General features: G+C 42.0%; 1 protein-coding gene across 2 annotated transcripts; it reads right to left on the bottom strand.

The window, feature by feature from the left end:
• Positions 1-11,247: 11,247 nt before the first annotated feature.
• LOC122107109 (protein argonaute-4) lies at positions 11,248-55,007 on the bottom strand. 2 transcript variants are annotated; one of them, XM_042678710.1, is made up of 18 exons: positions 54,692-55,007; positions 48,109-48,274; positions 45,571-45,691; positions 42,721-42,902; positions 42,417-42,553; positions 42,141-42,275; positions 40,595-40,682; positions 38,985-39,132; positions 38,634-38,753; positions 38,389-38,517; positions 38,025-38,158; positions 34,367-34,551; positions 32,874-33,033; positions 27,040-27,355; positions 26,775-26,909; positions 18,168-18,269; positions 17,680-17,879; positions 11,248-15,056 (listed from the first exon to the last, which is right to left on the bottom strand). In XM_042678710.1, the coding sequence occupies exons 1-18, from the start codon at positions 54,708-54,710 to the stop codon at positions 14,948-14,950; spliced, it is 2,586 nt and encodes an 861-aa protein (XP_042534644.1). In that variant the 5' UTR covers positions 54,711-55,007; the 3' UTR covers positions 11,248-14,947. The 2 variants fall into 2 exon arrangements, with proteins under 2 accessions (XP_042534644.1, XP_042534653.1); XM_042678719.1 differs by lacking the exons at positions 11,248-15,056; positions 17,680-17,879; positions 18,168-18,269 and adding an exon at positions 19,905-20,022 and having other exon boundaries at positions 54,692-54,756.
• Positions 55,008-67,430: the final 12,423 nt, after the last annotated feature.

Raw genomic sequence — 67,430 nt, 5'->3', positions numbered from 1 at the left:
TGTCCCTCAGCTCTTCAGCTCAAGGCTAGAGCTCTATCTCTTGAGCCACTGTACCACTTCCGGTTTTCTGAGTGGTTCATTAGAGATAAGAGTATCACAGACTTTCCTGCCTGGGCTGGCTTTGAACCTTGATCCTCAGATCTCAGCCTCCTGAGTATTACAGGTGTGAGCCATTGAAGCCCAGCTTTCACTGTCTCTTGTCTACTTTATTGTACTTTGACCTTTTCACTTAAAGGAAACACTTTATGACATCTAACTGCCTGCATCATTACTCTTGGACTATTACTATGTAAGAGTTATATGAACATAGGTACTGCAATGCAGATTGACAAGAATCAATCTGATAACTGAGAAAGCTACTAAATGACCAACAGGTAGGCAATGGATATATGTTGTATAAGCAGGGCTAGGAATGTGGCTTAGTGGTAGAGTGCTTGTCTACCATACATGAAGCCCTGGGTTTGATTCCTAAGTACCACATAAACAGAAAAAAAAGAGCCAGAAGTGGCACTGTAGTGCCACTGTAATGGTTGAGTGCTGGCCTTGAGCAAAAAGCAGCTCAGGGACACATCCTGAGTTCAAGCCCCAGGACTGGCAAACAACAACAACAATAACAAATATATATATATATATATAGTTTTATATACATATGTATATATATTATACAAGCATGAAAATGATGGGCTGTAAAAAGTCCAGGTATTATGGGTTGAAATTTAATCCTGCAACTCCCAATGGTATACAATTTAAAAACTTGTGAATTGCTTATTTCTGATTCTTTTTTTTTGGGGGGGTGGGTCATGGGGCTTGAACTCTGGGCCTTTTCTGGGTCATGGGGCTTGAACACTGCCCCTGAGCTTTTTTGCTGAAATTTTAGATTTAATATTTTCAGACCATGGGTAATAGCAGGTTAACTGAAATGATAGAAAGCAAAACAGGTGATTAGGGAAGAATACTAGACCAAATCATGTATAAATGGAAATAATATTGATATGACAGAAATGGCAATGTGGATACTAGTGATAGATAGTCCATAATGGGACTAGTGTTTATTTTATTTTATTTATTTTTTGTCAGTTGTGGGGACTGAACTGTGGGCCTGGGCACTGTGCCTCAGCTCTTCAGTTCAAGGCTACTGGTTTTCCATTTGAGCCACAGCACCACTTTTGGCTTTTTCTGCCTATGTGGTGCTGAGGAATTGAACCCAGGGCCTCATGCATGCAAGGCAAGCACTCTACCACTGAGCTACCTTCCAAGCCCTGGGACTAGTGTTTATAAATATAGAACAAGGGGCTGGGAAGGTAGCTCAGTGGTAGAGCGCTTGCCTTGCATGCATGAGGCCCTGGGTTCAATTCCTCAGCACCACATAAGAAAAAAGAAAAAAGCCGGAAGTGGCCCTGTGGCTCAAGTGGTAGACTGTTAGCCTTGAGCTGAAGAGCTGAGGGACAGCGCCCAGGCCCAGAGTTCAGGCCCCACAACCAGACCCAAAAAAATAATAATATATAGAACAAGGGGCTGGGAAGGTGGCTCAGTGGTAGAGCGCTTGCCTTGCATGCATGAGGCCCTGGGTTCGATTCCTCAGCACCACATAAGCAAATAAATAAATAAATAAATATAGAACAAAATTAAATTGGAATACACCTCACTGTATACATAAAAATCAATTCCACCAGGTGCCAGTGGCTCGTGCCTGTAATCTTAGCTACTAAGGAGTCTGAGATCTGAGGATCATGGTTCAAATCCAGCCCAAGCAGGAAAGTCTATGAGATTTTTTTTTTCTTGGTCGTGGGGCTTGAACTCTGGGCTTGGGTGCTGTCAATGCACTCCTCAGCTCAAGGCAAGCGCTCCACCACTTGAGCCACAGCGCCACTTCCAGTTTTCTAGTGGTTTATCGGAGATAAGAGTCTCAAGGAGTTTCCTGCCCCAGCTGACTTTGAATCGTGATCCTCAGATCTCAGCCTCCTGAATAGCTAGGATTACAGGCGTGAGCCACCAGCGCCCGGCTTGTCCCTGTGTTCTTAAGCTTAAGGCAAGCACTCTACCACTTGAGCCACAGCAGCACTTCCAATTTTCTAGTGGTTTATTGGAGATAAGAGTCTCACAGACTTTCCTGCCTAGACTGGCTTTGAACCATGATCCTCAGATCTCATGGACTGGTTGGATTACAGGGGTGAGCCACTGGGCACCTGGCTAGAAAAGAGTTTTTATTCTTATTTGAGATGTGTGTTTATCTTTGTTTTTATTTAGATTTGCTTGTTTTTGAGGGTACTGTGGTTTAAACTCAGGGTCCTTGTGCTTGTTAGCCACATACTGTTACTGCTTTTTTTTTTCCTTTCAGTAGTTATTTTGAGATTGGATCTCACATTTTTGCTTGGGCATGAACCTGTACCACCATCCTCCTATATTACAATTTTTTCCATACCTTGGATGACAGGCATATACACATACCAAGACACCCAGCTTTTTCTGTTGAGATGGAATCTCCACAACTATTTTTGCCTGGGCTAGCCTGGAACTATAATCCTCTCAATCCCAGCCTCCCTCAAGCTGGGATGACAGGCACACACCACTGCCCCAACTATTGGATAAAAAGAGGTCATGAAAAAGTTTGCCTGGGATGGTCTTGAACCATGATCTTCCAATCTCTGCCTCTTTCAAAGCTAAGATTAAAGACAGCCACAGTACCCAACTTGTTGGGTTTTTTTTGGTAGTGTTTTGTTTTTTGGTAAAGGTAACTGAACCCAGGGACTTTCTCTTCCTAGGCAAGCAATTTAACATTTGAGGCACAAACACACAGCCAATTGGAATAAGTTCTTTTTTTCTTTTAATTGTGAAAATACTGTACAGAGGGGTTACAATTACATGGGCAGGATAATGAGTACATTTCTTTTTTTTTTTTTATAAAGATTTTTTTTTATATTGTAAAGATACTATACAGAGGGTTACAGTTACATGAGTGAGGTAATGAGTACATTTCCTCTTGAACATTGTTACCCCCTCCATTGTTTTCCCCCTACCATCCCCTCTCTCCCTACCTTCCCCGAGGTTCTTTTTTTTTTTTTTTTTTTTTGATTGTGATTAAGTGATTACATAATTTCCGGAATTTCACAGTATTGTGGAATAATGATGCTCATTTAAAGTCACAAGTTCATTCTAACTTTCCTGGAGCAAATTGTCTATCACAGTCTATAACATGTAACGGTGTTCACATGTTATACACCATACATGTGATCAGCAGCATGGGGATATTTAGTAGTGGTTCGACCAGATGAGTGGGAGTTCTTTGTTTCTTAAGTCCTGTTGGTTTTGTCATATCACTTGACATTTTGGATTTAGCATACACTTATCAGGGAGACCATGTACCGTTTGTCTCTTTACTCTTGGCTTACCTCGCTCAACATGATTCCTTCTAGCTCCATCCATTTCCCTGCAAATGCCATTATTTTGTCATTTCTAATGGCTGCATAATATTCCATTGTATATAGATACCACAATTTTTGGATCCATTCATCTGTGGTGGGGCATCTGGGTTGTTTCCATATCCTAGCTATTGTGAACAGTGCTGCGATAAACATGGAGGTGCACGTGTCCTTGTATATTGGTTCCTGTTGTTCAGGGTAGATGCCTAGAAGTGGTATGACTGGGTCGTAAGGGAGGTCAATCTTTAGCTTTCTAAGGACCCTCCAGACTGCTTTCCAAAGTGGTTGTATAAGTGTACATTCCCACCAGCAGTGTAATAGGGTTCCTCTTTCTCCACATCCCCTCCAGCATTTGTCGTTGGCTGATTTGTGGATGTGGGACATTCTGACTGGGGTAAGGTGGTATCTCAGGGTTGTCTTTATTTGCATTTCCTTCACCACCAGGGATGATGAACATTTCCTCATGTGTTTCTTTGCCATTTTTATTTCTTCATTTGAGAAGTCCCTCTTTAGTTCCCTTGCCCATTTAGTAATTGGTTTGTTAGGTTTGGGAGGGATTAGTTTCTTGAGTTCCCTGTATATACAGGATGTTAACCCCTTGTCTGATATATTGCTGGTAAATATTTTTTCCCAATTAGCTGGTTGTCTTTCTAGCTTGGTTGCAATAAATTTAGCTGTGCAGAAGCTTTTTATTTTAAGGTAGTCCCATTTGTCGAGTCTCTCTCCAACTTGTTGTGACCCTGGGACTCTGTTCAGGAAGTTTGGAATAAGTTCTTAAGCACAAAAATATATTAATCATTTTAAAAGGTTATTAATACAGCCGGGCACCTGTGGCTCATGCCTGTAATCCTAGTTACTCAGGAGGCTGAAATCTGAGGATGGTGGTTCAAAGCCAGCCAGGCAGGAAAGTCCATGAGACTCTGATCTCCCATTAACTACTAGAAAACTGGAAGTGGTGCTGTGGCTCAAGTGGTAGAGCCCTAGCCTTGAGCTGAAGAGCTGAGGGACAGCGCCCAGGCCCAGAGTTCAAGTTCAAGCCCCACAACTGACCAAAAAAAAAAAAGAAATCACAAAGGTGCAATACCCAAGCACCTCTTCATACGTATATAAAATAATACACAGGGCTGGGAATGTGGCTTAGTGGTAGAGTGCTTGCCTGCATAAAACCCTGAGTTTGATTCCTCAGTACCAAATAAACACAAAAATCTAGAAATGGTGCTGTGGCTCAAGTGGTAGAGGACTATCTTTGAGCAAAAAGAAGTTTCCCAACAGTGCCCAGGCCCTGAGTTCAAGCCTCAGGACTGGAAAAATAATAATAATAATACACATACTGAAACAAATTCTAAAGGTATGGAAATAAAGTATTTTTCTTAAATTGTTTTTTGTCTGATGACTGTATTCTTTACCTTATATATGATATATTCATGTGCACATCTGTGGGAAGGTGGGGTGGGTACAGAATCAGAGGAAAAAAGGATGAAAAAATGCAGCAGTAGAGTGCACTGGACATTGATGAAAGTGAACTATGCAACTCATGGATGGAGATGGGAAGGAGGGAATGGGAGAGATGAGGGAACAGCTGGGCGCCGTGGCTCACGCCTGTAATCCTAGCTACTCAGGAGGCTGAGATCTGAGGATCGCGGTTCTAAGCCAGCCCGGGCAGGAGAGACCGTGAGACTCCTATCTCCAATAAACCACTAGAAAACCGGAAGTGGCACTGTAGCTCAAGTGATAGAGCGCTCACCTTGAGCTGAAGAGCGGAGGGACAGTGCCCAGGCCCAGAGTTCAAGCCCCATAGCCGACAAAAAAAAAAAAGAAAAGGAAAAGAATGAAGGAACAGATGATACTATGTGAAACCAGTACTTATTACCTGATGTATGTAAAGGTAACCTGGGTGTATATCACCTCTAAAACAACAATAAAATAAATTTAAGAGAAGATATAGAGAACAAATATCTTCAATACATATAACCACTCAATGATATGCATCTAATACATATTAAAGAATTACAGGCACAATAATTCTGGCTACTTAGAAGGCTGAGATCAGAAGATCCTGTTTTGAAGCTAGCATGAGCAAAAAAAAAAAAAGAGGGGGGGCTGAGAAGGTGGCTCAGTAGTAGAGCTCTTGCCTTGCATGCATGAGGCCCTGGGTTCAATTCTTCAGCACCACATAGGCAGAAAAAGCTGGAAGTGGCACTGTGGCTCAAGTGGTAGAGTGTTAGCCTTGAGCTGAAGAGCTGAGGGACAGCGTCCAGGCTCAGAGTTCAGGCCCCATGACTGGCCAAAAAAAAAAAAAAGAAACTCCATCATCAATTAACCTGCAAAAATTGGGAATGGGGGCCTGGACCAATTGGTAGGGCACCAGCAGAACAAGCAAGTAGAGCATGCTCAATGTCTTGAGCATGCTTTTTGCGCCCATTTTCTGTACACAGAGCCTGAACATGTTGTTTAAAATGCACACCTGATTGCCTCACCTGTCTGAATTCAGCCCTTCAGTTGTTCCCAGTGGTCTCAGGATGCAGGGTGGTGCAGTCCATCAGCCCCGTCCCCTCCCCCCCTCCCGCACAGGCTGAGGGACTCACTCCCCTGACAGCATCTCCTCTCAGGGTGACATCCTCACAGCTTGGCTATTTGGCGCCAGTCTAGTCACATGCAGAGATCTGATTGGCTAGCAAAGAGGAAAGACTGACTGACCTTACGCAGCTGAGCCTCACCCACCCCAGCCCTACAGAAAGCCAGTGTTGCACAATAGAGGTCTTGCCTAGCAAGTGCCAGGTCTCCAATTCAAATTCGAGGAAGTGGGGTAAGGACACTTACAAATTTCTTTCAAAGCCAGTCCGGGCAGGAAAGTCCGTGAAACTCTTATCTCCAGTAACCACCAGAAAACCAGAAGTGGTACTGTGGCTCAAGTAGTAGAGCACTTGCCTTGAGCTGAAGAGCTGAGGGACAGTGCCCAGAGTTCAGGCCCCACGATCGACCAAAAAGAAGAAGAAGAAAAAAAGTCTCACAAGCTTTCCTGCCTGAGCTGGTTTTGAACCACTTTCCTTAGATCTTAGCCACCTAAGTAGTTAGGATTATAGGCATGACCTGCTGGCGCCTGGTGGTACACTGAAATTGAATTTTTCTTTAAAAGACCTGCCATGAAAATGAAAAGGCATGGGGCTGGGAAGGTGGCTCAGTGGTAGAGCACTTGCCTTGCATGCTCGAGGCCCTGGGTTCGATTCCTTAGCACCACATAAGAAAAAAGCCGGAAGTGGCGCTGTGGCTCAAGTGGTAGAGTGCTAGCCTTGAGCTGAAGAGCTGAGGGACAGCGCCCAGGCCCAGAGTTCAGGCCCCACGACGACCGGACCCCCCCCCAAAAAAAAAAAGAAAATGAAAAGGCAAGCCGGGTGCTGGTGGCTCACACCAGCCCCAGCAGGAAAGTCCCTGAGACTCTTAGCTCCAATAAACTACAATAGAAAAAGGCACAAGTGGCGCTGTGGCTCAAGTGGTAGAGTGCTGGCCTTGAGCACAAAGAGTCTCAAGGACAATGCCCAGGCTCTGAATTAAAACTCCAGAACTGGCAAGGAGGAGGAGGAGGAGGAGGGGGAAGAGGGAGAGGGGGAGGAGGGGGAGGGAGAGGCCAAGGAGAGGGAGGGGGGAGGGGGAAGGGACTAGGGGGAGGGGACGAGGGGGAGGGGGAGGAGGAGGAGGAGGAGGAGGTGGTGGTGGAAGAAAAGGCAAGTCATTCCTTAAAACAATATATTTGTAAAAAAAATTCCTAAGGATTTGTATCTAGGATACATAAAAATTCACAAAAACAAATAACCCTCCATGCATGTATTCCATACACACACACACACACACACACACACACACACACACACACACACACACGTGTATGTGTGTGTGTGTCTGCATGCTATTACTAGGGCTTGAACTCAGGGCCTGAGATGTCCCTCTTCCTACCTTCACATGTTTGTGTTCCATATTACCCTATGCTTTTCATCTCTTCTCATTTATATGGTTTTAATCACCACTTACATGCCATTTTCTATGTCCTCTAAGTCCTTTATGTCCATTCTCTTAGTGCTCATCTATCCAAACCTCAAAGTCTACCTCCTTCCCTTTTCTCTCCATATCCACTCTGCCACCACGTTTTTTTTAGTCTCTTCTGTGCATTCATTCTAACTGAGCTATTACTGTTCACATTCACCCCTCATCAATTTTTGCTCAGCGATTGCATAAGATTCAAACCTTTCTCCTGCAGAATTTCAGTTTCCACCTACCCACAATATTCCTGCCAACATAACTAGAACAAATCAAAGTCTGCCATTCCCTTGTACCCGTGCAATAAATTGTAAATTCCTTAAAATGCTGTTCAAGTCTTGTCCTGTCAGGTCCTGTCAGGAATTGGTGCTCGTCCCAAGTCCAACCTTAATCACTGCCATACTTCTTCCTTCAACATTAAAAAACTGAAAGTACTGGGCTGGGGTTATAACTCAGTGATTGTCAAGCATGAGTAGAGTCTGATCTTCACACACACACACACACACACACACACACACACACACACACACACACACTTGTAGCTCATGTAAGTAAATCATTGTCTTGTATCCTGGTGCTTTTGCCTATGATCAGAATTCCTGGAATGCCTTTTCACCCTTGTTCATTTACAAAATTCTGTCTTTAAGCCAGGCATTCATGGCTTACACTTGTAATCCTAGCTACTCAAGAGGCTGAGATCTGAGGACTAATGTTCAAAGCCAGCCAGGGTAGAAAAGTCGGTCAGACTCTTATCTCCAAAAAGTCAGAAGTGGAAACGTTCTCAATCAGATCACCAGCCTTAAGCAAAAATGTCAAGCAAGAACATGAGAACAAGCCCCAGTACTGACATAAAAAATAAACAACAACAAAACTCTTGTCTTGGGCTGGGAAGATGGCTCAGTGGTAGAGCGCTTGCCTTGCATGCCTGAGGCCCTGGGTTCGATTCCTCAGCACCACATAAGCAAAAAGAAAAAAGCCGGAAGTGGCGCTGTGGCTCAAGTGGTAGAGCGCTAGCCTTGAGCTGAAGAGCTGAGGGACAGCACCCAGGCCCAGAGTTCAGGCCCCACGACCAGACCCAAACAAAACAAAACAAAACAAAACTCTTGTCTTTTATTAGACATCTAGGTTCTGTTTAAGTAATCCTATAGCTTCATGAATGTTTGTAATAGTACAAAATAGTACAAAATGGTGAGAGTTTGTGCCTTTCATCTTTGTAATTCTTAGTATATAATAGAAGTTCTAGAAAAGCTTGTTAGCCATGTTCATTCTCTCTTCCTTTTTGTAATCAAACTGTACTATCATTGCTTAGGTTTTTTGTTTTTTTGTTTTTTGTTTTTTTTGGCCAGTCCTGGGGCATAAACTTGGGACCTGAGCTCTGTCCCTGAGCTTCTTGTGCTCAAGGCTAGCACTCTACCACTTGAGTCACAGTGCCACTTCCAGCTTTCTCTTTATGTGGTACTGAGGAATCAAATCCAGGGCTTCATGTATGCTAGCCAAGCACTTTACCACTAAGCCACATTCCTAGCTCGCTTGGGCTTTTTTCCTTCTACCCATCCCCTACAGATTTTGTCCCTCTTTTCCTAAAAGACTTGTTTCAAGCTTTTGGAGAATGAAGTCAACACAAGAAATCAGAGCCAAGAGACAGAAGAGGCACATGCCTTGTAATTGTGCTGGTTAGTCCATCACTCCTCTTCTTACTGGCTACCCTCCGAACAGGTGAGCCATTACTGCTGAATGGTGTGACACTCTTCTTCCTCCCTGGCAGTAATTTAAGGATGGGCATTAGTCTGACACATGGGTGATTTGGGTAGAAGGCCATTTAGACTCTTTTCATTTGATTCACCCAAAATAATGGGATTCCCTAAAAAAGAGAGATTCTATCTCCCAAAGCTGTATAGGAACCATTTGTATAGATAAAAACTGTAGCTTCAGGGGCTGGGAAAGTGGCTCAGTGGTAGAGCGCTTGCCTTGCATGCCTGAGGCCCTGGGTTCCATTCCTCAGCACCACATAAGCAAAAAGAAAAAAGCCAGAAGTGGCGGTGTGGCTCAAGTCGTAGAGCACTAGCCTTGAGCTGAAGAGCTGAGGGACAGTACCCAGGCCCAGAGTTCAGGCCCCACAACCAGACCTCCCAAAAAAATTGTAGCTTCAATAATCCACGGTAAAGTAACAGTGTGTAGAGTCTCCTTGTCCAACTAGCAACCTCCTGCTTGTGTACATTCACCAACACTGAAATCTTTTCAGACTTTCCATGGCAAAAGTTGTTTCCCTTCTAAAGTTTGTGAAAGTCTTCTGACATATTATACTCAATGCAGGCTTAATAAAGTTAACAGGCTTGGATTCAAATTAAATTTTGTCACTAATTATGTTTAACCTCTTTGAAATTAATTAACTGACTCCTTATCTTTTTTTTTTCATGCTTGGGATTGAACCCAGAGCACATGATAAACAACTGAGCTAGAACTTAAGTATGACATTTTATCTTTATAATGGGGATGCTACTATAACCTCAAAGGGCTGTTTCTGGGATTAAAGTTGCCAATACCAGGTGCTGGTGGTTCATATCTGTAATCCTAGCTACTTGGGAGGATCAAGGCTTAGGCCAGCCTAGGCAGAAAAGTCTGCAAGACTCCATCTCAACAGAAGTTAAACATAGTGTTGCATGTCTGTCATCCCAGCTATGGTGGGAAGTGAAAGATACAATTGCTGTCAGGAACATGTTTGGGCAGGAAGCAAGACCCTATCTAAAAACTAACCAGCACAAAAAAGGGCTGAGGCTTTGGCAAAGTAGAGGGCTTCCCTAGCAAACTCAAGACCTTGAGTTCAAATTCCAGTAATGCCAAAAAACACCATGTCAGTGTGACATATATTAGGTTCTTAGATAATATTAATCCCACAGCCTTTTCTTCTACCTCATGACATGCTAGAACCTCTGAAAATTACTTACAATTCTGAGTAAAATTCTGGGTACCTGGGTAATCAGTGGAGTTTGGCCTGTACTGTTTGTGACACTTGATAATGAATAAACATGGAGGAGCTATTGAGCTGATGGAAAATAAAAACAAAAAGCTACCTTCTAGGTGAGTTAGTTATATACAAGACTTTCTCCTCTGATAAGGATAAATTCCTTGAGAATAAGGGCTACATTGGACAAACCTCTGTAATGTCCTTTCCATAATTTAAACAAACAAATTTTATTTTTTGAAAATTCAGAGAAAAAAAAAGCAAATGCAAAAAAAGGAGAAAATTCCCCAAACCAACAACCCCAAACCATGAGCAGAATTTGGTGGCACACATCGGTAATCCCAGCACTCATGAGGCTAAGTCTGGAGTATTGTAAGTTTGAGGCCAGCTTGGCCTATATAACAAGACTGTTCAGATAGATAGATAGATAGATAGACAGACAGACAGACAGACAAACATGAGACTAGATTCCCAGGTTAGGTCAATCTAGGCAGCTTTTCCTCTGGAGAATGTAGTTTTAGTAAATATAAGTATTCATGCCACACTGCTCTCTTGGGACTAGATTTTTCTTAAGACATCACATAAATAGGTCTTCTCATTAAGGGCTATATCCAAAACCCCAATGAATCTTTTCATATGTTAAATGTTACTGAAAAGTTCTTCTAAAATTCCCAAATGACACTTCCTAAAAATAAGAGACCTAGAAGTTAAAAAGTCACAAAGTTTTCCCACTTTTCTTTTTTGTCAAATTTTTCAAGTTGAGTAAATCATATTTTAAAAAGCAGCTATGTGTGATATTGTTATGGTGTGCTCCATATCCATTAGACAACTGACAAGAAAAACAACTTTTGGCATAAGAATGCCAATTTATTCTTTTTTTTTTAGACACATGAACGCAAAGTATCCCTGCAGGCCAAAAAAAAAAAAATTACAAAATTAAACAACCATTATCTTATCTCAACATGGAGATACAACCCCTCCCTTAATAGCTTAGAAAGTACCTCGTATTGCTATAAACATACATCCAGTCCAAATTTAATAAAATACATTTTAAAACATTACAAGTCTAACAATATAGAAACAAAAATCACACCATTAGTCAAATCAACAAATGCAAACAATTTCAGCCACTAGACATAGAAAGAGTATGAATAGATCAATAGCAAGGGATAAGAAAATAGTCAACCAATAAGATTTTTTCCTTTGGTTTTACAAGGAAAAATTCTTAGAGTTGAAGCAGTATTGATACAATGCCCTAGGCCTCCACTTTCTTAAAATGAAAGCAGAGTTACCACCTTGCTATTGAGCAAGAAAATCTTATAGAATATCCACAAAGAGTTGCTAGGCAGGCTGGAGAAGGTGAGCCTTGTTAAACAGCAGGTTACCTTTTCCCATGGGTGAGGGTAGGTAGTGAGCCAGGTAGGTAAGCTCTGATATAGGCTGGGCACCAGATCCTAAAATACAGACCATATAGAAAATGTCTGCTTGTAAATCATCACCTTTGGAAGCAGCAAATAGAATTTACAGTAATATGTTCTGCCTGCCCAGAATGCTGGCTGCATTAAGCCAGCTGGTTCCCTACAGAAGCTGCTCAGGAGTCAACAGCTAACAACAATAACACAAAACAACTGGTTCAATGTCTGAGTTTTTACCACTCTTAATGTCCAGCTCCTTTACCCCCAAATTGTTACCTCTTTAGCATTGCTACATTAAAATCTTTCATACCACATAACAGTGCCTAAACAGGCTGATTTAAAAAAACCAAACAGCCTAACACTACTTCTAGAGAATGCACACCTCCCATTGATTGACACATGCAGACGATTCAGCCAGTATTGAGGGGGAGGGTTAACCTATTCCATTGTCAAACCCAATTAAGACTATGCATTCAGACTTGCTTGCAAAAATATTGCTGCAACTCTGATACTGCAGTGATTACTTCTTAAAGATTCACCCCCTCAACAGGATTTCTCAAATAATCTTAACTTCTGTCTTCCTTTCTTTGCGTTAGAAACAACAGCATTGTACCCTTAAGAGTTACCATTTTCCTATAAAAATAGGCCTTCCAGCTTTCCCTCTACCACCATACTGATTGGCCCCAACATACTATGACTGACAGGGGTCTTATAAACTATAGCATTTCAAGGTTGAGTGTACAGCCCAACTGCAGTCAAGTGGATCAGGGCTTCCCAGCACTCAACCTTGCTCCCTGCTTCATAGATGCCAGGAGATGGTGAGAGCGTCTTCTGTGCATTATTAACAAGCAAGCCCGAGGCACTCAAGTGCTGGTGTGGTGCCCATTTGCTGGCCAGCCAGCCAACCTCCAAGAGTTCTTCACATGTTGGACTTTAAAGAGTCCTCGTTCTCTTAAAAAGCTGGTTTTCCTCCTCTTGGGTCCAAAGTGGCCATGCTGAAGGATATTTTCTTTGCTCTCCCTGAACAAATATGAATAAAAGCAGCAGCCAGCCCCTCACCAACATGTCCTGATTTGTACTATCCAAGTGAGGTATTTGCAAAAATAAAAAAAATAAGTAGTTAACATTTGCCACCTCTTCACTCCTGCCTATGTTGTGCTTCAGTCACAGAACTTGCTTTCTTCCCACTCATGGTAATGAGCTACACAACTCCATAGACATTATAAAACTCTTAGAGACCAGTCTCAGCAAACACGGGTGGTGCCGCTGAGCAACAGCACATGGAAATGTAAACTTCAATGTATTTACAAGATTGCTTAAAGATTGAAGAAGAACAGTGTGTTATATTTGTTATATTGCTGGGATTTTGAGAAGGCTAATATAAGACTTTTGGATCAACTAATGAGTTTAAAACAAAAACAAAAAAAACCACCCTTCACCACCTCATTCAGTGTTTCCCACCAGCAGGTTCCAGACAGAGGCAACAAAGTTGTTGGTGGTTTTGCTTTGTTCTGACCACATCTTGTCTGTCTCTTCATCCAGTACCTTCTCCGGCCATTTGGAGTGTGGCTCCAGGACCCTTTATCTCTCACTCTGTTGGTCCAGGATGGAGAACAAGTCAGCAAGTTGTGGGTTGGGAAACACTGGCTGGACCTACCTAAACTATGTAACTGTTGTCCATTACAAAGTATTATCTACATTAAATACAAAATACATTTTCCCTATACATTTTAACTGATGCTTGCTTTCCAACAACTTCCTTTGTTTAGACAAGAAAGGAATCTTGTCTCCCTGTGAAACCTCTTCTAAACAGTTTTAGTACGGAAGGAAAACCCACCAAGTATAGATAGAGAAAAAAAATTGCACAGCAAGTAACTGTAACTTTGAATCCCAGAGGGAAACCTTTTTTTTCTTTTTTCTTTTTTTTTTTTTTTTAATGCTGGTACATTTTTGCAAGTGCAGCATCACTCAATGTGCCCTATGGAGTGGCACAAACTATCCAATAAGAAAGCATCCTGGCTCTAGCTTATTTTAAAACAAAGTGACAGGACACCAGTTATGACTATAAAGTAGATTAAAAAACAAGTCCTTAAAAAGGCATGGAAGTATATGTCTTTTCTGACCAGTTTCAGAAGTTGCCAGATTATGATACATAAGAAATAGTTGATAAAATCATACTGAAATCTCATCTAGAAAAAACCTACATCACTAGGGGAAGGAAAAAGAGGGACCTTAAAAAAATGCTTATTGCCAAAGTTAACTCTATGAGAAAAGTTTAAAAACCATTTAGATCTAACAAACCACACAGCAGCATAAAATGGGCACTTTTGAAAATTTGGAAAAAATACTAAACGCTAAGTTGTTTTTGTTTTTTCAAATAGGGAAAAACATGAGTACTTTTACCGTGGCAGTGTTATCTGTCACTATGACATGCATTACATTGTCCTATGTCACTCATTCATGAAAGTCAATCAAATAAGAGAACTGCCTGTTTGAATCTGCAGCCAAGTATAGTGCAATCCTCTGGCAGCCTGTACTGACACCAGCACAAGTCTGCAGAGATCAGTAAGATAAAGTAATAAAACTCTGTAAAATTTCCAAAAATTAATGCTCATTAAAGGCATTTACAGTGACAAAGTCAGAAATCTCCATTAAAAAGTTTGTGAGCCCACTCAATTAGTTACACTGAAATGAAGCAGATTATTTTTTATCTCCACCTATGTATATACCCTACTGAATGAATACAGGGGAAAAAAAAGAAAGAATACTCTTCTCTTCTAAGACTAGAGGGATGCAGTGAATAGCAAAATATTCCATAGAAACCTTTCTTGTAAAGTCCTTTAGAAAGTTCAGGCTGATCAGCCTTTGCACATTGAGGTAAAAATTCAGTCCAGTGCATCATCAGAAAAGATAATCTGAGTATCTATTATTTTAGAAAAATGGCTCAATTTTGTTGATGCATCAGACAATGCTGCAAATATAGATTCAGTGCAACTATTCTGAGCTGCTGGTAGAAGACCACCTGAAGTCAACTTGGGTCTAGCAAGAGGCGGTAGTCACTTGAAACATTTTGAGGCTGTAAGGGGTGCCAAACTAGCTGAGTTCTTTTTCTGAGACTCTTAGGCAAAATACATGGTATGTTGGGTATCATGATGGATCTGTACTGCCTTGGCTAAGGCTTGAGGATCCCGGCCATTGCTCTGTCCTGACACATGACTGCCTTCCGCGCTGGAAAGAGAATGAAGCAAGAAAACTAGGTGTAAGAAAAGATCTTTTAAACATCACATGTTTCAAACAGCACAAACAGTATTGGATTCAAGAAGATTTTAGGCTCAAGCTGAACTCCTCAAATTACTTTTGTCTTTCTAAATATGTTTGTGCAACTGACAAATGAAATATAGCTTATTTAATGGATAGTTACAATAATTCAATAAAACAGTGTGTGCTAAGACCCAAATCCTTTGTAATACCTATAGAAAGATTTCTGCTGCCTTTTATGTCTGGTTAATGCCTACTCATCCTTTAGATTTTTGTTTTTGTTTTTGTTTTTGTTTTGTTTTGGAGTCCGGTCGTGGGGCCTGAACTCTGGGCCTGGGTGCTGCCCCTTAGCTCTTCAGCTAAAGGCTAGCGCTCTACCACTTGAGCCACAGCGCCACTTCCGGCTTTTTTCTTTTTGCTTACGTGGTGCTGAGGAATCGAACCCAGGACCTCAGGCATGCAAGACAAGCACTCTACCACTGAGCTACCTTTCCAGCCCTCCTTTAGATTTGTTAAATGTCATTTTTCCCTTAAAAATTTTCCTGACTCTAAACTCCAGATCAGTGTCACTTGGAACATGCTTTCACAGACTATATCATATTTTTCTCTCAGAGAACAAACACAAATGAACTTACTAATCGGGTGATTACTTATTTTTCCACTGGAAGGTAAATATGAAGAGAGCAGCAACTTTGCGCGTACTCATAACTGAATCCCTAGTGCTTAGCACATAATATAGTGTCGATGAGCAAAGCACAGTGCTAGAGCATACTAGACACTCAAGAATGTTACTGAGCCACAGTCTCTTCTTGCTTTCTCCCTAGAAACTACAAAACCTTAGGTAAGTCATGATTCCTCTCAACTTTGGTATTTTGGGATAATAAATTCTGAACCTCTCTCTTCTGGATGGCAAAGAAGTGTGGAAAACTGTAAATCACCCTCTCTCTTTTAACCTTTATTATTTATTTTTTGTATGCCAGGGCCTCAGGCATGTTAAGCCTGTGTTTGATTACTAAGTTATATCCTTGGCCCACTGATTTCCTCTTAAAATGATGCTTATTATTCTTCTGATCGAGGATCAGAAATTAGTCTTTTAAAAAAATTTCCTCCTCTCCTCTTCTACTCATATTCAACTAACTGTTAAGCCTTGTCAATTCCATCCCAGGAATAGCTTTTTTTTTTTTTTTTCCATTTAGCTAAAACAATCTCACTCTAACAAACTTTCCAGCCCCAAGCCTGCTGTTTCCTTTTGGGATGTTCCAGCCAAAGAAAACTTGCTATTGTCCAAACATGTCACTAGCTTTCTCTCCTTTATATTCATGTTCTCTCTGCCTGAAAATCCTCTTTTCTTTGTGGAGTCAAATCCTACCATCAAGCTATAAAATCTCTAAAGAGCTCAGCTTTTTCTTCAGTATTCCACTGCACTTTCATCTCTACTGATGTTGTCATTTCATATTTGCCTGTATTGCCTCCATACTGAAACATTAAATCCCCAGGGCAAGAAACAACCAACATTACTGATCTTGGTATTTTCTAGCATCTTGCTCAGTACTCCACACACAGTCAGTACCCAATAAACATGTTAAATGAGTGAATGTATAGTATGGAATGAAAGGGACAAAGCCACAACTGGATATTTTTCTTAATAGTGTCTTTTCAAACCCTTACAGAAATAGACTTGTAGCGGAATGTCTACTATTTAGCAGCTGAGTACAGACTTGGGGAAGAGCCCAGAAACTGCTACGCTTCACAGATGTTCATTTGGAAAAGAAAACTAATGCAAGGAGTTGTTTAGCTATTTAATGGTAGCTCAATAACTGGTCAAAATGTCTGATTCTCTTGAGATCTCTATTTGGTGCAAATGATCTGGCCTCCCTCCCTCCCACATACACTCACGTTTACTCTAGAGGATCCTCCTGGATTATACTGAAAGCAAGATACTTCAGGACTTCCCCTTGTAAGAATGGAACCCACCAGGCCTGTGATATACTGACTGGAGCCAAGGACACTATGCTTGCTTTTTGAGGGGGGGTGGGGTGGTCTATCATGGAGCTTGAACTCAGGGCCTGGGTACTGTCCGTGAGGTGTTTTTTTGTGTGTGTTTGTTTTTTGCTTAAGACTAGTGCTCTGCCACTTGAGCGACACCTTTACTTATGGCTTTTTGGTGATTAATTGGAGATATGAGTTTCAAGAACTTTCCTGTCTGAGCTGGCTTTGAATCCCAATCTTCAGATCTCAGCTTCCTGAGTAGCTACATAGCTGGCCTCCTTTTGAGGCTACACAGGATCTGAGCAGAACTAAAATGTACCTAGCTTTTGTGGAAAAACCTCAGGCAGCTCTAAGTCTCTTTTAGAGACACAATACAAGTATAAACAAGCTTGAGCCCTTCTTGGATCAAAAGTCAAATTATAAACTCTCAAAGCTTTTTAACTTGTTCCCTGCCATTTAAACCCTAAAAGAAAGTTTAAGACTTTAAAGAATTTTCCGTAGTAGTACATTAAGAACTCCACCTCCTCCCCTAAAAAAATAAAAACAAAAAAAACCCACATTCTTCTAAAATAGAGATATATTTTATTGTGCCTGAGAAACTTGCCTGTCATGATCTTTATCCACCAGATGATACCTTGCTCTAAATGCCACAAGCCGGGCATAATATGCAGGGGCTGGAATAGAGACTGATCGTGTGCACCTTACATAAGTGTGGCACAGCTGGTAGGTCAGGAGCTGGAGTTCATCTGCAGTGAAGCAGTTGTCATCCCACAAGACCTGATAATGTGAAGGACGGCTGGTTCCCTGGAGAGAGAGTTTTAGAATGAATACATTTCTAACATGGTGACAACCTAGCATGAGAGAATTCAGACCTAATCCTCAAACTCAGAAGTAGTTCTATCTAGCATACCTACAAGTAGATAACTAAACCAAAAAGGTATTAGTTTTGGGATATAAGAACTAACAAAGTTAAAAAAAAAAAGAACTAACGAAGTTAAGCATAGGATTTAATAACAAGTATACTCAAGCTAGTTGCTGACTTTGCAAATACCTCCCTATCAGGTCAAAGATCTGAACAAGCTTCCAAATTACCTGAATGCCTGCATGACTACAGAGGTAAAAGTCAAACTCTGATGGATGTGTGATGGTACTGTCCACTGTAGTGCCTGCTGGGACGTTGCCACTTTTCCCAACCTGTTAAAAAAAAATGTAATTATTGTGTTTGGCTGTGTGCAGGGTGCTTTTTCTTTGATATATTGGTAACAAGTTGATAAACTGTTCTTAAAGGAAGTCTTGAAAATAGTTAGTTAAATACAAAATGTTGATTCCCCTTGTAACCTTTCCATCTCATCCTAAAGTATTTTCTCAAACAAATAGTCTTGGAGATTTAAGGGCTGGGGGTATAGCTCAGTGGTATAGCTACACACACACACACACACACACACACACACACACACACACACACAAACACACACACAGACACACACACACACACACACACACACACACACACACACACACACACACACACACACCTTAAACTTGATAATCTTCCTAAAAATCAGCTTTACTGCTTTGAGAAAAAGTTAGTGAATGTATCTTTGAAGTGATCCAGTAGATTCAGTAAAGTATTTTTTCTTCTTGTACTACAGTTTGAAACTCAAGGCCAAACACTTGCTCAGCAATACTGGAACCTGGAGCCACATCACTAGCCTAGCTTTTTGCTTTTTTTTTTTTTTTTGTCGGTTTTGGGGCTTGAACTCTGGACCTGGGTGCTGTCCTTCAGCTCGTTAGCTCAAGGCTAGTGCTCTACCACTTGAGCCACAGCACCACTTCTTGCTTATTATTTTGGAGACAGAGTCTCATAGATGTTTCTGCTCAGACAGCTTCAAATGATAAGCCTCTAGGTCCCAGCCTCCTAAGTGTCTAGGATCATAGGCATGAGCCACTGGCATCCAGTTAAAAACTAGAACTTTTTTGTGATCAATAAACTAAGCCATTTGCAAATGAGCATTAGGAAATGAGCCCTGAAATGGTGATTAAGAAAGCATTTTCAGTCAGGTACTGGTGGCTTTGTAATACTAGCTACTCAGGAGGCTGAGATCTGAGGATTGTGGTTCAAAGCCAACCTCGGCAGGAAAATCCGTGAGACTCTTATCTCCAATAAAACTACTCAGAAAAAGTAGAAAGTGGTGTTGTGGCTCAAGTGATAGAGCACTAGCCTTGAGCCAAAGAAGCTCAAGGATAGTGCCTAGACCCAGAGTTCAAGCCTCAGGACCAGCAAAAAAAAAAAAAAAAGAAGAAGAAGGAGGAGGAGGAAGAGGAGGGGGGAGGAACAGGAATAAGTAGGATGAGGAGGAAGGAGGGGAAGCAGCAGCAGCAGCTGGGCACTGGTGGCTCATGCTTATAATCCTAGCTACACAGGAGGCTGAGATCTAAAGATCATGGTTCGAAGTTAGCTGAGGAAGGAATGACCATGAAACTCTTATCTATAATTAAATACCAGAAAACTGGAAGTGGTGCTGTGACTCAAAGTGGTAGAGTGATAATCTTGAGTGAAAAAGCCAAGGGACAGTGTCTAGGCCCTGAGTTCAAGCCCCACAACCAATCAGAAAAAAAAAAAAGCATTTTCAGATCTAGGCCTACCCTCACAACTAACATGACTTAGAATAGAATACCTTTGTGCTTTAATCTTATCATCTATAAAATTAGGTAAAGATCTCTTGTACTTCTAAAATCCTAAGACTCTTCAAAACATTGAAATCAAAGTTCCAGGAAGGTGGAGAGGAGAAATGTGTTTACCAGGAACAGAATTTAATTAAATCTTGCTAGTTGGTCACTCTCTTCTGTTGCACAGCGGAGTTCAATATGAGAAAGTTTATTCAGCTCATAGGTATAAATTTGGATGGAAGTTATTTGGCTCCATTCTAACCACTGTTACCTTCAGCTAAAGAACATACAACAATGTGTATCAGTAACTCTGAGTATAGAAAAAAATCGTTCCATCAAATTCATAAACTTAACTAGTAGCTGGACCATAGGATGTACAATTGAGTTACCATAGTCCCCTTTTATCCCAGGTTTTACTTTCCACAGTGTGTTATCTGTGGTTAACCAGGGTACAAAAATATTACTATATATACTCTAAAACAAGTGAATTTTACTGTACTTACATTAGACCTCAATAAAAGTACTGGTAAGGCCAGGTGCCAGTGGCTCACACCTGTAATCCTAGCTACTCAGGAGGCTGAGATCTGAGATCATGGTTCAAGGCCAGGCTAGGCAGGAAAGTCAGTGAGACTCTTATCTTCAATTAATCACAGAAAAAGCTAGAAATGGCATTGTGGCTCAAGTGGTATAGAGCTTGCCTTGAGTTGAAGAGCTCAGGGACAGAAGCCAGGCCCAGAGTTCAAGCCCCAGGACTGGCCGGAAAAAAAAATACTGGTAAGAAGGAGTGGGATGTATGTGGTCATTCCCAGGTTAGAGTACACAGTGGCTAGGTGCTGGTGACCTAGATTTGCAGGTACTGAAGCTGAGATCTGAGGATTATAGTTTGAGGTCAGACTGAGCAGGACAATCTGTGAGACTTATCTCCAATTAAACAGCAAAAAGCTGGAAGTAGAGCTTTGGCTTGAGTGGTAGAGTCCTAGCCTTGAGCCAAAAAGCTCAGACAGTGCCCAGACTCTAAATTCAAGCCCCAGGACCAGCACACATACAAGAAAAGAGTACAGTGTATGTTGGAAATAGGGGAGAGAGGAGGTCATGTAAATGAGGAAATAAAAATGCTCCTTTAGTTCTAATCTGAAAACACTGAAGAGCAAAGGAAAGTGTGTGGTGAGCAGTGTATATGTGTGTGTGGGGAGGAGGGGTTAAATATTTCTGAGCAGTGGAGAGTATTTTAAAAGCCTATTCCTGACAGCAGGGTGGCTAAATACAATGGAGAAGGAGGAATGGTAACAGGGAGGTGGCTAGGAGTTCCTGCATACAGAAGAATTCTGCTTAGGGAAGGAGGAACACACAAGAAGAAAACTTAAAACCAGAGGGAGCCGGGCACTGGTGGCTCATGCCTGTAATCCTAGCCACTCAGGAGGCTGAGATCTGAGGATCACAGTTCAAAACCAGTTTGGGCACCAAAGTCCATGAGACTCTTATCTCCAATAAACCACCAGAAAACTGTGGTACTGTGGCTCAAGTGGTAGAGTGCTAGCCTTGAGCTAAAGAGCTGAGAGACAGCGCCCAGGCCCAAAGTTCAAGTCCCATGACCAGAAAATGAACAAACAAACAAAACAAACAAACAAACAAAAAACAACCAGAGGGATTTCAAGACAGATCTGGACCAACTGTGTTAGGAGACAAGAAGGAAGGAGAAGAATTTAAAGACAACTCCAAAGTTTCCAATTTGTTTGCCATAACACAGATAATGATGCCAGGTAACAAAAAGAAAATTGGGTAGAAATAGGTTTTGGATGAGGATAAAACAATCAGAGGACGGTTCAGACATGTTTTGCTTGCATGCCTGTGGTAGATTATGTCACTAGAGCCAAGTATTCCCATGCCCCTCCCTGGGAGAGGATTAGACATCCTCATCCAACTGTTTTAGGAGTGGCCATGTGACCTGCTTTGGCTGATAAAATGTGGTGTGAAATGTGTTACTTCTGGGCTGAAGCTTTAAGAGCCAGCACTGGCTTGTCATGTATCTTCTTTCTCTTCTGCCACAATAACTGGCAATGTTCCAGATAGACACATCTCTGTAAACCTAGGTTCCAAAGGGAGGATGGCAAAGTCACAGCTGTGACAGAGCCAATGTAAATGTGAACAAGAAATAAACCTTTGTGGGGTTGGAGGTGTGGCTCCAATGGTAGAGCGCCAACCAAAGAGCAAAAGCATCAGATACTAAGTTGGAATCCTGGTCTTGGAGAAAAAAAAGAGAGAAGGGGAGAGGGAAGACCTTTGTAAGCCACCAAGATTTTTTTTTATAGTTATCACTACAAGTCTGAGCAGTGTCTGATACAGTGCATCCCCCACTCCTATCATGTCAAGAGTAGAAGGAAAGGACATAGGTGACTGGAACTGGCAAGAGGCAGATTTAGAGAACTGAAGATGTTTTTAAGGGACAAGGGTACAAAGTAACCAAGAGCTGACCCTGTCAACCTTTAAAGGTTAGTGACACTAGGTAGTAAGGGCAGAATGTAAGTAAGTAAGTGTATCTGGTAGATCCTTGAAAGTTCAGATCAGGAGCTGCATAGAGCTGTTTGGAGCTAAAGAAATACATATTTAGGAGCTAGTATGAAAATAAATGAGGTCAGAAGAGTGGATGAGAAAGAATTGAAGTTAGAGAAAAAGTTAAAATTGAGGAAGAACTAGATAGCACTAGGAAACGTGAGTGGATATTAGACAACAGGAGGCAGAAAAGTCAAATAAAGTCTGATTGTAGATGTGGGCAGTGTAGCTGGAAAGTCATATCAAGACAAAGAAAGCAATATTGTCTTATAAGTACTGCGCGCTAACCGATTGCGCCACTGGAGCTCGGCAATATTGTCTTAAGTGTTACAAAGAGGTTAGTGGAGGAATCTGACCCATCAGAGATGAGCAAGATATTAAAGGAACAGCTTTATTTCTCTCTTGAAGTTCTGACTTCCTGAAATTGATGTCAGTCTATGGAATGAAAGTATGACTAAGAAAGTATCAAGAGAAAGCCGGGTGCTGGTGGCTCACGCCTGTAATCCTAGCTACTCAGGAGGCCGAGATCTGAGGATCGAGGTTCAAAGCCAGCCAGGGCAGGAAAGTCCATGAGACTCATCTCCAATAAACCACTAGAAAACCAGAAGTGGCACTGTAGCTCAAGCGGTAGAAAGCTCACCTTGAGCTGAAGAGCACAGCGCCCAAGCCCAGAGTTCAAGCCCTTGACCGACCAAAAAAAAAGTACCAAGAGAAAGTCAACTGATGATTTTTTCTCAAGTTAAAGTCATGAAACAAACAAAACACAAGGTTGTAGGTAGACTGATGGAGAGGCGGAGTGAAGGGGTATTTATTGGCAAAATTAAGGAAGATTTGAGCAACTCTACAGTCAAAGAATGAGAAAGACTAAATTTGAAAACTGGGTCATTAATAAAGTGAAACTCTCAAGAAGGCAGAAATAATTAGTCAAGAGCATAGGCGGGAGCTAAGTATGTGGCTCAGCCTGTAATCCTACCTACTTGGGAGGTGGAGATCAGTGATTGTGATTTGAGGCCAATCAGGTGAAAACAGAAGTTCTTGAAACCCCATCTCAGTCAATGGGCTGGGTCTAGTGGCCTAAGCCTGATATTCCCAGTGACACAAGAAAGCGCAAGCAGAAACTGCAGCCAGGCTGGCCCAGGAAAAAGCTGGACCCCATCTCAGGAATAGCCAAGCAAAAAGGGGCTGAAGATGCAGCTAAAGTGGTAGAATGTCTGCCTTGTAAGCTGAGGCCCTGTATTCAATCCCCAGTAATGAAAAAAAAGGCATAGATGGAGAGATTAGCCTAAAATATGAAGGAGATGAGGAAGAAGATAAGAAAGCTAAAAACTGAACGAAGTTTGAAAGCAGAGGAAATATGGTTGAGAAAATTCATGGTATCTCCTCTACTCATCTGCTGAGTTAGATGGGATTAAAGATGTGCACCTCCAATCTGATGAACAAATGATTCATTCCCCACAGCAACTCCTACCACCTTGAGAACAGAAGCAAAGGAAATAGGCATGTGGACTGACTCAAAACTGAAGGCATGATCAGAGAGCTGGAGATGTTGATAAGAATCCAGGATAAAAAAAAAAGGGTACAAAATAAACCAAATACTGGGGCCTCAGATTTTTTTTTAAGTAGTGCTGAAGTTTGAACTCAGGACCTTACACTTACAAGGCAAGAACTCTATTGAGCCATATCTTCATCCCTGTTTTATGTTGGTTATTTTTATTTTTATATTTTTGTCAGTCATGCATGGGGCTGGGTGCTGTTCCTAAAGCTTTTTCGCTCAAGGCTAGCACTTTACCACTTTGAGTCACAGTGCCACTTCTGGTTTGCTGGTCGTTAATTGGAGATAAGTCGCACAGACTTTCTGGCCTGGGCTAGCTTTGAATTATGATCCTTAGATCTCAGTCTCTCTCTCTCTCTTTTTTTTTTTTGTTGGTCGTGGGGCCTGAACTCTAGGCCTGGGCACTGTCCCTCAGCTCTTCAGCTCAAGGCTAGCACTCTACCACTTGAGCCACAGTGCCATGCCACTTCTGACTTTTGTGCTTATGTGGTGCTGAGGAATTGAACCTAGGGCCTCATGCTTGTAAGGCAAGTACTCTATCACTAAGCCACCTTCCCAGCCCCAGATTTCAGCCTCTTAAGTAATTAAGATTACAAGCATGAGCCACCAGCCCCCTAGCTATGTTAGTTATTTTTGAGGTATGGTTTTGCTTTCTACCCTGGAGCATGCCAGAGCCACAACTCACTGACAGTGTGCTGTCACATCTAAGATAATAGGTAAGCACCACTGTACCCAGATTTTTGTTGAAGAGTTTGTTTCACAGACTTAGGTTAGAGGCCTTAACTGGCCTCTAACTTCAATCATCCCAATCATAGGCTTCCTAGTAGCTAGGATTACATGTATGAGCCATTGATGTGTTTCTTGGCACTGTCAACTATGAAAGATTACATTAGACATTAAAGAACAGAATGGTGGTATAGTTTTGGATTTTAGTAATTTTAGTAATTCAGGGGCAGGCGATATAGCTCAGTGATAGAATGCTTGCCTAACATTTGAAAGGTCCTGGGTTCCATCCCTGGCACTGAGGGGGTAAAAATAAAAAAGATAAATTCAGGCCACAGAGCCTGTTGTTAATTTGTATGACATCATAATAATTCAGAGTTTGTATTATAGGACTCCCCATACCTATTTAAAATATTTTTGGAGAAAATTCTTCTTTTTAGGAAATTCTTCTTTATATGCTAAAATTACAGATCAGGTATTGGCAGTAAAGCTGAGCAAATGGGTTATATGAGGTCATAAGTTTGATCTCCAGCAACATATAGATCCACAAAGACCCACAGACACATCCCTCGTAATTGCTTGTGTCATTGTAATGTACTTGACATTTCTGATCAATTATTTTAAAAAACAAAAACAAAAACATACCCTCTAGCTGGGTGTTGGTGGGTCATGCCTGTAATCCTAGCTACTCAAGAAACTGAGATCTGAAGAACATGGTCTAAACCCAGCCCAGGTAGGAAAATCATTGAGACTCTTATCTCCATCTAACTACCAAAAAAGCCAGAAGTAGAGCTCAAGTGGTAGAGTACTTGCCTTTAGCAAAAAATCTAAGGGATAGCACCTAGGCTCTGAGTTCAAGCCCTAGGATCAGCACAATACCTCCTCCCAAAAACAAATAACAACAACAATGAAAATAAAAACTCTAGAAACCACCTAGCTATCACACAGGAGATATCCTTCTTTTTTTGGGGGGGCGTTCTGTGGTGGGGCTTGAACTCGGGGCCTGGGTGCTGTCTCTGAGCTTTTCTGCTCTGTTCAAGGCTAGCACTCCAACACAGATCTCAGCCTCCTGAGTAGCTAGGATTGCAGGCATGAGCTACCAGTGCTGGCTGAAATATCCATTCTTTTTATTTTTGTTGTTGTTGTTTGATCATGGGCTTGAACTCGGCCTGGGCACTGTCCCTCAGCTCTTCAGCTCAAGGCAAGTGCTATACCACTTGAGCCACAATGCCACTTCTGGTTTTCTGGTGGTTAACTGGAGATAAGAGTCTCACGTACTTTCCTCCCTGGGTTGGCTTTGAACTGTGATCCTCAGATCTCAGCCTCCTAAGTAACTAGGATTATAGGTGTGAGCCACAGCCACCTGGCTAGTCCCTGAGACTCTTATCTCCAATTAACTAACAAAAAGACAGAAGTGGTATGGGGACTGGAGGAAAAAAAATGAGAGAGAGAGAGCAAGGAAAGGGTAACAGTATCCAAAAAGAAATGTACTCATGGGTTGGGAAGGTGGCTCACTGGTAGAGTGCTTGCCTTGCATGCCTGAGGCCCTGGGTTCCATTCCTCAGCACCACATAAGCAAAAAGAAAAAAGCTGGAAGTGGCACTGTGGCTCAAGTGGTAGAGCGCTAGCCTTGAGCTGAAGATCTGAGGAACAGCACCCAGGCCCAGAGTTCAGAACTCATGACCGACAAAATGACAAAAAAGAAGGAAAAAAAACGAGCTTAGGAAGAGTCCTCAAGCTGTGAGTTTAAGACCCAGAACTGGCATGGGAAAAAAAAAAAAAAAAAACTTTCAGGATTGTAAAAGAAAAAAAATCCGGACTGGGAAATTAGCTCAGTGGTAGAGCGCTTGCCTTGTGTACATGAGGCCCTGGGTTTGATTCCTCAGCGCCACATAAACAGAAAAAGCCAGAAGTGGCACTGTGGCTCAAGTGGTAGAGCATTAGCCTTGAGCTGAAGAGCTGAGGGACAGCGCCCAGGCCCAGAGTTCAAGCCCCATGACTGGCCAAAAAAAAAAAAATCCCCCCAAACCAAAAAACAAAACATTCAGAATTGTCATCTAAGTTCAGTATATTTATTTAATTATTATTTAATATAGTCAGTATATTTATTTAATTATTAAGCACCTCTGATTATAAAACATGACTTTAAATCTACTCAAAATCATTTGTATTTGTCATTGCAGGAACTTATATTGTTTTCTTACCCTTTCTGTTTTATCTGCACAGAAGAGTCGTGTGTGATGTCTCTTTTGCACCACAATGTATGTTATTCCTGGCCGATAATCTTCTTCCAAACTTATACATGCCTTTCGAATTGCTATTAGTTCAGGCCAAGCTACCTAAGAGACAGAAATGGAATTATGCTTCATTGATAACGTGCCTAGAATCTGTTTTATTGAAGAATGGATAGAGGAAATTGCATCAGATTCCAGAAAGTCCCAAAGGGCAACACTGAGCTAATGACAGTACCTGTTTCATTTGCCCTTCGGATACTCCTCCCCGGTAATAGATGATACGAGTGGGCTTGAAGCGTGTGGATTTGTAGAACTGGATCAGCAGTTCTCGAACCATGTTAGTCAGGTCCTGGATGACCTCCTGACTATATAGTAGCTCCTGGGAGATCTCCTGCCGGGATGTCTGCACCCGAACTGTGGCACAGTACCGGCTGGGGTGGCCATCCATGCTGCCCACCACAGCTGCAATGGAAGGCTTCTTCCCATCCCCTGCTGGAGGGTGTGTAACATCTGCTCCCAGGAAGATGACAGGCTGCTGGAACACTGAGGGCCTGCTCGGATCGAAGGGGACAATGCCACTCAGTCATTCAGGTAACACATCTGGGCCTAGAAGAGTTCTACTACCAGAGGTTGATAATCAGAGGTTTAATCTTAGGAGAGAGGCCTTGTGCTCTAAGGGAGAGAACAGTAAGGATCCAAATCCAAACTCTTTAAGATGTGAGACTTGGGAAACACAATCAAGTCTATATTTTTATTTCATTTTTCTCCACTGTATTTATCATTTATACCACACCACACATTTTGGTTTGTTTTTTTTTTTGGTCGGTCATGGGGCTTGACCTCTGGGCCTGGGCGCTGTCCTTCAGCTCTTCAGCTCAAAGCGAGCGCTCTACCACTTGAGCCACAGCACCACTTCCGGTTTTCTAGTGGTTTATGGGAGATAAGAGTCTCATGGACTTTCCTGCCCGGGCTGGCTTTGAACCTCGATCCTCAGATCTCAGCCGCCTGAGTAGCCAGAATTACAGGCCTGAGCCACCAGCACCTGGCTTTGCTTGTTTTTTTGTCTACACAAACCTAAATGTAATTTCTACAGGGTAAGACTTTTGTTTTGTCTTGGTCACTGTTATATCCCCAGTACCTAAAATAATGCTTAGCTTATATGTGGCATTCAATAAATACTTATTGAAAAATGAATTTATTTATTTGGCATTAATTTCTCTATTGAAGAAATCAAGAGGGAAAAATATCATGTGTGCTTCTCTGGTAAAAGTCAGACTCTCACGCATGCCCCTTCTCCCCCCACACCCCAAAGAAAAGTTGGGCATGTTGGTATAATCTTTAATTCCAGTAGTTCTGGAGGCTGAGTCAGTTCTGTGAGTCTGAGGCCAGGCCTGGGCTATAAAGGCAAGATGCTGCCACAAAAACACAAGAAGTGCTGGACATCAGTGGCTCACCTATAATCCTAGCTATTCAGGGAGACTGAGATCTGGAAGATGGATCTGAAACCAGCCCAGGCAGAAAAATCCATGAGACTCTATTAGCAAAATGTTTGGCTGAAGGTACAACTCAAGTGATAGAGTGCCAGAAACCATACAAATCCTTAAATATTGCAATTGAGACTGCAAGTACTTTACTCTTAAACTATAATCCAGGAAGCATTTCAACTCTTGACAGTTTTTTGTTTTTTTTTTTTTGGGTCCAGTCGTGGGGCCTGAACTCTGGGCCTGGGTGCTGTCCCTCAGCTCTTCAGCTAAAGGCTAGCGCTCTACCACTTGAGCTACAGTGCCACTTCCGGCTTTTTTCTTATGTAGTGCTGAGGAATGGAACCCAGGGCCTCAGGCATGCAAGGCAAGCCCTCTACCACTGAGCCAACTTCCCAGCCCAACTTTTGACAGTTTTATGTAATGAGTACTGACGATACATTGCATGTATTTACTATATACTCTATCATCACATAAAATAGTCCTGGCAAAGAGCAGATAACAGCAGAAAAACACATTCATTGTTCATGTGGATAACATAACAATATTCTAGCCACAGTGCTAACCCCCTACATATATTAACTCATTGAATCTTAATTCTATGAGGGTAGTAAAATTATTATCTCTATTTTTTTTTTTTTTGGGTCCGGTCGTGGGGCCTGAACTCTGGGCCTGGGCACTGTCTCTCAGCTCTTCAGCTCAAGGCTAGCGTTGTACCACTTGAGCCACAGCACCACTTCCCACTTTTTTCTTTTTGCTTATGTGGTGCTGAGGAATGGAACCCAGGGCCTCAGGCATGCAAGGCAAGCGCTCTACCATTGAGCCACCTTCCCAGCCCTATTATCTCTATTTTTTACAGATATAATGTGTCATGTCTGTAATCTTAGCTACTTGAAGATTGGCAAGATTGGGGTTCAAAGCCAGCCTGAAGGTAAAAATGTTCATGAGACACCCCCCCCCCCCCCCACCCACATCTCAACCAGCAAAAAAGCTGGGCATTGGGCTGGGAATGTGGCTTAATGGTAGAGTGTTTGCCTAGCATGCATGAAGCCCTGGGTTCGATTCCTCCGTACCACATAAACAGAAAAAGTGGCACTGTGGCTCAAGTGGTAGAGTCCTAGCCTTGAGCACAGAGAAGCTCAGGAACAGTACCCAGCCCTGAGTTTAAACCCCAGGACTGGCAAAAAAAAAAAAAAAAAGTTGAGCATAGCTTCTAGCAATTTAGGAAATGAAAATAGGAGAACTGTGGTCCAGGCCAGCCAGGTATAATTCGAGAACTTACACAGCACCACTTCTGGCTTTTTCTGTGGTAATGAGCAATCGAACCCAGACTTTATGCCTGCTAGGCAAGCACTCTACCACTAAGCCACATTCCCAGCCCTGTGTATTACTTTTTTACTATTGTTTCTGTTGGGGAATTAACAATGTCACTGTTTTTTGTTTTTGTTTCTTTTTACAGAGTTATGTAGGTGACAAGATCCATCATTAGCTGTCTTTTCTGGAAACACTTCAGAGGAGTGAGGGGTCAGTAGCTTTCCCCCTCTTTTCCTTGGAATAATAAAACTGTATATTCTACTTGATAAGGTCTGGAAGAAAACATACAAGTAAGTTCATATTTATAATGCTCGTCTATTTAGAGCAACAATAGTTCATATGTTCACATCTGTTATTACCAAATTCAACATATGAACAGGAATCAGCTCTATCCAGGAGCATGGTTGGAAGCAACAGCTGAGGAAATCAACCACTTCTGCTGCACCCACCACAAGCAAAAACATCCTGAAGCCAAAGCACACAGTTCTTAATACATAGTAATGGAACCATGTAGGGTAAGTCCATAGCCTACACAAGTCATACAGCAGTTTATCTACCCAAGGTATAATATTCTTCTAACACCAAAGAAGACAGCCAAAAAGCTGTGGGCACTGTTGGCACATGCCTATAATCCTACCTACTCAGGATGATGAGATCAGAGGATGGAGGATCAAAACCAACCAGGAGAGGAAAGTCTGTGAGACTCTTATCTTCAATTAACCACCAGAAAACCAGAAGTAGCACTGTGGCTCAAGTGGTAGAGCACTAGTCTTGAGCTGAAGAGCTCAGGGACAGCACCCAGACCTGGAGTTCAAGCCCCATGACTGACAAAACAAACAAACAAACAAACAAAAGACAGACAAAAAGATCTATCTATAATACAATCCACAATTGTTTTCAAACAATTGTGCTTTTCTTAAAACACTTTGGTCACGATATACCCCTTTGATATAAAAGCATATTAATAATCAGGACATTAGGAATCTCTAGATTCTTTTATAAGTAGCATTTGTAGAACCACTTTTGGTAACAAATACAGTACTTAGGAATATGCATCCAACTGAGGATGCATAAAGTGTATCCTGAATTCTTTCTGGTTAAAACCAGGGCTGGCTGCTACTGTGAGATATAGAATGAGAATCTATAAAAAATACTGTAACATGTTGGGTTTTTCCCAGAGGCTGCATCTTCTTTTGCTGGAATACTTTATAAATACATATTAAAAAGTATGACAACAACTCCAAACAGTCCAACCTGTTCACTCAGCTCTTATCCCAATTTGATTCATATTCCTGGCAATGAATTTCATGGCTGTGTGTTGTTGTTTCCTTTTCTTATATTGTATTGTCCAGAAAGATGTTGTGACATTTCTAAACCATCTCTGGTATGTATGTTCAAGGATGGATGCAACTAATAAGTGGTCAGGCGCTGAAGCCTGTAGTATCCCAGTACCTGTTTGCAAAGGATTGAAAACATTGATTTGGACTCACCATTCAACTCAAGCATGAATCCAAAATTCCCTTCCCTATTATGTTTATCACCTCCTCTTCTCTTTTTACTCCTAATTTGAAAACTACAGGAGTGCCAAGATTACCTGGTTACTGGAAAGATGTTCACCCCAACCGACAAAACTTTCCTGGAGGGCTTTTGTAATTCACAGCCCCATTCCATGTACTTCCAGGTTTGTTTTTTTGTTTTGTTTTGTTTTTGTTGGTCATGGGGCTTGAACTCTGGGCCTGGGCGCTGTCCCTCAGCTCTTCAGCTTAAGGCTAGTGCTCTACCACTTGAGTCACAGCGCCACTTCTGGCTTTTTCTGCTTATGTGGTACTGAGGAATTGAACCCAGGGTCTCACCTATGCAAGGCAAGCACTCTACCACTGAGCTACCTTCCCAGCCCACTTCCAGTTATTTTTATGTATGTATGTATGTATATATGTATGTGTGTATGTATGTATGTATTGTCAGTCATAGGACTTGAACTCCGGGCCTGGGCACTGGCCCTCAGCTCTTCAGCTCAGGGCTAGCACTCTATCACTTGAGCCACAGCACCACTTCCGGTTTTCTGGTGGTTAATTAGAGATAAGAGTCTCACAGTCTTTGAACCGTAATTCTCAGATCTCAGCCTCCTGAGTAGCAGCTCTAAAGAATGAAGGAAGTGGGTTCATCACCTGGGAAGAGAAAGAGTGCTTACTTTTACCAGATATACAAAATTATACAATAAACGAATTAGAATATTGTGGTAGGATAAAGTGGTTTATAGATAGATGAATGTGGTTTATTCACATGATATAGACTACATAGTATGAAAATGAATGAGTTACTAGGGCTAGAAGAATGGTTGAAGTGGACATGTCAGCTTAGCAAGTGCCATTTTTTTTAAAGGAACTGCTGCTATTAAATGCAACAACTAATATATAGACACATAAGATATATAAAATAGTATATTCTGAATGATTCTATTTATGCAAAGGTCAAAAATAGGCCAAACTAATTTATAGTGGTAGAAGTCACAATACTGGTTGTCTTTGGGGATTTGCAGTGCTGGGGACTAAACTCAGGACTAAATTTATGTATGGTAGGCAATTATTCTCACTGAGCTACCATCCCAAGCCCAGGTGTTATCTAGTCGGAGGGATAATAGAAAGCCTGACAAAGTTCTAGAAATATTCCATATTATAACTGGCTGATGGGTATATATATGGATGTATATATATGTAAGAAACAGTAATTGAAATGCATATTTGAGATGTGTATGGTTTTAAGTTTGTTCGTTTTCAGTGCTAGGGATTACAGTCTTGGGCCTTGTGCATTATGCATGCTAGGCAAGTGATATACTGTTGAGCTACACCCTCAGGCCCCGTGTTTTCAAGGCTGGTCTTGAATTCCCAGGTCTCCTGCCTTGGACTTCTGAATATTGGGATTAGAGGTGTGCAACATAATACCCAGCTGAATTATATATGCTTGTTACTATACATAAGTTAGATTTTTTTTTTTGCCAGTTGTGGGGCTTGAACTCAGGCCTAAGCACTGTCCCTGAGCTTCTCTGTGCTCAACACTAGTGCTCTAGCACTTAAGCCATAGCTCCACTCCTGGTTTTTGAGTGGTTAATTGGAGATGAGAGTCTCATAGGGACTTTTCTGCTCTGGCTGGCTTCAAACTGTGATCCTCAGATCTCAGCCTCCTGAGTAGCTAGGATTACATGTGTGAGCCATTGGTGCCTGGCTGTAAGTTAGATTCTAAACAAAGTTAGGGAAAACAGGCTTCAGAATCTCACCTTTGATGAGGTACAAGCACGTTGTTAATTCCTCCCAGTTTTGCATTTATCTTCAGGCAAAGGTTGGAAAGGGTTTGGGGTGAGGTCTTCACCACATTTTTTACCTGGACACACTGTGTGGCCATGCCTAGAAGGGTATCTCCAACACGTTTCACCTCAGCTACAAAAATAAGTTAATTTTAATTTTAAAATGTTTATTTTTAAATGTTTAATTTTAAAATGTTGACCAGTTTTTAGTAAAGGAAAATCCATATGAACATTTATACATACTGTACTGGGTGTTAGATGTTTCTTTGGTGTTGGTGCTTTCCTCTGCTAATACCCTCAGGGTACTCCCCCCCCCCCCCCTCCCTCTCTTCCCGTTTGGACAGGTCCTCCCCACCCTTTTCCTTTCTCCTTTCCTGGAGGCCTGGAAGCTAGCCTGCTTCCTTCATTCTTTAGAGCTACTTGCCACCACTGGCAAACTCCTTTGAGTTTTTTTTTTCCCCCACATGACTATTCTGGCAAAATAGTCAATCTTCCCTGCTCCTCCCTCTCAGCACATACACACCTTTTGAATTTTACCTTTTCTTTACTCTAAATGGTAGGGATTAAACAGAAGGTAACAAAAGAAGCAAATACAGGAAGGGTTGAAGGGTTACTCTGTAGTTTCTACAATATTGACCCAGATGATAACCAGAACTTTTTATCATGCTTCTTCCAATAGATACAAAGTAACTATGTCCTCTCCTGGAAGTGGCTGGCTCCCCCACTCATTCCCACTTTGATCTCCTAAGTGCTTTTTACCAAACATTCCAACTTTCCCAGATTCCTGGACTATGAAAGGATTGTACAGTATTTCCTGCTCCATTTCCAATCACTTTCTTCCCCAACTACCCACAGGTTGAATATAGCCCCATATCCTCTTATAGCCAAGAAGATGCAGAGAGAAAAGAAAGATGGGACAGCAACATTCCAACAATGGTTGTTCTACCAAGGTGGATCTAAGAGTGGCGATGACAACATGAAGCAGAAGTCACTTGTAGCAGGAACAAGAAACAAATCTTCGGCCAGGCACTGGTGGCTCACACCTGTAACCCTAGCTACTCAGGAGGCTGAGATCTGAGGTTCAAGATTCAAACCAGCCCAGGCAGGAAAGTCTGTGAGACTCTTCAATTAACTACCAGGAAACCACAGTGGCACTGTGGCTCAAGTGGTAGAGCACTAGCCTTGAGTTGAAGACCTCAGGGACAGCACCCAGGCCCAGAGTTCAAGCCCCATGACCAACAAAAACAAAACAAAACAAAAACCCCACAAAACTTCATTGTTGTCTGTTTACAGGGCTGGGAACCAAATGTAGGGGCTTGTGAATGTTAGGCAAATTCTTTACCACTATCTTAGTTGCTTTGAACCACTGACAGTTTGAAATTACTTGTGACTGTAGCACACTTAGATTATCCTATCAAACCAACTACTTGAAATCATCCCTCATTCAACATCAAAAGGGTTCATACCATAAACTGGTGTCTTCCCAGGCAAGATAACCACTATTAGTTGTAGGCCCACGTATGTCATTTTCAGATGTTTAAACATGGGCTCCACACTGTCTGCCCCTTGTGCATACTTGCAGAAACAAGGCTGACCCTGGATAGGCATTCCTGCATCCTTGGAGATTTTACGAAGTTGGTCAGTGAAACTCCTGTTAAGATAGAAACAGCAAGTTCACAGAGTTTTCATTCAGTGTGCATCAATGTCAACAGACAAAAAGAACCCTTTAATGAGCTTATAAAAACAGACTAGCAAGCTGGGCACTGGTGGTTCATGCCTATAATCCTAGCTACTCAGGAGGCTGAGATCTGATGATCAAGGTTCAAAGCCAGCCCGGGCAGGAAAGTCCGTAAGACTCTTATTTCCAATTAGCCACCAGAAAACCAGAAGTGGTGCTGTGGCTCAAGTGGTAGAGCATTAGCCTTGAGCTGAAGAGCTGAGGGACAGTGCCCAGGCCCAAAGTTCAAACCCCTTGACTGACAAAAAAAAAAAAAAGCAAGCAAGAAAGAAAGAATGAAGAAAGAAAGAAAAGAAAAAGTCTAGCAAGCTGAGTGCCAGTGGCTCATGCCTGTAACCTTAGCTACTCAGGAGGCTGAGATCAGAGGACTGTGGTCCCAAGACAGCCTGAGTAGGAAAGTCCATCATACTATCTCCAATTAATCACCAAAAAGCTGAAAGGAAGTAAAGCTGTGGCTCCAGTGGTAGAGCATTAGCTTTGAGTACAAAAGCTCAGGGACAGCACCCAGGCCCTAAGCTCAAGCCCTAGGACTGTCTCTTTCTCTTTCTTTCTTTTTCTCTTTCTTTCTTTCTCTCTCTCTCTCTCTCGCTCACACACACACACACAGACCAGTAGTTGTACCACTACAATTATATCAGAGAATCTGTATTAATAAACCATCAGATTATAGTTTTGAATTTTTCTGTTGTTAACAGTTCTAGGGTTTGAACCCAAGGTTCCACATTCAATCGCCTTGTACTCTACCACTTGAGCCATACCTCCAGCCCTACTTTTTGTTGGATAATATAAAATGGATTCTCATGGATTTTTCTGTCTGGGCTGGGTTGAACTGGCAACCTCTGTATCTCAGCCTTCTCAACTATGATTATAGGTATGAACCACTGGCGCTTAGTCTAGAATTTTTACTTTATTATTTTTGACCAGTCATAGGGCTTGAACACAGGGCCTGGACAATGTCCCTGAGCTCTTTTACTCAAGACTAGCACTCTTAACACCTTGAGCCATAGCACCACTTTTGGCATTTTCTGCTTATGTGGAACTGAGGAATTGAACCCAGGGCTTCATGCATGCTAGGCAAGCACTCTACCACTAAGCCACATTCCAAGTCCCTTTATTCTTGCTTTTGCACAACTGGGGATTGAACCCAAAGCCTTGTGTATGGCAAGCATATGCTCTACAACTGAACGCTTGTTCTCATTAAAAAATTTTAAGTTCTTATGGTTTAGCTGGACCTCGGGGATTACAATAGCATTCCTGTTCAAAGATTTGCTGTGGTTATTTTTTTTTGTTGGCAGTAGTGGGTCTTAAACTCAGGGCCTGGGTACTTTCCTTGAGCTTTCTTGTTCAAGGCTAGCATTCTACCACTTAAGCCACAGCTCTATTTTTGCCCTTTTGGTAGTTAAATGAAGATAAGAGTCTCATGGACTTTCCTGCCCTTGCTGGTTTTAAACTAAAATTCTCCTTCTGAGTAGCTACAATTATAGGCAGGAGTCCTCTGGTGCTTAGTGTGTGGTTGCTGATAAATTTTAATATTTAAATCAGCAATTCTGTACTGAAGAAAAATGTGTCAAAATTTCAGGTAGCACATATTTGGGAAGGCTGGAAAAAGAAGAGTTAGACAAGGTTGTGTTCAACTGAGACTGCAGAAATAGGGCATCACAAAATCAGTGTATTTAGGATTAGAGTCAAACTTAGATTTGATTCAATAACAATATCAAAAGAAATCTCTCAAAACTCAAAATTCTTTGTAGAATTTTAATTTTTGGATTGAAGAAATTGTTTCAATCTATGCACAAAACTTTCTGAATGATCTCTAGTATATTTGCCAGTGGATTGCAGGATTCCCTTCTTTCATCCCATTCCAAACAAATTTCTTTAATATAGACTGGTGCAATATAGAATGTAAACCAAGTCAGCTAGTAACCAACCATGCAGTAAAATATTCTCAGTAGTGGGCTGGGAAGGTAGCCCAGTGGTAGAGTGCCTGCCTTGCATGCATGAGGCCCTGGGTTAGATTTCTCAGCACCACATAAGCAAAAGTGGTAGAGCACTAGCCTTGAGTTGAAGAGCTGAAGAACAGCGCCCAGGCCCAGAGCTCAAGCCCCATGACCAGCAAAAAACAAAAAAACATTCTCAGTAGTAAATCAGAATGATTAAAAACAAACTAAGGGGCTGGGAATGTGGCTTAGTGGTAGAGTACTTGCCTAGCATGCATGAAGCGCTGGGTTCGATTACTAAGTACCACATAAACAGAAAAAGCTGGAAGTGGCCCTATGGCTTAAGGTGGTAGAGTACTAGCCTTGAGCAAAGAAGCTCTAGGACAGTGCCCAAGCCCTGAGTTTAAGCCCAGGACTGGCATCTAGATAGATAGATAGATAGATAGATAATAAAGCCAAGTGCTGGTGGCTTACATCTGTGATCTTAACTACTCAGGAGGCTGAGATCTAGGGGTCACGGTTTAAAGCCAGCCTGGGCAGGAAAGTCCCCATGAGACTGTTATCTCCGATGAACCACTCAAAAACTAGAAGTGGTGCTGTGGCTCAAGTAGTAGAGTGCTAGCCCTGAGTACAAAGGGTCTCTGGGACAGTGCCCAGGCCCTGAGTTCAAGCCCCACAACTAACTAAAAATAAAAAGTAGTTTTTAATCCTCTTTTTTTTTTTTTTCCTGTTGGTCATAAGGCTTGAACTTGGGGCCCGGGCACTGTCCCTGGGCTCTTTTGCTCAAGGCTAGCACTCTACCACTTTGAGCCACAGTTTCATTTCCAGTTTTTGAGTGGTTAATTGGAAATGACTTTTCTGCCTGGTCTGGTTTCAAACCTCAGATCTCAGCTTCTTGAGTAGCTATGATTATAGGCATTAGCCATTCGTGCCTGGCAGGATTTGTTTGTTTTTGTTTTTGTCGGAAGTGGGGCTTGAATTCTAGGCCAGGGCACTGTTCTTTAGCTCTTCAGCTCAAGGGGAGGATTCTACCACTTGAGCCACAGCACCACTTCTGGTTTTCTGGTGATTAATTGGAGGTAAGAGTCTCATGGAGGAGAGCTACCTGAGCCACCTGCTCCTGGCAATGCCTGCAAGTTTTTAATCCTTTTTTGAAAAAAACACAATACCCAAAGAAGTACTATTAAAATGCAAATTACTAAAAATGGAAGAATTCAACAAGCAGCATTGCTTCAGCTTTCTTACTCACAAATTTGTGCTCTAAACATATGGAAGCTGAGTCAGATAATGTAATTCTCAAGTTTGTAATTTATGGTGATATCAGGTATTTTTCTACCCAGCTGCTATTGCTATGGGCATCAGGGATTTAGAGGCAGTATACACAGCACATAAAGACAGTATTTCACAACATGGAGGGTATTACTAAGCTAAAAACATGAAGATACTCACTTCAGTAAATCTTCTCTACATTGTTTCTGAGGTGCAAAACAAGCAACTGCCCAAACTTTAATTTCAATGCCAGCATAAAACTGTTTTCCTCGCATATCCCAGACACCCTGGTTGGGTGTAGCTACTGTTTTATTCTTAAAAAAAAAAAAAAAAAAGAAAGAAAAGAGAAAAGACTTTATAATGTAAGGCCATTTAATGTTCAAGACAGGGAAAAATTCAAAATTTTATTCAGCATCAGTCAAAAGACAAAAGGCCATAAATGAGTTTAACTATAGTTTTAATTAACATTGAGTAGTTAGAAAATGGATTATAATCTTGTTTAGACTGCAATGGAGAAGCTTATTGAGATAAACAGAAAACTTACCCGGCCTCCGTACTGCAGCATTGGGGCTGGAAGGACCCGACCTGTAAGCTCTGTCATTTCATTGTGGACAACAATCCCAAATTCTTTAAGGTATGGATCAGGTCCACCCACCATGCTATTGCTCTTTACCTAAAGAACAGGAAAGCCTGCATATATAAAAAGAGTAACTGTGTCCCATCAGAAAATTTCTATTATTATTATTATTTTTATCTTAGAGCTGGCTAATCTTGAAGTCTATGCCTTACCAGTCTACTGATTTCTTCCTGTCTGTCAGGAGCAGATCTTGCTGTGGCTTTGATCATTGTGGATGTCTGATTGTCTGTGAGCTTCTTTATACATCGCTGCCCTGCTACTATATTACAGACCTGTTGAGAGATAGAGAAAAATTTATTTCTGTATCAATAGGCTTCTATATCTTAAACTTTTACTAAACTATCATACATCCTCCATTTCTAGAAACATTTAAATAGTTATAAAGTGAGGTTATCTGTCCAAAATATTTTAGAATTCTATCACAGGTTTAAAACTTTTTTTTTTAGTCTTTAAACTATTCAAGAGATTAGCAGATTGGCAAAAGAAAATTGATTTCAGCTTACCTCAAGTGGCAAGTATGTATGCTTTTGCTCTTGTCCCACTTGGAGACAGGGAAGATGGGGGTATTTCAGCTGCAGGCTATACTTTTGCTTAAAATATTGAGCTACTGTACATTCCATAGCTTGACCATTTTCTAGCTGTAAAGGAAAGCTAAAGAGATAGGGTTTTTTTAGAAATATATTTTCTTTCTTTTTTTTCAAACAAGTAAACAAAGCCTAGTAACATTTTCTACCTCGATAAATCAACTAAAAAATAAAAATCAAAGCCAGGCACCAGTGGCTCATGCCTGTAATCCTAGCTACTCAGGAGGCTGAGATCTGAGGATCACAGTTCAAAGCCAGCCCAGGCAGGAAACTCAACTCTCATCTCCAATAAGCCACTCAGAAAACTGGAAGTGGTAGAGCACCTGCCTTGAGCTGAAGAGCTGAGGGATAATGCTCAGGCCCAGAGTTCAAGCCCCACGACCGACAAAAAAAGAAAAAAAAAAAAAAGAAAAGTGAGGCCAGGGATGTAGAAGGGAGGATGCTGCTGAAGGCAGGCCATAACACTCACATCTAGAAATGATAGCTAGCTACAAAGGGTGGGGAAAAACTCCACACAAAAATGTAGAGCAGCATGTCTTCCCACAACAGCCTTATATGGCTTTGAGGCTTACATGTGTTGAGAACTATAATAAGAGATTCTGGCAGTGATTATTCTTTATACTTAAATAAAAGTCAATCTATATTTATACTCTGTTTAAAAGGTGAATTGATGGGCTGGGAAGGTGGCTCAGTGGTAGAGCGCTTGCCTTGCATGCCTGAGGCCCTGGGTTCGATTCCTCAGCACCAATAAGCAAAAAGAAAAAAGCCGGAAGTGGAGCTGTGGCTCAAGTGGTAGAGCGCTAGCCTTGAGCTGAAGAGCTGAGGGACAACGCCCAGGCCCAGAGTTCAGGCCCCAGGACCGAACCCAAAAAAAAAAAAAGCAAATAAAACAAGAAAGAATATCTAAAACATGTTTTAAAGCATTAATGTTAAAAGTGACGACTGTGGTGATCTTGAAAATTAAAGTACATTAGGCTTTAGTGGTAGAGTGCTTGCTTTGTATGCATGAAGCCCTTGGTTCGATTCCTCAGTACCACATAAATAGAAAAAACCGTAGTAAGTGGCACTGTGGTTCAAGTGATAAAGTGCTAGCCTTGGGCAAAAAAAAGCTCAGGGACAGTGCCCAGGCCCTAAGTTCAAACCCCAGAACTGGCAAAATAAATAAATAAATAAGTTAAAGTACACTGTACCAATTTGCGTGTGTGGTTTTTTTTTTTTTGGTCGGCTGTGGGGCTTGAACTCTGGGCCTGGGCTCTGTCCCTCAGCTCTTCAGCTCAAGGCGAGCACTCTACCACTTGAGCTACAAGCCACTTCCAGTTTTCTAGGGGTTTACTGGAGATAAGAGTCGCACAGACTTTCCTGTCTAGGCTGGCTTTGAACTGTGATCCTCATATCTCAGCCTCCTGAGAAGCTAGGCTTACAGGTGTGAGCCACCAACCCCTGGCTCACTATACCAATTTTGCAAATGATTTTAGTAGCTTCCTGTTACCAGAACTGTTATCTTAGTATTCTAGATGTGACTAACATACGTTTGATGACTGGCTGGCCGTCTAGTCACATTGCAAACTCGGTATTTCCGTTTCATCTGTCCACAGTGAGTCACCTCAACTTTGAGACCTAAAATTAAAAAAAAAAAAGAGCTAAATTATCAGTTTAATGAAAATAACAGTGAAAAAACTAATTGGAATATTGTCTTTGAAACTCACGACACTGTACAAATAAAAGTTGCAAGAATTTGAGGATGGGGCTGGGAAGGTGGCTCAGTGGTAGCGTGCTTGCCTTGCATGCCTGAGGCCCTGGGTTCGATTCCTCAGCACCATATAAGCAAAAAAAAAAAAACGCTGGAAATGGGGCTGTGGCTCAAGTGGTAGAGTGCTAGCCTTGAGCTGAAGAGCTGAGGGACAGCGCCCAGGCCCAGAGTTCAGGCCCCATGACCGGACCAAAAAAAAAAAAAAAGAATTTGAGGATGAAGTATAATCATTTAAAGGCAAAAAGGCTCAGATAGAGTACCTTAGGACCTAGATGCTAACTAAACCTCTCTGTTCCTTGCCCTTGTTTTTGTTTTTGTTGTTTTTAATTTTTATTTTGGTGCTGGTCCTGGGGCTTGAACTCAGGATCTAAGTACTGAGTGTTCTGAGTGTTTTTGCTCTCAAGGCTGGCATTCTACCATTTCAGGCATAGCTCCACTTCTGGCTTTTTGGTAATTAATTGTAGATAAGAGTCTCTCAGACTTTCCTGCCTGGTCTGGCTTCAAACTGCAATCCTCAGATCTCCTGAGTGGCTGGGATTCAGGGTGAAAGCCATTGACACCTGGCATCTTACTCCTTCTTTTTGTGGACATCTTCTCTTCCTTTTTTCTTTTCATTTTGAGACAAAATTTCACTATGTAGCCCAAGATGGCCTTGAATTCTCAACCCTTCTGCCTCAGCCTCCAGAGTTCTGGAATTACATGTGTGTAACACCATGTCTGACTACAGACTAATCAACCAACTTTAGTATTTCACTCAAGTATTTATTCAGCATCAAATATGTTCTGACATTACTTTCGTGTCTGGTGTTAGTCCTCATGAAGCTTATTGTCTAGTGAGAGAAAACAGCTAATAATAAATAAAGAGGTAAAAATCCAAGAGAATAAATATATGTGCATTATTTTAATAAAAGGGTAGTTTATAAGAAAGGGTATCATTGAGTTATGAGCTAAAGGCATGACTCAAGTGGTAGAGTGCTTGCCTAGCTAGCAAACTCTGAGCTCTAAAGTCAAAACCCCAGTACTGAAAAACAATTTTTTGGGTCGTATTTCACCGAGTTATACTATGCTAGAAAGAATTATAAACCTAATTGCATTTAATTCTTACAACAACACTGCAAGGTATATATTATCTTTTTCTTTTAGATCGATAATTTGAATAAACTAAGATTCACAGAGGTTTGCAGTGGATAAGAAACTTGCCCAATGTTCCCATGCTAGAACTAGCTAGGTTGTGATGGAAGCCCAGTTCTGCTTGGCTCCAAAACCCAGACTACTTGCATCACATTGAGCTGCCTATCCAAAGCAACATTAACACAAATACCTACCTCTGATTTCTTTAGTAAACTTGACGCGCTGGGAGTCAGTTAGAGGTTTGGTCTGTTCATTGATGTTCTGAATGTCTAACACCTCACACATGAACTCAATGATAGGTTGAGCCCGGTAGAAAGCAGTTGCAGATACTATCAAACAAAGAGGAAGGATGCTGAGCTTTAGGAAAAATAGAAGGTCCAATAAACACACACACACACACACACACACACACACACACACACACACACACCAGTGGAAAGAGTTAACAGATTAAAAAAGCTTCATCCTACCATCAATATTGAGCATCATATTCCACATTGCAGGTCTCACAGACTGATGGAAGCCAAACCAAACCTCTCTGCCCCCTCCCAGAGGATGGTAGTAACCTTCAGGAGGTGAGAAAAAAGAGCGGCCCACTGGAGTATACCTGCAGAAACAAGTTTGCATGTTTTATAATTAAGACTTGAATGATCTTCCATTTTCAACTGCATGAACTAATTTCAAATCTGAAATATGACTTGGGCAGAAACCTTTCAATGGTTAAATAGAACCTACCAAAAATTTGTGAGAAAGGATCCAAATGAAGGCACTAACCTCATAGAGGGAAGATGTCTTGTAATAACATCAAGTGCTTGAACTGAATCATCTGGGACTTCATTCAAGTGCCCAGCTAAAGCTTCTAAAAGCAACTGAAGACTCACAACTGATACCCATTGAACAGACACTTTGAAGGTTTGGTCTTTACCCTCACCTGGGAGGGTTACCTCCATATCAACCTAGGGAGGAAAATATATGTAAGCATACATGTTTACAAAGGCTATGGGAAAGATTCTAAGAACATTCAATGTGGTATATACATAAGTATATTTATCTTAATATTTTCTGTACTTGCAAGACATTGGAAACAATATATCCATTAATAGGGGAATAAATTTAAGATGGAATACTATACAATAGTTAAAAATAATGTATGCTACAACATGGATGAACCTTGTAAACATTATATTAAGTAAAGTAAACCAGAAGGACAAACATTATATATTTCTACCTTATAATGTACCTAGACTAGTTAAATTAATAGAAACAAAAGCATAATATTGGTTACCAGAGAATCAGGGCAATGGAGTATGGAAAATTATTTTCTGGGTCCAGTTTTTGTTTGAAATAATAAAAAAAGTTCTAGTGATGAATGGAAGTAATGAACTCACAACAGTGTGAATGTACTTAGTATTGATGAATTGTACACTTAGAATAGATATGCACGGGGCTGGAAAGGTGGCTCAGTGGTAGAGCACTTGCTTTGCATGCCTGAGGCCCTGGGTTCAATTCCTCAGCACCACATAAGCAAAAAGAAAAAAGCCGGAAGTGGTGCTGTGGCTCAAGTGGTAGAGTGCTAGCCTTGAGCTGAAGAGCTGAGGGACAGTGCCCAGGCCCTGAGTTCAGGCCCCAGGACTGGCAAAAAAAAAAGTTCAAGATCAGCCTGGGCTACATATTGAGACCCTGTCTCAAGAAATTTAAAGAAAAAAGGTTAAAGTAATGTTATATCATAAAGTAATAAAATTTGAAGCCAGGTATACTGGCTCATGCCTATTATCCTAGCTACTCAGGAAGCTGAGATCAGAAAGACTGAAGTTTGAGTCTAGTCCAGGCAAAAAGTTTAAGAGACTTCCTTCTAAACTAATAAAAGCGGGTCTTAGTGGTATACATGTATCTTCCCAGCTATTCAGGGAACAGAAATAGGAAGATCATGGTCCAAGCCAGCTTAGGCATTCCAGACACTATCTGAAAAATAAAAATGGTCTAGGAACATGGCTTAAGTAGTAGAGCACCTGGTTTAGTAAGTGTGAGGGATGGCGTTCATATGCCAGTACTGTAAAAAAAAAAAAAAAGAAAAAAAAATCTCTGAATTTGAAAAAAAAAAAAGTAGATATCAATGAGACATCTCCCAGACATATTGTTAGAAAAAATATCAAAACAAGCCAGGTACCAGTGGCTCATGCTTGTAGTCCTAGTTACTCAGAAGGCTTAGTTCTAAGTGTACATCTACAGTTTTAAGCTAAATGGCTTGGGTGGTAGGATCTATATATTTTTATTAATATCAATTGGTAATTCAAAGGAGGTCTCATAAATTCTTACCTTTTGATATAGTGTTCATTTTTCTTTTCTTAAATTTTTGTGCCAGTCCTGGGGCTTGAATTCAGGGTCTGGGTGCTGTCCCTAATCTTTTGTGTTCAAGGCTAGCACTCTACCACTTAAGCCACAGCTCTACTTGTGGCTTTTGTGTATGTGTGTGTTCAGGGCTTGGGGCTTGAACTCAGAGCATGAGTGCTGTCACTGAGCTTCTTTTGCTCAAGGCTAGCATTCTACCACTTGAGCCACAGTGTTACTTCTGGGTTTTTCTGGGTAGTTTTATTGGAAATAAGAGTCTAAGACTCTTCTGCCAGGGCTGGCTTCAAACCACAATCCTAAAATTGTGAGGATTATAGGTGTGAGTTACCAGTGGCCTGCTTTTTTTGGTGGTTAATTGGAGATAGAGTCTCATGGACTTTGCTGCTTCAGCTGGTTTTGGTTTTTTTTTTTTATCTTTTTTTTTTTTGGTCCGGTCGTGGGGCGTGAACTCTGGGCCTGGACGCTGTCCCTCAGCTCTTCAGCTCAAGGCTAGCGCTCTACCACTTGAGCCACAGTGCCACTTCTGGCTTTTTTTTCTGCTTATGTGGTGCTGAGGAATGGAACCCAGGGCCTCACGCATGCAAGGCAAGCGCTCTACCACTGAGCCACCTTCCCAGCCCTTCAGCTGGTTTTGAACTGTGATCCTTAGGTCTCAGCCTGAGTAGGTAAGATTACAGGATTGAGTCACTGGCACCCAGCCTCTAGTCCTGCTTTTTTAATTTTAAAAATAAGTGTTTTAAAAAGTACTTTTATTATGAATTTTCATTAGCAGGTACTATAAAACTCAATTGGCTCAGAATTAGGTAGTACTTTGTTAAAAGTACATTGTTAATGTGAGAAATTTGGAATATATTTAAAGAAAGTATTTGAAGATCAATTTTATGATTATGTTTCACTTTATAGATTGTTGTGGTTTTTTTCATTTTTGGTTTTGGTTTTTTGCTTTTGAGTTACTAGGGATTAAACCTAGGACCTCTACCTACTAGCCATGGCCCTAGTCCTTTTGTTTTTGTTTTTGAAATACAGACTCAAGATCTTCCTGCCTGCCTCTTCCTCCTAAGTAGCTGGATTATATGTGTTCAGTATCATACCCAGCTCATCTCATCTTTAATTATTAGTTAACTAAGAGGCAACAAATATGGACAGAATAACAAATCTATCATCACTATGAAAAACAACTCTGAATAAAGAATTGAAGTATTACCAAAAAGGTCAACATTTTGCTATATATAATGCTTACTGAAAAACCCAAGTATTTCTTTCTGTAACACTTACTCTGTCCCGTCCAATTGGCAGTGGATGTGCTGTGTACATGTTTCTTTTGCCATCATAGCCAGGCTGCCGATCACCAAATATCTGCATCTTGAAGTGCCGTACCATTGTATCTACTACCTCCCTTAACAGTAGTGGAGATAGTGGCAGTTAACTTTGAAAAATGGTGAACAATAAGGAAAGCATAGCTAAACATTCATCTAAATATAGTTTGATACTACTAAAAAGAGTAAGAGTGAAAGTTATGATTCATTTGAGGAATTTTAAAAAGTCAGCAAGCGGGAGCCAGTGAACACAGGGCTTCATGCATGCTAGGCAAGCACTCTACCACTAGGCCACATTCCCAGCCCTACCCCCTTTTTCTTTTGTCAGTTGTGGGGCTTGAACTCTGGGCTTGGGTGCTGTCCCTCAGCTCTTCAGCTCAACACAAGTGCTCTACCGCTTGAGCCACAGCACCACTTCTGGTTTTCTAGTAGTTTATTGGAGATGAGTCTCATGGACTTTCCTGCCCGGGCTGGCTTTGAACCATGATCCTCAGATCTCAGCCTCCTGAGTAGCTAGGATTACAGGTGTGAGCCACCGGTGCCTGGCTTGAATAAGAGTCTTCAAGTAGTATAGACAGGGCAATGTAGTAAAATACTCTTGCTTTACAAAAGTTACTGATAGGGGCTGGGAAAGTGGCTCAGTGGTAGAGCACTTGCCTTGCATGCATGAGGCCCTGGGTTCGATTCCTCAGTACCACATAAGCAAAAAGAAAAAAGCCAGAAGTGGTGCTGTGGCTCAAGTGGTAGAGTGCTAGCCTTGAGCTGAAGAGCTGAGGGACAGCGCCCAGGCCCAGAGTTCAGGCCCCACGACTGGGCCCCTCCCCCCCCCCAAAAAAAAAAAAGAAAGAAAGGAAAGTTACTGACATAGTTCCTTTAGAATAAAATTGTTTTAGTCAAGCATGCATAGCCTTACTTAAGTGGTCTTGCACATATACCAGGCCACACTATGTACAGACTCTGAAATAAATGCAGTGACAAGGAAACTGAGGGATGCAGTGTAAGATACAGATAGATCTGAGTCTGAATCTTCTGCTACAGAGAATATCTTCATATCTGGTAAATTCCTGCTAGACTAACCACATCAGAACCTTTCTTAATGTTAGAAATAAACAGAGCTTATTTCTGACATTATTTTTCCAAGACAATTCTTTAAAACTATTGTTTATTTAGTACGGGGATCGAACCCAGGATATTGCACTTGCTAGGCAAGCACTTTGCCACTGAGCTACATCCTAGCCCCAAAACAATTAAAAAAAATTTTTTGAGCTGGGCGCTGGTAGCTCACGCCTGTAATCTTAGGAGGCTGAGATCTGGCGGTTCAAAGCCAGCCCAGGCAGGAAAGTCCGTAAGACTCTTATCTCCAATAAACCACTAGAAAACCAGAAGTGGTGCTGTGGTTCAAGTGGTAGAGCACTCTCCTTGAGCTGAAGAGGGCAAGGACAGTGCCTAAGCACAGAGTTCGAGTCCCACGACCGACCAAAAAAAAAATTTTTTTTTTTTTGTACCAAGACTAGAGCTTAAACACAGGACCTTGCACCCTTCCTTCCTTCCTTCCTTCCTTCCTTCGTTCCTTCCTTCATTCCTTCCTTCCTTCCTTCCTTCCTTCCTTCCTTCCTTCCTTCCTTCCCTGCTCAAGCTGGTATTCTACTATTCGAGCCATACCCCTATTCCCAGATATTTGCTGGTTAATTGGAGATGATTTTGTCTACCTTCACTGGCTTCAAATCTCAACCCTCAGATCTCAGTCTCCGAGTAGCTAGGATTATAGTAATGAACCACCAAAACCCCAATTTTCCAAGGTAATTCATAGCCAATATTCAATACCAACACAATATCAAAATTTGAATTTCTAGACAGTACTATTTCCTATAAGCACTACTGTCTCCATTTATTTTATAAACTTCTAATAATCTTGATCAATGAAAGTGACTATCTTTCTCATTCAATATATATTTAATCATTGACCAATGACATATCAATCATTCTGATAGAATAAAAGGAGGATAACCAAATAAGAAACTTACTACCTTAGTCAGGTACTGGTGGCTCATGCCTGTAATCCTAGCTACTTAGGAGGCTGAGATCTGAGGACTGAAATTCCAAACCAGCCTGGGCAGAAAAATTTCTGAGACTCTTATCTCCAATTAACCACACAAAAACCAGAAGTGGTGCTGTGGCTCAAGTGGTAGAGTGCTAGCCTTGAGTACAAAGAGGCTCTGGGATAGCACCTAGGCCCAGAGTTCAAGCCCAACAGTGGACAAAAAAAAGAAAGAGAGAGAGAGAGAGAGGAAGAAGGAAGGAATGAAGGAATGAAGGAAGGAAGGAAGGAAGGAAGGAAGGAAGGAAGGAAGGAAGGAAGGAAGGGAGGGGAAGGAAACTAACTTACCACCTTAGATTAAAAACAAAATCAATTTGCTGACGAATCCAGAGGGCATTATAATACATGGTAAGTAAATTATATATACACTTATAAATACAGAAGTTTTCTAATCCTTACCTATTGACTCTACGAGGTCGTTTTTCTGGTTTAATATCCACATCATAATGATATACATCTATTTTTGGGATCTGCACCTGGAAATGATTTGCTAATAGTCGAATTGGTTTCCCAACAGTTCCAAGGCCAGGACGACGAGGTGGCTGAAAGAGGCTGGTTGGAGGTCCTAAAGAATGTGAAAGTCATAGGCTTAGCTATTTGGTCATGAAGAGGAATGTTCCCTTCGTGACAACGATGATGAGAGCCTATTTGCTGAGATCTTGTTATTCACTGAACATATTCTGACATAAAAGTCTGGGAGTGTTTAATTAACTTAAGGTTCTTAAAATTTCTAAATATTTCATCACTCAACAATCATTCTGAATATAAGGGACATCAAAATTAGACAGACAACATGGGGAATTCCTCTTACATATAGGATACTGTGTAAAACTTTTTTTTTTTTTTTGCCAGTCCTGGGGCTTGAATCAGGCTAGGCACTGTCTCTGAGCTTCTTTTTGCTCAAGACTAACACTCTACCACTTGAGCCACAGTGCCACTTCCGGCTTTTTCTGTGTATGTGGCTGAGGAATCGCACCCAGAGCCTCATGCATGCTACGCAAACACTCCTCCACTGAGCCACCTTCCCAGCCCCTGTGTAAAACTTTGTGTAATCATTAATAGTTCAATTACTAGGTGTATAAAATTATATGTATTTTAAAATAAAATCCAGGCATGGTGGCACACAACTTTATTTCTAGCACTCAGAAGGCTGAAACAGGAGGAATGAGAGTTCAAGCACAGCCTGCTCTAAAATATGAAATTGTGAATCCCTCTCCCTCTCTTTCTTTCTCTCTCTCTGACATACATAAACACACACACACACACACACACACACACACACACACACACACACACTCACACACAGAGTAAGTGGAGGAGTGGCTCAAGGGACAGAGAACCAGACAAGCAAGAAAGCCTTGAAAGTTCAAGGCCCTGAGTTCATACACCAATGCCACAAAAAACACCCCGGAAACCCCCAAAATTTAATATTATCATATTAAATTCTCTAAAAAATCATGTAATAAATACGTATTCCTAACTTTAGCTCATCATTTATCCAGTTTATTTTTCCATATATCATTCTTTTTCCTTTCTTTGCCCTCCCCCACCTCTTTCTCTCTTTCCCTCAAAGTTGAAAATGTATTACTTTTCAGCAGGAAGGAATTTTGTGCAACACAATCTGAGAGATATTTGTCTAGAGAAACACATACTCCCTTTGATGAGAATATCAAGTGGGCATAGGCCTAAAAAAATAAATATCTTTCTGCTATGTTGAGCAATGTAGGTTGCAGTTACAATGGAAAGTTACCAACTCCTTTACTGTCATGCCATTTCATTGAAAACAAAGACAATTCACCAAAGAGAGAAAGCTTCAGGGCTAGGAGATATGGTTCAAGTGGTAAAACTACTTGCCTAGTAAGCAATGAGGACCTGAGTTCAAATTGTAGCTGGGTGGAAGAGGAGAGAGAGAAGGAGAGACAGAAGAACAAAAGAGAGGAGAGGAGAAAAGGAGAGAGGGAGGGAGGAAGAGAAGAAGAGAAGGTGAGAGGGAGAGAGAGAGGGAGGAGAGAGAGATGGAGGGAGAGAGAAAGAGAGAGAGAGAGGGGGGAGAGGGAAGGAGGGAGAAAGAGAGAGAGAGAGAGAAAGAGAGTTGAAGTAATAAGCTGCCCTAGTCTAACACCACTTAGGAAAACCAGAGCAAATATTTTAATGATTTTGTGTGTGTGGGTGTTGACAGATCACTATATGCTGTTAATAGTTAAATTCATTGTTAATTTTCCTCCTAAAACTCAGTTCAGGTACAACTTCCTTGGAAATACTTTTCTAATTCTCACAGGCTGGGAGATTCATTCTCTGCATTCTCAAACTTAGCACAAGTATAAGAAACCATTTGTTATGTTATCCTGTCTCCTCCACTAGACTTGTAAATTCTCAGAAGAAATGGACTTTCTGATCCCCTAGACACTTAATTCAACATCCATCAAGTTACAAGAATTTACTAAGTGTTGGGCTGAGAATGTGGCATAGTGGTAGAGTGCTTGCCTAGCATGCATGAAGCCCTGTGTTCAATTCTTCAGTATCACATAAACAGAAAAAGCTGGAAGTGGCGCTGTGGCTCACAAGTTGTAGAGTGCTAACTTTGAGCAAAAGAAGCTCAGGGACAGTGCCCAGGCCCTGAGTTCAAGCCCCAGGACTGGCAGGAAACCAGCAACAACAAAAAGAATTTATTAAGTGTTGAAAGGAATACTACCAATAATCTCAAATAGAAACTCTGTCCCTAATATGCAATTACATTTCAATAAAGCAAAAGCACAGCTTATACTAAAAACATTATTGCTTAGAGCTCTTATACTTTCTGGTGTACAATGGGATCTACTTGAGATGTGATAAGACAACTACAAACAAGGTAAGAAGTAAACAGTATCAGAGGTGACAGGCAAAATCAATCTAATTAAATCTTACAGTAAGTCAGCTTTGCATTTTCTAAGGTATATTTAAGCAATCATCATAATCTAAAATTAGAAGAAATTCAGCTTTGACTGGGGATGTGGCTCAATGGTAGAGCACCTATTTAGCAAACACTAGGCCCTGAGCTCAAATCTCAGTACTACCATCAAAAAAAAGAAAGAAAGAAAGAAAGAAGGAAGGAAAGAAAGAAACAAAGAAAGCTGGGCATCAATGGCTCATGCCTGTATTCCTAGCTACTCAGGAGGCTGAGATCTGAGGATCACAGTTCAAAGCCAGACTCTTATCTCCAATAAACCACCAGAAAACCGGAAGTGACACTGTGGCTCAAGTGGTAGAGCACTCGTCTTGAGCTGAAGAGCTGAGGGACAGTGCCCAGGTCCAGAGTTCAAGCCCCATGAATGACCAAAAAAAAAAAAAAGACCAGCTTAGAAGAGAAATTTTGAAACAGAAACTTAGATCAAATGACTTGTCTATGAGTTTGATTTCAAACAATGACTAGAATTAAGGCCTCTCAGTCCACTGCATTTCCCCCTCACTAGCCTTTGCAGTACTTTGGCATCTATACTTCTCTGAAGTACTAGATGTCAAAAGGCCAAGGAAGTCTGGGAATGTAGCTCAGTTGGCAGAGTGCTTGCCTAGCGTGCATGAAGCCCTGGGTTAGATTCCTCAGTACCACATAAACACAAAAAGCTGGAAGTGGCTCTGAGGCTCCAGGGGTAGAGTGCTAGCCTTTAGCAAAAGAAGCTCAGGGACAGAGCCCAGGCACTAAGGTCAAACCTCAAAACTGGCATTAAAAAAAAAAAAAAAAAGGACAAGGAAGAGGAACTAAGAAATTAACAAAACAAAACAAAAAAAAGAGATTAACAAGTAGAGGGTTGGGTTGTTGAGATGTAGCTTTGTGGTAGAATGCATGCAAGCATACAAACACATACCTAGGTCTGATCCCTAGCACCTGCCTCAGCAATAAAAGTAGAGTAAAATATTTATATATCTACATATATAATATACAATCTATAACACACAGAATACAATATATTGGGCTGGGAAGGTGGCTCAGTGGTAGAGCGCTTGCCTTGCAAACCTGAGGCCCTGGGTTCGATTCCTCAGCACCACATAAGCAGAAAAGAAAAAAGCCGGAAAGTGGCGCTGTGGCTCAAGTGGTAGAGTGCTAGCCTTGAGCTGAAGAGCTGAGGGACAGCGCCCAGGCCCAGAGTTCAAGCCCCACAACCGGACCCAAAAAAAAAAAAAAGAATACAATATATGATATATTGAGTTATATTATACATTTATTATATCAATGTTTATTAATTTAGATACATTGTATTTTATAACTTGTACATTATATATAGCTATATTCTAAAATGTTCATTTCAGGACTAGTAGGATAACTCAAATGCTGCAAAACTAATCAGTAATAAATTTTATTTCAAAACCTGATTTCTGGGCTGCAAATGTGCCTTAGTGGTAGAGTGTTTTCTTAGCATACATGAAGCCCTGGGTTTGATTCTTCAGATCCACATAAAAAGAAAAAGCCAGAAATGGCACTGTGGCTCAAGTGGTAGAGTGTTAGCCTTGAGCAAAAGAAGCTCAGGGACAGGACAGTGCCCAGGTCCTGAGTTCAAGCCCTGGTATTGGCAAAAACAAAACAAAAAAACCCACAAAAACCCTGATTTCTTTGAATTTAGTAAACAAAAGGGGTGAGTGAGGCCCTGGGTTCCATCTTTAGCATTACCATTAACAACAATGAAAAGAAACATAAAAAAATTAAAAAATAAACTTATGATCAGCATAGCCAAAATAAATGGTAATCTAGTCATAAACTGAACATAGGTGGTAGGAGGGGGCAGAACTACACTTATTGAGATTTTAAGTAATTATTCCAATAAAGAGAGCACAAAACACTAGATCTAGGTGTGCCCTACAGCGACGCAGGAACACTTCTCTAGGTTCTAAAACAGCCTGGATACAAGATCACTCAAAACTACATACTCCCTTTGTTCTCATTTCTTGCTCAACAAGTAGCTTCTTGTTATTAATTGGCTTTCCAAGGTACTATGACACTAAAAGAGGATTTTGCTAGACAGCACAAGGAAAATATTACACTCAAGAGAGAAGATTCATGTGACATTTTGGCTTAATTATTAGTGCCTTATAAATGTAGTTAATCAGAATTAATATCCCACAATCTGAACAATGCTGAGTAAAAGAGGTATGTATATACTCAAACCTATTAACATTGAAATCAAACCAAAGTAAGGTATGGGAAAAATCCCAGGGCAGTTTTTAACATTGCCAGCTGATGCTTTTCATGAAATTCACCTTGGGTACATAGTTACATAGTATCTTTCCATATCAGCTAGTAAATGCAACAGTTGCTTCGATTATAAGTTACTCTTCAAAGGGAGGGAAGAAGCATTTATTGAGCATCTCTAATGCTCTACTCTCTAAAATAAGACTTTTTACATACATTATTTCATTTCATTCTCATAACAATCTTGCAGCACATAATTATTATTACCCTTATTTTGAGGAAATGGAAGTTCAAAGGAATTAAGTAATTTGCCCAGGGTCATACAACTATTAAATTATTAGATTGGATTTGAACAGAGTTCTGTTACATTCTAAAGTCTTGATCATGCTTTTAGCTGGGGGACATATCTGGAGTAATGGCATAATACAGTGAGATGTATCAAATAATATTAATGTGACAAATCATTTTTTTACAAGCTCTCTCTAAGTAGCACAGACTGGCATAGAATTCCTGCCTCAGCATTCCAAATGCTGGGATTAAAGGAAGTGCCACCGCACTAGGCTCAAATCAATTTATTTTTTAAAGGCAAATATAAAAATTTGACTAGGGGCTGGGATGTAGCTCAGTGGCAAAGCGCTTGCCTAGCAAGTGCAACGTCCTGGGTTCGATCCCCAGTACCAAAAAAGAAAAGACAAAAAAAAAAAAAAACACAGTTCAAAAAAAAATTGACTAGGATGGGGCCTCTAAAACGCTTTAACTTTAAGCAATAAAATGAAGGTCGGATTTAATCACCCAGTTATGCAAACAAGTTCTAAGAAAACAAACCTGCAAAATTTCCAAACTCAGACAATAAACCTTCTTTTCTATGCCTTAATAAAATGAACCATTCCAACTAAGTGCACTATTTAGATAAGGTCTGAAAATTAATTCCACCACTGCCCTAAACCCTGCCCTACTTAGCCCAGTTATTAGAAACGTGTTGGGGGGTTCACACAGCACTGGAGACAGCCTAGAATGAGTCCTCCGGTTGGGATAGGCGGAGGGAGATAACAAGAGGTCATCCATACCCACAGTGAATGACACTTCTCTGATCCTCACAACCCCTCATAACCCAATTAGAAGAGAAGTCAGGATATTGATGAGGGCTGGCTGGTGACTTCCCATTCACTCAAGGGCTAGCCTGGACCACTCTGGGAATGACAGAGTGACAGGCCAAACTATAGATCCTTGGAGAAAGAGTGAACATTTTACCCCTTGGCCTTCAGGGGTCAGGAGAGGTGTTTTAACAAAGTTCTCCTTCCTCATCTGAGGGCTCTTGGCCCATCTGCCAGTACAGTAAAAGATAGGGGTGCAGGCCCCAAACCAAGACATCCTGGATAGTAAGTGGGGTGCTTCGTGATTTGGGCCAGACCTCTGCGTTCCTCAGGCACAGACCTTTTGAGGCCCAAACTAGCCTGGCCACAACCCGGGGAGGGGGGCAGGGAGGGGGGACACGGATCTTCTAAGCTCCTCTTGAGGTTGAGTCAGGTCTCCCCGAGACTCAAGGGACACAGGTCATCTTCCTGGACCTCCCTTCCTCAGCTCCCGAGATCCCGCCCAAGACTCCAGGCTGGGGCGCGGTGCTCTCCCCCCACCCCTTCACCTCAGGCCCTGGTCAGCTCCCTCCGCTTAGTGCCCGAGGGCAAGGGTTCCCTTCCCCGAGGCCTGGTGGCCCGAGCCCGGGCACGGACGCGCGAGTCGGTTTGGGTGACCGGGTGGCAATGGTCCCTCCCGCGGGTCCCCGGGTCAGGGTCCAGCCTCGGCCCCGAGCGCGCTCCTCACCGGGTCCCAGAGCCTCCATGGCAGCAGCGGCGGGGGCCGCCTCGCCCCGGTCCCCGGTGCCTCCCGCTCCGGGCCCCGCCGCCGCCGCCGCCGCCGCCGCGTAACGCTTGATCTCCGGAATCTTGGCGCTGAAGGGGCGCCGCGGAGACGCGGGCGCTGGGCAGGGGGCGGCGGCGGCGCCCGGCCCGGGGACGGGGACGGGGACCCGGCTCCCGCGGCTCTTCCGGCCTCAGCGACAACAAAAACAATCCCCACAGCCGCCGCCGCCGCCGCCGCCGCCGCCGCCGCCGTCGCCGCTGCCAGCGGGAGCGGGAGCGGGAGCGGGAGCCGGCGCGCGCCTGCCGGGCGGGGAGGGGAGGGGGCGCCGGCGCGCGCCGCCCGGGGTCCCGGCTGGCGTCGGAGGGGGGCGTGCGCGGCCCCGGGCACGCGCGGGGTCCACCCAAGTCGGGCCGGGGGCAGGGGGCGGGGTGCAGCGGGACGGGCGCGCGCGCGCGCGGAGGGGGCAGTGCCCAGAGGACGTGTCGGGCGCGCGCCCGCCGGCGACACTGCCCGGTGCGGAAGGCGGCCGTCCCCCGTGGGCGCTAACGGCTCTGCGGGGGCTGCCTCTGGGCGTCCGGACGGGCGGACGGCCACCCTCGGACGGTCGGTTTCGCGTCCTTGCTGATCCACAGCGGCGGTTCGCCACTTCTGTACGTGACAAGTGTCCTGAGGGTCTCTCCGGGCACCCCTCATCCTTCCACTCCCAATCGTGTCTTTTTTTTCCTCTTCTTTTCCTGGGACAGTGAACGCTAAGGTCACAGACCCAGCAATCTTCCTTTTATTCCTTCACCCAATGCGTGTCACACCAGTCACCCTTCCTTCCCAGCGCAGTGAAGACACAGTCTCCTCCCTGGTCCTCTGTCAAGTACCCCCCGGTCAGTAACTCACCAACCTTCACAGCCTGGTGCCAAGGGAGCCTGGCAGGTTTGGAGTTGAGGCTTGGAGAAGATATACAGGCCAAGGTGCAGTTTCTCACCAGCAGAATGAGGGAATCCTGGCCCACAGGTATAAAATGTGGTATCTATCCTAGGGCAGACACAGCCAAGGACCACAGAGTGCGTGATTTACACAAAGACTTTTTTTTTTTTCAGTCATGGGGCTTGAACTCAGGGCCGGTGCACTGTCCCTGAGCTTTTTTTGTTCAAGGCTAGCACTCTACCACATTGAGCCACAGCTCCACTTCCGGTTTTCTGGTGATTAACTGGAGATGTCTCATGGATTTTCATGCCCAGACTGGCTTCGAACTGTCATCCTCAGATCTTAGCTTCCTAAGTAGGATTACAGGCGTGAGCCACCAGTGCGGGACTACTGTAGAAATTTGTCTTCACTCAGTTCTGGAAACTAGCAGGCTAAGATCAAGGGCATTTGATAGGGTTTGTTTCTTCTGAGATCTCCCTTCACTTGTAGATGTGGCTGTCTTCTCCCTGTGTCTTCACATGGTCTTCCCTCTACTGTCCACACATATTTCACTTCTAAGCACACCCCCCATTAGATTCCACCCTGATTATTTCATTTTAATCTAATTGCCTCTTTAAAGGCCATGTCTCCAAACACAGTCACCTTTTAGGGTACTGGGGTTAGGATTTTTATACATCAGTTGCTGAGGTGGGAACAATTTAGTCCATCCATGTGTAAGAGATATTCATTTGAGTGCTTGCCATGTACGACCACCAAGCCAGATAATTTTTCTATGTAATGATCAATGAAAAAGCTTACATCATGGCTGGGAACTGTAAGGATTATTTCACATGTCCTTTAATTTTTGCATGCACCTTTAAGACATTATTATTATTATTATTTGCCAGTCCTGGGGCTTGAACTCAGGACCTGGGCTCTGTCTTTGAGCTTCTTTTATTCAAGGCTAGTACTCTACCACTTGAGCCACAGCACCATGTCTGGCTTTTTCTGTGTAAGTGGTACTGTGGAATCAAATCCAAGGTTTCATGCATGTTAGGCAAGCACTCTACCACTAAGCCACATTCCCAGCCCCCCTTTAAGACATTAAGAAAGGTATTTGAGCTGGGCACTGGTGGCTCATACTTGTAATCCTAGCTACTTTAAGAGGCTGAAACCTAAGGATTGCAGTTCAAAGCCAGCCTGGTCAGAAAAGTCCCAGTGAGATTCTCATCTCCAATTAGCCACTCAAAAAACAGAAGTGGCCCTGTGGCTCAAAGTGGTAGAGAGCTAGCTTTGAGCAAAAGAGCTCAGGGACAGAGCCCAGGGCCTGAGTTAAAGCCCTAAAACAAACAATAAATAAATGTATTTATAAAATATGAGGAAATGGAGGCTCAAGTGAGCTCAGTAAGTCAGGTTTTATATAATGCTTCAGTAAAACTGGAAAAATTGGATTCTAGATCAGGCTTTCAGGGCTGGATCTTTCCTAACAAGTATACTGAAAAACTCCAGTACTGTACTACCAAAATCAATCAATCCAGAATTCAAGTTCTGGCTAATCCCATCCTTAATTGGCTAGGCAACTAGGTTTTGTAATCTAGTGACTAGATTCTTTCCACAGTCCTGTGACCTTTCCATTAAACCAGGTATTAACAGGGAACATAAGGAACAGAAAGAGCCAGGTGCTGGTGGCTAACACCTGTAATCCTATCTACTCAGGAGGTTGAGATCTGAGGATCAAGGTTCAAAGCCAGCCCAGGCAAGAAAGTCGGTGAGACTCTTATCTCCAATTAACCAACAGAAAACCGGAAGTGGTGCTGTGGCTCAAGTGGTAGAGCACTAGCCTTGAGCTGAACAGCTGAGGAACAGCACCCAGACCCAGAGTTCAAGACCCACGACCAACAACAACAACAAAAAGGACAGAAAGTTGAAAAGGAAGAATGTATTAACTAAATGAACAGACATGTACAGTTCAGAAGAAAATGAAAAATTAACTGGAGCTCAAGTTGTGAATTAAACCTAGTAGCCAGACCTTTTTTCTCTACCCAGACTAAGTTTTCCACATACTTTAAACAGCCAGGTTTGAAACTGACTTTCCTAACTACACCTCTTAACAAATGTTCTCCCTTTTCTGTTTGACACCTTGACCAGAGGCCAAAGCTTGTTTTCTGGGTTAAAAATGTGTTGCCTTGGAAGGGATGGATGAGGATGTTGAAAAGGGTGATATCAAGATGCACTGTATTCATAAACTTCTTTGGTGAATGGCAACTCCTTTGTACAACTGCCTAAAGATAATAAAAATATTTTTTAAATGGTGTTGTCACTAGCCTTAGAAACTGGGACATAATATGTGATATTTACCCTTAGTTCCATTGGGGACTGCAATGTCTCAGTCCTTCAAGTCTCAGCCTGGTCATTCTTGACTACTTGGATAGTTTCCATTCTCATTCCCACTCAGGCCCCCAGAAACTCTTCCTCTTGAGCCCTATCCAGACCAAACTTCTTTTTATTTTTTTGTCAGTCATGGGGCCTGCACTCTGGGCCTGGGTGCTGTCCCTCAGCTCTTCAGCTCAAGGCTAGCGCTCTACCATTGAGCCACAGCATCACTTCCAGCTTTGTCTGCTTATGTGGTGCTGAGGAATCGAACCCAGGGCCTCATGCATGCAAGGCAGGCACTCTACCACTAAGCCACCTTCCCAGCTCCAGACCAAACTTCTGTATTCAATAAATTTTCTTCCTTCCCTTGGGTATGTTAGCAAGCCCTGCCTCCATTTCCTGCTGTGGCAGAGAAGAAGGCATGTAGCAGAATACCACTTCCCCTTCGGCTCTGGTTGGCTGCCCTGTGATGGCTCTCCCTGATGGCTGCTCATTCTCTTGTTCTCCTTATGCCTCCAGGATAGGACACTATATTTCCCCCCATTGCACTAAAACCTGAATTATTTTCATATCAAAACCATCATCTAGACAAACCTCCCTAAAGCCTCAATTTGGAGGTATAATTAACTCCTGGCCTTTGTCCAGTCCAGGTCAGATCCCACAGCTCTATAAATCCTTGAGGGCAGGGCTCCTGTCTTATTCAGATAGCTAGATTTGTGTGTCTCGTAGCAATCTATCAGGGACCAAATGTATTTGTCAAAGAATTCGTGGAATCAATGAATGGAGACAGCAAACAAGTGTGTGAATGGTGGAAACTGTAAGTGATCAGGTGGAAGGATCTAGGTGAAATTCTCTGGGTGAAGTGCTAGCTTCTCTAAAGAATAGACTTTCAAATCACATGGTCCTGGGATTCAAATACCCCTAAGAATAAGCTCTAAGAATCGATAGCATGTCCCCATACCTGCTCAAGGATGTCTTGAGGAGGAAATGAAAGCCTATATGGGCATACTCTTATATCACTTACAGGGCAAGCAAGTGCCCAATAGTTACTAGTTCTCCTTCATTCTCTCCTTCCCTTTCCCCAGCTAAAAGTTACAATGCAATGTCTTTATGCTTGCCCTGCTGTTGTCTTGCTGTCCTCAGAGAGACAATGAGCTCAAGATTTCTACTCAGTGCAAGAGAGAGCCACCAGGGACTAAACCATGTTTACACATTCTGTGCCTAAGCCACCTAAGCAGAGGGAAGTGGCTCCCCTTTCTAGAGGCAAGAACCAGGCACAAAGAACATGCTGCCTAATCAGTGAAACAAATCTTCTTGAGCTGGGTGCTGGTGGCTCACGCCTGTAATCCTAGCTGCTCAGGAGGCTGAGATCTGAGGCTCTTGGTTCAAAGCCAGTCTAGGTAGTAAAGTCTGTGAGACTCTTATCTCCAATAAACTGCCAGAAAAACAGAAGTGGCGCTGTGGCTCACTCACCCAGCGCACACCTTGAGCTGAAGAGCTGAGGGACAGCGCCTAGGTCCAGAGTTCAAGCCCCACAATCGACAAAACAACAACAACAAAACCCAAAACCAAAACCAAAGACTTCTTGAATGTGTCAGTGCTCTCCTGAGGACACAGGAAGGAGTCTGTGCCAGGTGCCTCACTAGCAGACACTGTGCCTCATTCATAGACACTGTGGTTCAACCCACGAGGACTGCTGTGTCACTCCAGTCCTGTCTTGGCTACTGGTCTGTTGGTGCTTTGATGTTCCAGCCTCTCTCCACACCAGCTGTCCTGAAAGTCTGGCATTTAGAAGTTGAAGAGGAGCTTCTTTGAAGTTGACCCAATGGGCCAAAGGTTTCCTTCTTCATCTGGGAACTCCCTATTCAAACAAAAATTATTAAGTGGAAATTAAAGTGAAGTCTTTCTGGCTCAAGGGCCCAGGGATACCCACTGAACATTACTTAACTAGCGTTGCTCATCAAAAGCCACTATCTGACATCTGAATAGAATTTCTAGCTATCTGTTCCTCTTCCATTGGCTGCTTTACTCTTAGTTTTTTCATTGAGATGAAATTCTCATACCATAAAATTCACCATTGTAAGTGCTATGGTTCAGTAGCATTTTGTGTATTCAGTAGCTCTAACCATCACAACTATCAAACTCCGAAAATTTTCTTTACCTCAAAAAGAAATCTTCGCTGGGTATAATGGCTCACACTGGTAATCCCAGTTACTCAGGATGCTGAAATGAGGACTGTGGCTCAAGACTGGTCTAGGCAAAGAAAACCACAGGAGAGAGCTGGGCATTTGTGGATCACACTTGTAATCCTACCTACTCAAGAGGCCTGAGGATCACGGTTTGAAGCCACCCAGGGCAGGAAAATCCATCAGACTCATATCTCTCCAATTAATCTCCAAAGAGCCGGAATTGGAGTTGTGATTCATTTGAGACAATGCTAGCCTTGAGCAAAAAGCTTAAGGAGTTCAAGCCCCAGGACCAGACAAAACAACAGGGTCTCCTTAAGTAGCAGGTGACCTTTCCTGAAAAATAACTAAAGCAGAAAGGGCTGAGAATGTGGTTCAAATAGTAGACCACCTGCCTTCCAAAGTCAAGGTATTAAACTCTAATACAGATGGGCACCTATGGCTTATGCCTGTAATCCTAAGTACTCAGGAGGCTAGGATCCGAGGTTCATGGTTCAAAGCCAGCCCTGGCAGGAAAGTCCATGAGACTCTAATATTCAATTAACCCCCAGAAAACATGGTAATTCAAAGTGGTAGAGCATTAGCCTTGAGTGAAAAGCCCTGAGTTCAACCCCCACTACTGAAAACAAATCAAAACAAAACTCTAGTGCTGCTGTCAAAAAAAAAATAGGAAGGAAGAAAAGAAAGGAGAAAAGAAGGAAAGAAAGGAAGGAAGGAAGGAAGGAAGAAAAGAAGAAAAAAAGAAAAAGAAAAGGAAAAGAAACCTATACCCACCAGCAGTCACTCCCCTCCTCTCCAACTAACCCCTAGAAATTAATCTACTTTATGGATTTACCTATTCTGGACATTTTATTCTTTTTTTTTTCCTTGTTGTTTTTGGCGATCATGGGGCTTGAACTCGGGGCTTGGGCGCTATCCCTCAGCTCTTCAGCTCAAGGCGAGTGTGCTAGCACTTGATCCACAGCGCCACTTCCGGTTTTCTAGTGGTTTATTGGAGATAAGAGTCTCTCGGACTTTGCTACCCAGGCTGGCTTTGAACCATGATCCTCAGATCTTAGCCTCCTGAGTAGCTAGGATTACAGGTGTGAGCCACTAGTACCCAGGTCAGGACATTTTATATCGGTGTAATCAGTGGAATGCATCTATTTTTTTCAAAGTTGTTTTCAAGGTTGATCTACGTTGTAGAATATATCAGCACTTCATTTTTTATGGATAATATGCCATTGTATGTATCTGCCACATTTTATTTTTCCTTTCATCAGCTGGTGAGCGTTTTTGATTGTTTGCACTTTTGGTTATACTGTTGTAAAAATTCATGCTCAAGTTTTCATATGGACTTAAAATTTTCAGTCCTTTTGCTTATGTACCTAGGAATAAAAACACCAACTTATGTGTATAGTGATGTTTTTCCTCAGTGGCTGCACCATTTTACATTCCCACCAGCAATCTATGAGGGTTCTAACTTCTCCTCATTCTTGACAACATTTGTTATTTTTAGAATTTATTTTTAGCTGTATAACAATCCTTGTGGGTAGGAAGTGGTATCTCACTGTGGTTTTAGTTTGCATTTCCTTAAGAACCAATGATCCTGACCATCTATTTACGTACTTATTGACCATTTGTGTATCTTCTGAGAAATGCCTGTTCAAATACTCTGACTTTAAAAATTGTTTGTTTGTTTGTTTGAGAGAAAGACAGCATGAGAGGTAGGTGTCCTTTATCTATTCTAAATACAAGACCATTATCAGATATATAATTTCAAAACTTCATTCTGAAGATTACTTTAAAAAAAATGCTGGTTCTGGGGTTTGAACTCAGGGCTTAGCTGCTGTCCTTGAGCTTTTTGCTCAAGAATAGCACTCTATCAGGCTGGGAAGGTGGCTCAGTGGTAGAGTGCTTGCCTTGCATGCATGAGGCCCTGGGTTTCATTTCCTCAGCACCACATAAGCAGGAAAAGCTAGAAGTGGCATCGTGGCTAGTAGAGCGCTAGCTTTGAGCTGGGGAGCTGAGGGACAGTGTCCAGGCCCAGAGTTCAGGTCCCATGAATGGAAAAAAAAAGAATAGCACTCTACCACTTGAGCCACATCTCCACTTCTGGCTTTTTGGTGTTTAATTGGAGATAAGAGTCTTATGGACTTTCCTGCCCAGGTTGGCTTCAAACTGTGATACTCAGATCTCAGCCTCCTGAGTAGCTAGGATTACAGGTGTGAAGTGCATGGCTGTAACTTTTTTTGGGGGGGGGAGGGGAAGGGAGGGTTGTCAGCCATAGGATTTGAACTCAGGGCTTGGGTGCTGTCTCTGAGCTCTTTTTTGCCCAAGGCTAGTGCTCTATTACTTAGAGTTACATTTCCACTTTTGGAGTGTGTGTGTGTGTGTGTGTGTGTGTGTGTGTGTGTGTGTGTGTGTGTGTGTGTGGTGGTGTTGTTGTCAGTCATGGGGCTTGAACTCTGGCCTGGGCACTGTTCCTCAGCTCTTTAGCTCAAGGTGAGCTCTGTACCACTTGACCCACAACACCACTTCTGGTTTTCTGATGGATTACTGGAGATAGGAGTTTCACACTTTCGTGCCCAGGCTGGCTTTGAACCTTGATCCTCAGATCTCAGACTCCTGAGTAGCTAGAATTACAGGTGTGAGTCACTGGTGCCCAGTTTGTACCTATTTTTTAATTATTATTTCCCTCTCCCCCCACTATGTAGTCCGGTCTGGCCTCAAATTTTCCATCCTGCTCCCTTAGCTTGAGTGCTATGATGACAGGTGTGTACCAATATACCAAGCTTATTTGCAATGCTTTCAATGTAATAATTTCTTATTTTCCCCAACTGTCCATCATAATTATAGAATGTATTTTTGTTTTGTTTTGTGTGTTGGTACTGGTGCTTGAACTTAAGACCTGGGAACTTTCTCTTAGCCTTTTTCACACAAGGCTGGAGTTCTACCACTTGAGTCACAGCTTCACTTTCATAAAATACCTTTATAAGATGATTTATTAAGATGAAATTCATATAACAGAAAATTAGCTGTTCTAAAGTGAATGTTGCCATAGATGTCTTTACAATATTTAAAATACCTCTATTTTTTTTCTTGGTTAAGCACATCAAAGAAAAGAACAATCTTTTTCACTTCATTTTTCTTTTGCATGTATCTTATTCATACCCCAGTCTAGGCTACCACACAGTGTTCCGGACCTCTTCTTTGCCCTCTCCTGTACTGGACCTTTGTTTATTAAATCCTGTTGTCTTTTTCCAACATCATTCCATTATTTACAGGAAACATGCCCTTCAGGATCTTTCTGTAAAACGGTAGGCTATTTTATATATATCTATATGTGTGTGTATATATATATATATATATATATATATATATAGTATATACATATACATTCTGCAAATATCTCATAAAGTCACAACCAACAGTAGGGCTTAAACTCAGGGCCTCATACTCTCAAAGCCACAGTTATTTTTATTAGGGAATCTCTGAAATAAAAGGGTGTATTAAACCACTTAGATACTAGCCTGAAGAATGAGGTACTTGGAGAAGTTAGACAACTACCAGCAGCAGGGCTAAGCAGTTGGAAATGTCCACTATATCAGCGCTAAGAACATTTTTTTTAATAATAAAAATTGAGGAAGGAAGGCTTACTGTTTATACTAAATCTGTATTGCTATAAATAACAGGGGTGGATTTTACTAAGTGGAGGAAAGGTTTGAGATTAAGTATAGTCCATAAGAAGTTTGCTGCCTCTGTATTGGTTGGGACTGTAAGCAGGATATGGAGGTTTCTAGGAACCTCGGTGGAATTTCAGTTAAGATTTGCCAGTCTTGAGTCTTGAACTCTGGGCCTGGGCTCTGTCCCTAAGCCTCTTTGTGCTCAAAGCTAGCACTCTACTACTTGATCCTCAGCACCACTTGTGGATTTTTTTCAGTAGTTTATTAGAGGTAGGAGTCTCAAGGACTTTCCTGCCAGGGTTGGCTTGTAACTATGATTCTCAGAACTCAGCCTCTTGAGTAGCTAGGATTACAGTCATGAACCACAGGTGCCCTGTAAAATGTGAAATCAGAAACAGAAGAAAATTATTGATTATTAAAAAGAGGACAAAGCATGTAAGGCAAATCTCTTTGTAGAGAGAAACTCCAGTTTAAATAAGTTAAACATCAACTTACTGAAATGTAAATAACAGCAGAATTCAGGAAAAACCCAGAAACCCGGAAGGTGGTTTGGCCTTAGACGTGGCAATCAAGCGGTTTAGGGTGGGCCAGGTGCCGTTGGCTCATGCCTGTAATCCTCCCTACTCAGGAAGTTGAGATCTGAGGATTGCAGTTCAAAGCCAGTCTAGACAAGAAAGTCTGTGAGTCTTCTCTTATCTTCAATTAGCCACCAGAAAATTGGAAGTGGCGCTGTGGAGCAAGTGGTAGAGCTCTAGCTTTGAGCTGAAGAGCTGAGGAACAGCACCCAGGCCCAGAGTTCAAGTCCCACGACCGACAAAAGAAAAGAAGCTTAGGATGTGTGAAATGTGTTTGAAATGTATTTTTTTTTTGTAAATAGGAAGCTTGGGATATGTTTTGGCAAACATTAGTTAAACCTCCAACAAAGGAAAACCCAGAATGTGTTTTTTGCTTCTGACTTATTGCTTTGTTTACTGTAAATTGCTATTTGTGATTATTGACTGTTTCTGTGACATATATCACCACCTACATGTGGTTCTGTCACATATACTGCCACCTGCATGTGGCCCCTTTCCTTTATAAGCCATGTTGTGAGAAAGCTTGATCACTAAGCTTTACTACTTGATGAGTGGGGTATAGTTGCTGCGCGGCTAAAAAAAGATTCCTTGCCCTTTTTATCTGAATTGGTGGATGTATTTGCAGGAACTAGGATTCTTTCACTTAAGATTTTATCATACAGGGCTGGATGTGGTAACCTATTCCTGTAATTCCAGGTACATGGGAGGTAGAGATTAGGAAGATCACAGTTCATGGTCAGCCACAACAAAAAGTTAGTGAGATAGATCTCAACAAATAAATTGGGTCTGGTGGTACACAGCTGTGGTCCCAGCTACATACAAGAGGTCATAGGTAAGAAGACAAGTTCAGGATGGCTCAGGCAAAATAGCATGACCCTATCTAAAAAATAACTAAAACAGAAAGGGCTGAGAGTATGGTTCAAGTGCCAGAGCATTTGCCTGGTAAGTAAAAGGTCCTCAGTTCAAACCAATAAAATAAAGGATTTGAAGATTAAGGAATGTACAATGGTTTTCCTCATCCTATATCTCACTAACACATTTACCTTCTCAGTCTTTTCTCCACTGAAACCTTAAGCCTTATAATTAAATTTAGGATATCTGAGAAATGTTCTCCTATCAGTCTTTATTCCATCCTCACAATTGACTGGTAGTTGATTTAATATAGAACTCTGGGTTTAACATAATTTTCCTTAAGAATATTGAAGGCATTGCTCCAGTGTTTCCCAGTTTTGCTACTGAGAAAATGGATGACATTTTGATTCTTGATCCTTTGTATGTGACCTATTTTTTCCTCTGGAACTTTTTATAGACTCTTCTTTTTATACCTGGTGTTCTGGAACTTTAAAATTATATATTTGGCTGTGATTTTTTTTTAAAGTTTTCATGCACTTTAGTGAACCTTTCTCTTCTAAAAATGTTGAGCAAAGTGTGGTGCTATATGCCTGTAATCTCAGCACTTAAGGCAGAGGAAAGAGGATTGAAAATTTGAGGTCAGCTTAGATCTGATCTCAAGCAAACAAATATATTTTTTTACCTTTTTTGGGGGAGGCGTCTGGTTGTGGGCTCTGAACTCTGGGCCTGGGTGCTGTCCCTCAGCTCTTCAGCTCAAAGCTAGAGCTTTACCACTTGAGCCACAGCACCACTTCTGGCTTTTGTCTTTTTGTTATGTGGTGCTGAGGAATCGAACCCAGGGCCTCATGCATGCAAGGCAAGCGCTCTACCACTGAGCCACCTTCCCAGCCCACAAATAATTTTTTTTAAAAAAAGGATCTTTGGGCTGGGATGTGGCTTAGTGGTAGAGTGCTTGCCTTGTATGCATGAAGCTCTGGGTTTGACGCCTCAGTACCACATAAACTGAAAAAGCCGGAAGTAGTGTTGTGGCTCAAGTGGCAGAGTACTAACCTTGAGCAAAATCTCAGAGACAGTGCCCAGGCCTTGAGTTCAAGCCCCAGGACTGACAAAATAAAAAAAAATCTTGTTTAGCTCTATTGTACATTATTTCTTTGATAATTTCCTGCTTTGCCTTTTTCTCCTTTTCTAGATCTCCTGTTAACTGAGTTTTAAATTTGATAGGTTGATCTTCATTTTCTAATCTGGGAAATGTTTTCAAATGATATTTTCCAACACTTTTATTGAATTTTCCAAATTCAGATGTTATATTAACTTTTCCTTTCAGTACTGGTGTTTGCAGATGGACTGATATGGCGGATAAGAAAAGGAAAACCATTAAGGATACTTCCAAAATTCCAGTGCCATCAATGTCCCAGGTCTCCTCCCACTTGTTAGCTGCCTTCACTTGGGACATTCCTCATTCTCCATTCTCCAATGAGCAGGTTCTACATCTCTAAACTTTTTAAGCTTGAGTCTTCATCTCAGGGTCTACTTTTGGTGAACTCTGTAAAGACTTTTATCAATTTTTATTTATTAGTAAGTTGACATTTATTAAAATGGAGATTTTAGTAAGTACAAATTCTTTTTATTTTCCTTTTGTTGTAGGGCTGGAACTCAGGGCCTGGGCATTGTCCCTCAAGTCTTTTGCTTAGTGTTCTTCTACTTTAAGTCACAGCTCCACTTTTGATTTTCTTCTCTCTCTCTCTCTCTCTCTCTCTCTCTGTTGTGGGGTTTGAACTCTGGGCCTGGGCACTGCCTCTGTGCTCTTCAGCTCAAGGCGAGCGCTCTCCCACATGAGCCACAGTGCCACTTCCAGTTTTCTGGTGGTTAATTGGAGATGAGTCTCACAGACTTTCCTGCCTCAGATGGCTTTGAACTGAGATCTTCAGATCTCAGCCTCTTGAGTAGCTAGGATAGGATTACAGGTGCATACAGATTCTTATGGGGATAGTCAGTAGTACATACTCAACATATTGTTTTTGTTTTGTTTTGTTTTTGTCGTGGGGCCTGAACTAAGGCTTTGGGCACTGTCCCTCTGTTCTTCAGCTCAAGGCTAGCACTCTAGCCCTTGAGCCACAGTGCCACGTCCAGCTTTTTCTGCTTATGTGGCATG

Source organism: Dipodomys spectabilis, unplaced genomic scaffold (genome assembly GCF_019054845.1).
Source record: "Dipodomys spectabilis isolate Male_0828 unplaced genomic scaffold, ASM1905484v1 ptg000002l, whole genome shotgun sequence".
Taxonomy (NCBI): domain Eukaryota; kingdom Metazoa; phylum Chordata; class Mammalia; order Rodentia; family Heteromyidae; genus Dipodomys; species Dipodomys spectabilis.
Note: the sequence above shows the minus strand (reverse complement) of the source record. Positions and strands in the feature narration are given on the sequence as shown.

Excerpts from the sequence above, each read along its gene's own strand:
- LOC122107109 (XM_042678710.1), bottom strand. Across the intron at positions 40,683-42,140 it reads GTTTACTAAAGAAATCAGAG|GTCTCAAAGTTGAGGTGACT; the intron begins GTAGGTATTTGT and ends TTTTAATTTTAG. Across the intron at positions 17,880-18,167 it reads GTAGTCATGCAGGCATTCAG|GGAACCAGCCGTCCTTCACA; the intron begins GTAATTTGGAAG and ends CTCTCTCTCCAG.